This window comes from Ptychodera flava (assembly GCF_041260155.1).
Source record: "Ptychodera flava strain L36383 chromosome 23 unlocalized genomic scaffold, AS_Pfla_20210202 Scaffold_23__1_contigs__length_28996876_pilon, whole genome shotgun sequence".
Taxonomy (NCBI): Eukaryota; Metazoa; Hemichordata; class Enteropneusta; family Ptychoderidae; genus Ptychodera; species Ptychodera flava.
Genome location: NW_027248277.1, coordinates 26,084,038 through 26,150,529, shown reverse-complemented (window position 1 = coordinate 26,150,529; position 66,492 = coordinate 26,084,038). Strand labels below are relative to the sequence as shown.

The window sequence follows — 66,492 nt, the reverse complement described above, 5'->3', positions numbered from 1 at the left end:
ATGGCTATGGCTCGGGCCCGGCGAACGCACTGCATAAACATCAATGTGTAGAATGTCTACAAGACTTGATTATTTAATAAAGAATAATGGTACCTGATATTACTGTACATGTGAGCCAGCTTAACCAAGCGGCTGTAGAGCTCTGCAGGGCTTGGGCCCGGCTTGGGCCAGTTGTCCACCGCTGCACAGACAAGATGAAAAGGCCAGAAAGCTTTTCACCGCTCGATTTCATAAATCAGCGAAATTCACAAACTCTCAGCGTTTCCGGTGATAAAAACTGGTCAACGGTCAGATGGTTGCATAAACAATCGATCGACTGACCTCTTTTGCCTAAAATCATACCTTACCCTATGCTACTGGTGAGAAATCGTCCTGAAATCGGCTGGGCACACCAACCCAGCGCCGGCCATTTTGAATCAGCTGCATGCAATGTACGCGTCCAATGAGAGAAGAGCAATTGAAAGACAATACGTCATCTGCGAAGGGTTGTATGCAGACGCGTACATTGCATGCAGCTGATTCAAAATGGCCGGCGCTGGGTGGTGTGCCCAGCTGATTTCAGGACGATTTCTCACCAGTAGCATAGGGTAAGGTATGATTTTAGGCAAAAGAGGTCAGTCGATCGATTGCTTATGCAACCATCTGACCGTTGACCAGTTTTTATCACCGGAAACGCTGAGAGTTCGTGAATTTCGCTGATTTATGAAATCGGGCGGTGAAAAGCTTTCCGGCCTTTTCATCCTGTATGTGCAGCGGTGGACAACGGGCCCAAGCCGCGCCCAAGCCCTGCAGAGCTCTACAGCCGCTCGATTAAGCTAGCCGACATGTACAGTAATATCACGTACCGTTATTCTTTATTAAATAATCAAGTCATGTAGACATTCTACACATTGATGATTATGCAGTGCGTTCGCCGGGCCCGAGCCAGGCAGCTATAGCCACTCGGTATAATGCCTATAAGCCTACACTAATATCACGTACAGTGATTCTTTTATTGATATAATCAAGTCGTATATAGACATTCTACATATTAAATACGATTATTATCCCAGCAATGTGCCAAGCGCCTGTGTGTATACCCGACTGCGAAGGGGGTTATTGCTATTTTATTAGGGATGGACCATTAGACCTTGGGAGGGGGGGGGTGGTCACAATGAAATTGTGAAATTTTTTTTTTACTATTGTAAATTTCTGAAATTTTTTTTTTCCAATTGAGATTAGCTGTGCAAATTTTTTTTTTCAGAGTAAATTTTCAGATTTATAATTTTTTTTTTAGTTTGTCGCTGTCTGAAGATAAAGAGGGCAAAGATGTGGTGCCAAGCACCACAAGCGGCCACGCAAGCGGTCACGGGGGGGGGGGGGGAGGTCAGGAGAGGGGTGTGCCCCCTACTGCTGTTGGAGCTTTTGAAAAATAGAGATAAAAATGGTGTTAATTGGTGGCACTTGGGGAGTATTTTTGCAGGAGGGGGTGTCCCCCTCCTGCTGTTGGAGCTTTTGAAAAATAGAGATTAAAATGGTGTTATTTGGTGGCACTTGGGGAGTATTTTTGCTGGGGGAGGTCAGGAGGGGGGTGTCCCCCCTCCTGCTGTTGGAGCTTTTGAATAATAGAGATAAAAATGGTGTTATTTGGTGGCACTTGGGGAGCATTTTTTTCGGATTACACATCTTCCTCTGAAACATGGTCTTCTTGCTCCTCAGTAGCTTCCTATAGTTTTGAAAATTGACTATTTTGGTTTCCTGGCTTCCCTTTCTACTGCGTGGTGAAATGCCTACATTCACTCCACGAAACATCATGCATATCTCATGATTTACAATTGATTTTGACAAGCTGAGAAGCTAAAATAAGCTAAATAATATAGTTAAATTTGCATATTTGTGTTTTTAGAGCAATTGTTGCCCTTTTTTTGATCAAAACATCTATTTCTCTGTAGCAGCATGTCCAAATTGATTGGATGTGTATAGATGTGTTGAAATTTCAACATTTGTCTTTTTAGGGCAATTTATGCCATTCATGGTCAAAAAATCTGTATTCTCTGAAAGGGCTTGTCCAATTTCTTTGAAATTTTGCTACACAAAAACGATTATTCATGCAGATTTATTCAGTATTTGCTATCGAGAAACTTTCAAAGTTCAACCCTTTTGTGTGTTTTTGTGTTGGGATTTGTTGGATAGATGGCATTCTACGTAGTGTATTGTTGAATGTTAAAACATGTGTTGCTGTTGTTTTTTGAGGCTGTTTTTTGAGAAAATGCCTTTTTAAAAGCAAAATAATACATAATGACTTGATATGTTGTTTTATCATTATTGACGTGTTTCTACTTGTTCACCCATTCTTGCATTCATCATTGCAATAAAATGCTGTGAAAAAAATGAAACTGATGTGGCCTGCATCTGTTTACCTTGATGTTAAAAGGCAAATACAACTTTCTGTCTTGACAACCATACCATAGTTTCAATGTTTTACCTAGTGTACCTGCTTGGTTTGTACGCAGGAAGCAAGTAGAAAACAGGCTCTATAATTTCATAAGTTTCAAGTGATCAGAATACAAAAGTCCTGAAAAGATAAGATAATCACAACTTCCAGTATAGGGATACAGTCACTCTAAATGTATAAATTAAATTAAAAATGTGCCTGGAGGATGTACTAAAAAATACAGAAAGTTGCTTTCTCTCGGTAAATCTAAAAAAAATTCAAAATTTTAAAGACTTTTGCAGATTTTTTTTTACGCCTTTGTCTTCTATTTATTTTTTTTTTATTTTGCAAACTAGTTTGAAGATTTTTTTTTCCTAACTTTCTGCTCTGAAATTTTTTTTTTCTGTTTTTGACCACCCCCCTCCCAAGATCTAATGGTCCGTCCCTTATATGAACTTGCGTGTCTTTGTTGTCTTACATGAGTATTTTCATCACTGTAAGCCCCAAATGCAGAAAACGGACGTCTGACAGATCGAACGTCGGAAATTCTGCGCCCGAGACCGAGCATTTTCATAAGTTGGGATTACGTACAGGCACACAGTATCCTACGATAAATACGCATTACGTTCATATCAACATTGCATTTTATTCGCATGCAACACAAACACTATACTTGTCAAAAATACCTGCTGCAGTCACACAGAAAATGGGTCAAGAGTTCAAATCAAAAGAAAAAAGTAACATTTTTTTCGTAAATTTACATAAGAACAATAGTCCTGGCTTTTTTTGGCATACTAAAAATAGATTTGTCTCATTTATACCGCATACGTGTATACAGTATACGGTATCGACCGTCGCGACATTCAGAGGTGGCACAGTAAAGTTACAGGATCTATTTTGATGGATAATTTGGACGTTAATTGTACCAGAAAACAAGCAGTTTTGAAATAATCCAGACTTGCGATGACTGCAACTGTGATGAACAGTTGTGCAGAGTGTGTTGCCCGATGCAGGAAGAGCTGGACGCCGGGGCTGGACGCTGACACTGCTCGTTGCATTTGATGTCAAATATTGTCGCAGTCGCCAGGAGTCATCCCATTGTTATTTTGAACTTCTTGGTCTACATCGTTAGGACACCCCGGTCTGTTACTGCCCAAACTTTGGTAAAGAATATCTGACATACCATTACTGTGAGGAAGTGTCAATTTATTTGTGTATGAACGAGCGGTAGGATATATCGCGTCTCGACTCCCGCAATATCAAGCAAAGTTCACGGTGCGCTCTATGTCGCCCTAATATTTGAGTGCATCATACCCCGAATGTGCTGCTTCAGAGATGTCTTTCATCATGTATCCCAACTTGTATACACCAAGAGGTGAGTTACAGACCAACACTTTATCTGTGTATCAAAATTCGGTCTTCGGTCTTTGAAACAAAGTGGACTGTTTCGGTTTTTCTCGAGGGTCTATGGTTTAGATAGGTACGTTCAAATGCACCGACCGGGCAATTTTCGAAAATGCTGGTTTAGGGGCCCGTTTTACCACCGCTATCAGTGCTAAAACAGTATTTTAGCATCGGTGGAATGAGCTCTCGTCCAATCAGAATGGCGCATGGTAGCATGATATAATATAATTACTGTTTTTACTGAGTTCTTCTTCCTGGAAAGCGGAGGCGTATAAATCAGAAATGTAAGAATGTTAACAATCAAAGTTTGATTGTGAAGCTGACACTTCAATTATTCTTTATGTGGATATTACAAGTCATAATAGACTGCAGGGTCTCTAGTTTACACTCTTTAATGCCCGGTATCATCGCAAGCCTTAACATCCCGTCAGTAGTCTTCATTCACAAACAACACATCTTGATTGGGAGATTTATGGGGGACAGTGAAAATTTGAGGATACATAAGTTCGAAATTGAAATGACTATAGGACTAAAATGATGGAGTTAAAAACAAAACGCTGATTTGAATCACCATACTGGAAAATTTCTAAAGACAAGTAACCCAAAGGTACTCAAACGTAACTTTAGCAGCAATGTTTCATGTTGAGTACATCGTCATTAGTTCCAGTGTCGGTCCGAATTACGCCAGATCAAGTCACATCATATCAAATTAAATGTTGAGTAAAGTACATAGTAATTATAGACCGTCACTTTCTCATATCATACAGGTCAGTACAATTAACATAAAACTGCCCAGGTCACCTCAAACCGCTCCTAAACAGCTTACGTTTTTACACATATTTCACTAAGGGAGGTGTATCCGCTCCTTTTGTTGGGGAGACTACCAGAAATGAAATAATCAAATAAACTTCCGGCATCGAATATCCAGTCTATCATAGATGGCTATTATACTAAGTTATCTGAAGAAGGATGCAATACGCCATGTGGAGGATTAATGTTATTTTATGTTTTAATTTAAATAGGAAAAATAATGGCTGGGTAATTTATTACTACCCAGCCTCAAGACAATGTTGGAGGCTTAGGCAGTTGCACACGAGACTGCAATTTGTTTGTGACGAAACAAAGGAATTTTAAAGATACAACGATTTACGGCTAGTATCGTACAAATGTTATAAGTGTTAAGGTAAAGGATGTATCTCTTCAATCTTGCATGAGTTATTTGTTCAGTTTTGCTAAAGCATAGTTGATGACAGCAAATGGAGAACTTTCGTCTTTTCTTTATAAAATGGTACATCTATTGGCTGCACACTAATTTACAATCTGAAGAAAGTCATCATGTGCTTAAGTAATGTATTCTGCACAGTGCGGAAAAGTATGAAAAAAGTAAAGCGGTCAGCGCAAAGCTTATTATAGGTATTATAAATTATTATACACTTATTATGAATAGTTTTTGTTTAAATTTAAACCATTTTAGTTACATTGCAAACCACGGAACTCTGTATATCTTACTTCACCCCTAAGGAACCCTATTTAGGTTACCTTTATTTCATAAAGACACGTTTATACTTTTTAGGATGGATAAGTTTACCTATTGCTACCGACATGATTTATTGCAATTTGGAGCATTTCCTTTTAAATACCATATTAAATTTAGCTATAACTCCCACTGCAGGCGGTTATACTCGAAATTATGGAACAATTCGCGACATATAGAAAACGTCGATTTTATCACATCAACTTATGTGTCTCAGTCGTCCTATTGGGCTTTCACGTCATATCAGGTCCTAAAATACAGAATTCAGACGTCTGAGAGACGGAAATTCGGTGCCCGAGACCAAGCATTTTTGTAAGTTAGGACTACGCTGACAACACACGCATACAGTATTCAACGACAACACACGCATTGTGTTCATTAACATTGCACTTTAATGGCATTACAATGCCAACGCAGACATGTTTTAGACGTCTAAATGGAAACACAGAAAATGGCTAAAGAGTCAGCTCAGAAGTGTATTCGGTCATATTTTACGTTTAGTGAAACAGACGACAAAAAGTGACAGTGCAAGATTGGCAAACCGCCAAAAGTACAGTGAGGCCTTTCACAAGCAAAGATGAAATATCTACACTCGTGTAACTATGCAAACTACTAGTTATTGAATTGACCATTTTTTTTATTTATGTATTTACGTATTTATTTATTTATTACCCCCAAAATTTCTCTGCCAGCTAAATACCCTTCTTTTATTAGTTTCAACAAGAACTTTGTATGCTAGTTTAGGGTCCCGGTTTAGCAAAGCTAAAACAACATTTAAGCATCGGTGGAATGTGCTGTCGTCCAATGAAGAATGGCGCATGGTAGCATGGTACAAAACAATCCCCAATAATCCTTCAGATAAAATAAAGCATAGGCTTATATTCCAAGCAAATGCAGAAAATTGACAGATTCGAGGAATAACTGTCACCACTGCAAATAATCACTTAATTGACAATGGATTGCAGATTTTCATTTAAACCCATCGATTGCTGTTATTCGGAAACTGTACATAGTCCTGTGTACATACGCATTAAGTCACTAAACATGTTAATTTACTCCGTTTATATAACGAGCCCTGTGAATAATGATCGCCTACTTGAACGGTAAGAATTGGAAAATGTTAGCATACGCTGCCTTAAAATTAAACGCAACAATAATTACACATGTGATACAACCACGTGAAATGCAAAGAGGAGTCAAGAAACAAAATATCTGCATACTTCTCGTCGTTTAACATTTAACGTTTGTAGATAACATTCAAATCAATGTCGCGGGAAGAAAGGTTTTTTTTGCGATATTTCCTAAATTTTCATTGTTTTTATAAATGACCAAGGAGACTTTACTGAATTACAGTGATTACAGCAATGTTGTCGCTTTTCAGGTTTTAACTCCTTTTGTGATATTTGTTTTTTTGTTTATTTGTATCTTTGTTGTTTGTTTTTTGTTTGTTGTTTTAGTGAAATAAATATTTCGGATGATTGTTTATTCCTGTTGTTCAAGAAGAGAATGCAAATTATCCAGTAAATTCACGAAATTGTGAAGTTCTAGTCCGGTTGGATATTCAATGTCACTTTCTTTAGATGCCGCATGTTACATATTTTCGACTAGATGGGAGTCTGGTCTTCTCTGGTACTCTGCTGAACGTCTGTCCTTTGTTTTCCGGATTCCTCACGCCGTTTCCTTATCATTAATAGTATTAATAACATTCCGACTTGTACTGATATAGTTATCCCAACACGACGAATATTTTTGCAGCCATGTCTGAAAGTTAACAGTTTAATCATTATATTTCAATCATAACCACGCTATTAATGAGTAAAATAATGTATATCAGCAACGTATGTCCGTCAGTAATGAGCTTTTGAAATTGAAGTTCAACTTCTAAAGAAGAGCCGGCTCTAGCAAGATACGAGATTCAAAATATGAGATTTCATCTCTCAAAATCTGTCGAATTTATGAATTTAGCTGCGCTTCTGCCTGTCAAAGCGTCTCATCATGTGTGTTCAGCATTGTATATGTACACTCAACGCCTAAAATACAGAAGTTAATTTCGGCACAACTTTGCTTATATATTGAACTTGTTACGTTCTGACCAGTTTTATTTAACAAAGCACTGACAGCATTTCACGATGACTGTTGCCTGGTACAATGAATCGATTGGTGACAATGATATACTTTAGATTTGAATGGATTAACATAGTGATATGACTGATGTTTTGTTTACCTTCAGTATGCTGAATCTTTTCTCTACAACGCGGGATGTCTTTCTTTCATAGATAGGGTGTATTATGTTTTGTTAACACCTACTCCAATTCCTTAAATTCAGAGTTCATAGGCTTATTTATGCAGACCCCTCGTTCATTGTTTGTATTCCAAAAACTCTAATTAAAATGTAGAAATTTAATATGAATAAATGTTTACAGTGTTGATGATATGAAATATATATCAGGTCAAACAAAAAAAATCGCTTACCAGAGTCTGATTCGCCTTTCACAAAATGCCTTCCCGACTTAGCGTCAGGTTGACCTTTGGTCTTGACTAGAGGAATATCTCCGTCAGTACTTAATTCTAGAGTTTTCTTCTCAGCTTAAAGTAAATGACAATGTAGACATAGTTGAAATCGTTCTATTAGTTTTGCAATGTGAAGAAGTAGCTAAATGGCGGTCACGCTCGTAGCCATGAAATTTCTTGACAAGAACTCACAAGACATTTCCTCCGTAGATAATGCCAACATATTTGAACATAGCTAATCACGCTGTGAATTGAGGTAAGTTGTACAGCCAGGGAAAAAACTGTCTTTCACAGACTCTGCATTACTTCAGCTTACCAGTTGAGGTACATGGATGATCCACAGGACCACGTATGCAAAATTTGCTGATTATAACATATATAACATGAAATTTGTCTGCTGTTGTACATGTCGTTTGACCTCAGAAATTTGTAAATTAAAGAAGTGATAACAATGTATGATAAACAAAAAACTTTATATGTATATATCTATCATTATTATCACGCTGTTTCATGAGTTTACCCTACTATATCCCCATCTTACCTTCATGAACAAAATCCCCAGATGTTAGTCCAGTTCTTTCCAGATCAGTAAACTCTATGCAGGATTTTGACAAACAAAGTAAACTATAACAATAATGAACATCACCTCTGCATCAAGTTTCTTGATCAATTCAAATCACATCGTAATAGTATCAACAACAAAGCTCCTATTCAAAATTGTTCTGCTACCAATGATGGGTAAGCATTTGGATGGATACGCTATCTTCCCTTTTCGAAAACAGACAAATGCATGCAAGCAGTAGCCGGAAATTCATTTTGTATCATAACTTTTACACAATCATACATCATACATAAGACAGTTGTCACTATTTACGGCCTGAGGGGTCGGAGGAATGTCATTGGAAGATCCAAAATTTCGAGTGACCCCGCCAAACATGATGAATTTGAGTAACCCCGCCTCTCTTACTATTGAATTTTGACTGACCCTACTTAGAAAAGTTAAACACCAATACATGTAATTGTAAAATTTATAATATACAGCAACGATAAAGACCATTCAAATCTTGATATTCCCTGCTAGTTTATTATCAGTTATCTCATGATGGTTGAAAAAGACGAACCCATCAAAATGAAATTCAAAGTCACAACAAAATAAAGATATAAAATCCTATGCTATTTCCAGTATCTAACCATACAGTACATTTTAAATTCTGATGGGTATCACGACAGGTTTTTCACTAGGATATCTCACTGGGCAGGTTTGAAAGTACAGTGGAAGAATACGCGAGAGGCTGAGGGGGAAAGTGTTACAGGTGGCTTTCACCTATCTTGCATCGAAAACTTTAAGATATTGATGTGTAAAATGGTGCAGTCAAGTGCAATCTGAAAAGTGTTTTTTTTATTTTTTTTACTAAATGAAACTGGTAAAACACCACAAGGGGAGAGCATGATTGGGGCACGATAGGGGTTTCCCTCTTTTACTGAACATTTTGAGAAATTGATGTGTGTTATGACGCAATATAATCTGAGGGTTGTTTCAAATTCATTTTGCAGTCGGTAATACTGTATGAAAATGACTTTGACAACTGGTATATTCTTACATTTCTTTGCATGTTCACTGTTTGAGTAACACAATTCAATAACGAAACAATGACAATACATTTTGTAAAGAAAAGTTCTGAGTTTGCCAGATATTGGAGACAAATGAATATGCCGCAATGGTAAATCTGTGACCTTCTTGTGTCATTTCTCCAGCTGGCAGATTATAATGAATGTGACATGCTTAACTGTGAAAATGGTCATTGAATGAGTTGAATTAAAACATATGTTCTGTGATAATAAAGGATGAATTCACTTCAGTTCTGTCCTTGGATCCTGCGAAAATTTTGAAAAATTGATGCATGCAATGGTGCAATATGAGAGGTTTGAATTTATTTCACCCCCGAAAATGAGTAATCCCCTCTCTTCTTCTCCACATTATGAGTGACCCCTCTGGAGTTTTCAATTTGTTGAGTGACCACTTCCTCACATTCCTCAAACCCCCAGGTCTTAAATAATGACGGCTCCCTAAGACTGAATATCTTAGACTATATTCATAGCCCATCACATAGCGATATTACAACGCCAGCTGTTAAGAATAAATAATTATTCATATTATTGAAATAGCATAAAAGTCAAGAATAAGTTCCTGTCAATCTGCTGCTCCTCGAACACGAAGGACAGGTTACAGTTCGAAGGCAGCTCACTAGGTGTTCCCTCATGTCAGATTTGGTAGGCCTATGCACAGTAGCGCCATATCCCCACCCGCCCACCCTGTGACTAGTGAACGTGTTACGTTTTTCGCTCGGAATGAGCCTCAACAATACCCGCATTTCCAATCCTTAACAATAGGCTATATTCATGAGCGGAGTAATATGGCTTTGAATATTATATTATCCAAATTACTGGACTCTCATTTTTATCGCCTTCTTAAGTCCTTAAATAAATGTTTGTATTCCAAAAATGTTGTTAAAATGTAAAATTTCAATATGAATAAATATTTACAGGGCTAATGACGTCAAAAACATATTTGGTCAAACAAAAAAAATAGCTTACCAGAGACTGATTCTCCCTTCGCAGAATTCTTTACTGACTTAGCGTCAGGTTGACCAATGGTCTTGACTTTAGGAATATCTCCGTTAGTAGTTAATTCTAGAGTTTTGTTCTCAGCTTAAAGAAAATGACAATGTAGACATATTTGAAATCGTTGAATTCGTTTTGTAAGGAGAAGAAAATGCCAAATGGCGGTCACGCCCGCAAAAAATCACTAGACAATTCCTCCGTAGATAAAGTGATTATATTTGAACCTAGCAAATCACTGCTGTGTATTGAGGTAACTTGTATAGCCACCGAAGAAACTGTCTTTCACAGAATTTGCATTCACTTCATCTTACTAGTACATTCATGATCCACAGGACAGCGTTTGCAAACTTTACTGATTTTGACATATATTAACGTGAAATTTGTCCGCTGTAGTTGAACAGGTTATTTGACCTCCAGAATTCACAAATTAAACAAGTGAAAAACATGTATGATAAACAAAGAACTGTGTATGTATATACACTCATGCTATTGTGTTTATAGTAGAAAAAGAAGAGATAAACTTATATATGCAGATTAAATTGACACTATTTCACCATCCAATTATCCAAAAATGTTTCCAAACGTGTTTCTTATGTATGGTATTGCCGGGTCTGTAATACTAAGGTGTGGACATTATTTAAATTATTGTCTTTTTCAGCTATGACTTTTTTCTTAAATTAGCAAACCACAATGGCGAATAAAAATATTAACCCTTTTCTTGGAGTTTTACATTAAAACGACCCGTCAGATTTTGACCCTCTGTAAGATTGAACGGTCCGTTGTATAAACCAAACTTTTTAAGGTGAATTTTGCCTAAATATTCAACTTACGAAAGTTACGTCTTGTAGTGAAGGACTTAAAACTTTCAAAAATAGCGACCAAAAGCTACGATGAGCGGTAAAAGAATCACCTACGCTAATTTTGGTGTAAGCTCCTGATTAGTCTATGTTGTAAAAAAGAGTGTCCCTTTATTAAGCCAGACAGACCCTGCTGTGACTAAGTCGCAAGGAGCAAACCTTTCACTTGAGTGCATATTTAACTTTGCATTGTAATAAAACTTTTATTAAATTGACAACGGAGTAAACAGTAAAGCAGAAAGCTCGAAAAAATCTAGTTCATTGTTGTCATCGTAATAAAGGATAAAACCATTGGCAATAAGAAAAGTCAATAAACTTACAAAGCTTAATCAAAGCGACGAGATTTCAGAAACACGTCGGTCATATTGACATTGTTTATAAGCGACCTCGGCGAGCGACTGATGACTGTGATATACTTTAGATTTGATTAAATTAACAGAGAGATATGACTGAAGATTTGTTTACCTGAAGTATGCTGAATCTGTTCTCGATAACGCTGGAGCCCTTTCTCTCATAGATTGGGTGACTATATTTTTTATAACACCTACTCTAACTTCTAAAATTCAGAGTTCATACGCTTGCCTATAAACTACACTTTCATGCATTCCCCTCTTTCATTGTTTGTATTCCGAAAACTCTGATTAAAATGTTAAAATGTTTATATAAATAAATATTAACAGTATTGATGATGTCAAAGATAGATCTGGTCAAACAAAAAAAACACTCACAAGAGTCTGATTCGCCTTTCACAGAATGCCTTCCCGACTTAGCGTCATGTTGACCATTAGTCTTGACTAGAGGAATATTTCCGTCAGTACTTAATTCTAGAGTTTTCTTCTCAGCTTAAAGTAAATGACAATGTAGACATAGTTGAAATCGTTCTATTAGTTTTGCCATGTGAAGAAGTAGCTAAAGGGCGGTCACGCTCGCAGCCATGAAATCTCTTAGCAAGAACTCACGAGACATTTCCTCCGTAGATAATGCCATTATATTTGAAGCTAGCAAATCACTGCTGTGTATTGAGGTAAGTTGTACAGCCAGGGAAGGAACAGTTTTTCACAGACTCTGCATTTACTTCAGCTTACGAGTTGAGCTACGTCGATGATCCACAGGACCACGTATGCAAACTTTGCTGATATAACATATATAACATGAAATTTGTCTGCTGTTGTACATGTCGTTTGACCTCAGAAATTTGTACATTAAACAAGTGATAACAATGTATGATAAACAAACAACTTTGTATGTATATATCTATCATTATTATCACGCTGTTTCATGAGTTTACCTGACTATATCCCCATCTTACCTTCATGAACTAAATCCCCAGATGTTAGTCCAGTTCTTTCCAGATCAGTAAACTCTATGCAGGATTTTGACAAACAAAGTAAACTATAACAATAATGAACATCACCTCTGCATCAAGTTTCTTGATCAATTCAAATCACATCGTAATAGTATCAACAACAAAGCTCCTATTCAAAATTGTTCTGCTACCAATGATGGGTAAGCATTTGGATGGATACGCTATCTTCCCTTTTCGAAAACAGACAAATGCATGCAAGCAGTAGCCGGAAATTCATTTTGTATCATAACTTTTACACAATCATACATCATACATAAGACAGTTGTCACTATTTACGGCCTGAGGGGTCGGAGGAATGTCATTGGAAGATCCAAAATTTCGAGTGACCCCGCCAAACATGATGAATTTGAGTAACCCCGCCTCTCTTACTATTGAATTTTGACTGACCCTACTTAGAAAAGTTAAACACCAATAGATGTCATTGTAAAATTTATAATATACAGCAACGATAAAGACCATTCAAATCTTGATATTCCCTGCTAGTTTATTATCAGTATCTCATGATGGTTGAAAAGACGAACCCATCAAAATGAAATTCAAAGTCACAACAAAATAAAGATATAAAATCCTATGCTATTTCCAGTATCTAACCATACAGTACATTTTAAATTCTGATGGGTATCACGACAGGTTTTTCACTAGGATATCTCACTGGGCAGAGTTTTAAAGTACAGTGGAAGAATACACGAGCGGCTGAGGGGGAAAGTGTTACAGGTGGCAGGTGGCTTTCACCTATCTTGCATCGAAAACTTTAAGATATTGAAGTGTAAAATGGTGCAGTCAAGTGCAATCTGAATAGTGTTTTTTTTATTTTTTTTTACTAAATGAAACTGGTAAAACACCACAAGGGGAGAGCATGATTGGGGCACGATAGGGGTTTCCCCTCTTTTACTGAAAATTTTGAGAAATTGATAATCTGAGGGTTGTTTCAAATTCATTTTGCAGTCGGTAATACTGTATGAAAATGACTTTGACAACTGGTATATTCTTACATTTCTTTGCATGTTCACTGTTTGAGTAACACAATTCAATAACGAAACAATGACAATACATTTTGTAAAGAAAAGTTCTGAGTTTGCCAGATATTGGAGACAAATGAATATGCCGCAATGGTAATCTGTGACCTTCTTGTGTCATTTCTCCAGCTGGCAGATTATAATGAATGTGACATGCTTAACTGTGAAAATGGTCATTGAATGAGTTGAATTAAAACATATGTTCTGTGATAATAAAGGATGAATTCACTTCAGTTCTGTCCTTGGATCCTGCGAAAATTTTGAAAAATTGATGCGTGCAATGGTGCAATATGAGAGGTTTGAATTTATTTCACCCCCGAAAATGAGTAATCCCCTCTCTTCTTTCCACATTATGAGTGACCCCTCTGGAGTTTTCAATTTGTTGAGTGACCACTTCCTCACATTCCTCAAACCCCCAGGTCTTAAATAATGACGGCTCCCTAAGACTGAATATCTTAGACTATATTCATAGCCCATCACATAGCGATATTACAACGCCAGCTGTTAAGAATAAATAATTATTCATATTATTGAAATAGCATAAAAGTCAAGAATAAGTTCCTGTCAATCTGCTGCTCCTCGAACACGAAGGACAGGTTACAGTTCGAAGGCAGCTCACTAGGTGTTCCCTCATGTCAGATTGGTAGGCCTATGCACAGTAGCGCCATATCCCCACCCGCCCACCCTGTGACTAGTGAACGTGTTACGTTTTTCGCTCGGAATGAGCCTCAACAATACCCGCATTTCCAATCCTTAACAATAGGCTATATTCATGAGCGGAGTAATATGGCTTTGAATATTATATTATCCAAATTACTGGACTCTCATTTTTATCGCCTTCTTAAGTCCTTAAATAAATGTTTGTATTCCAAAAATGTTGTTAAAATGTAAAATTTCAATATGAATAAATATTTACAGGGCTAATGACGTCAAAAACATATTTGGTCAAACAAAAAAATCGCTTACCAGAGACTGATTCTCCCTTCACAGAATTCTTTACTGACTTAGCGTCAGGTTGACCAATGGTCTTTACTTTAGGAATATCTCCGTTAGTAGTTAATTCTAGAGTTTTGTTCTCAGCTTAAAGAAATGACAATGTAGACATATTTGAAATCATTCAATTCGTTTTGCAAGGTGAAGAAAATGCTAAATGGTGGTCACGCCCGCAAAAAATCACAAGACAATTTCTCCGTAGATAAAGCGATTATATTTGAACCTAGCAAATCACGGCTGTGTATTGAGGTAACTTGTATAGCCACTGAAGAAACTGTCTTTCACAGAATCTGCATTCATTTCAGCTTACTAGTTGAGGTACATTCATGATCCACAGGACAGCGTTTGCAAACTTTACTGATTTTGACATATATTAACGTGAAATTTGTCCGCTGTAGTTGAACAGGTTATTTGACCTCCAGAATTCACAAATTAAACAAGTGAAAAACATGTATGATAAACAAAGAACTGTGTATGTATATACACTCATGCTATTGTGTTTAATGTAGAAAAAAAGAGATAAACTTATATATGCAGATTAAATTGACACTATTTCACCATCCAATTATCCAAAAATGTTTCCAAACGTGTTTCTTATGTATGGTATTGCCGGGTCTGTAATACTAAGGTGTGGACATTATTTAAATTATTGTCTTTTTCAGCTATGACTTTTTTCTTAAATTAGCAAACCACAATGGCGAATAAAAATATTAACCCTTTTCTTGGAGTTTTACATTAAAACGACCCGTCAGATTTTGACCCTCTGTAAGATTGAAACGGTCCGTTGTATAAACCAAACTTTTTAAGGTGAATTTTGCCTAAATATTCAACTTACGAAAGTTACGTCTTGTAGTGAAGGACTTAAAACTTTCAAAAATAGCGACCAAAAGCTACGATGAGCGGTAGAAGAATCGTCTACCCTAATTTTGGTGTAAGCTCCTGATTAGTCAATTTTGTAAAAAGAGTGTCCCCTTATGATTAAGCCAGGCAGACTCTGCTGTGACTACGTCGCAAGGAGCAAACCTATCACTTGAGTGCATATTTAACTTTGCATTGTAATAAAACTTTTATTAAATTGACAACGGAGTAAACAGTAAAGCAGAAAGCTCGAAAAAATCTAGTTCATTGTTGTCATCGTAATAAAGGATAAAACCATTGGCAATAAGAAAAGTCAATAAACTTACAAAGCTTAATCAAAGCGACGAGATTTCAGAAACACGTCGGTCATATTGACATTGTTTATAAGCGACCTCGGCGAGCGACTGATGACTGTGATATACTTTAGATTTGATTAAATTAACAGAGAGATATGACTGAAGATTTGTTTACCTGAAGTATGCTGAATCTGTTCTCGATAACGCTGGAGCCCTTTCTCTCATAGATTGGGTGACTATATTTTTTATAACACCTACTCTAACTTCTAAAATTCAGAGTTCATACGCTTGCCTATAAACTACACTTTCATGCATACCCCTCTTTCATTGTTTGTATTCCGAAAACTCTGATTAAAATGTTAAAATGTTTATATAAATAAATATTAACAGTATTGGTGATGTCAAAGACAGATCTGGTCAAACAAAGACAAATCACTCACCAGAGTCTGATTCGCCTTTCACAGAATTCCTTCCCGACTTAGCGTCAGGTTGACCAATTGTCTTGACTAGAGGAATATCTCCGTCAGTACTTAATTCCAGATTGTCCTTCTCAGCTTAAAGTAAATAACAATGTAGACATATTTGAAATCTTTCTATTAGTTTTGCGACGTGAAGAAGTAGCTGAATGGCGGTCACGCTCGTTTCCATGAAATTTCTAAATAAGAACTCACAAGACATTTTCTCCGTAGATATTGCCATTATATTTGAATCTAGCAAATCACGGCCGTGTATTGAGGTAAGTTCTACAGCCAGGGAAGGAACAGTTTTTCTCAGACTCTGCAAATACTTCAGCTTACCAGTTGAGCTAAATCGATGATCCATAGGACCACGCATAGAAACTTTTTTGATTCTAACATATATAACGTGAAATTTGTCTGTCATTTTACACGTCGTTTGACCTCCAAATTTCGCAAATTCAAAGAATGGGAATGTATATATGTAACGCCCTTTCCTGTAGAGATTTTACCACACTGCCTTACGATTAATGTGATTTTTTTATTTTTAGTAGATTGTCAGCTATCGCCATGCTTCATCACTCGTTTTGACGAGCGTGGTGGCGGCGTGTGAAGTTCATTGACTCAGATCGTACGAGAAGCAGATAAGAGATAGTGTGATAGTTTAATTAATTATTGGGTAAGATTTCAATGAGAACAATCGAGAACGGGATATTCCATGGTGTGATCTTATTTAATCTTAAGAAACAATGAAAGACAGGCGGGAAAATTTCCACGTGATAACTTTTGCAATAATATGTCTTGAGATGTATTTAACTTTGTAGAGAACTTAGACTAGAGGACTTGAGATCAGACCTTTAACGGTGAACGACACAGTCTCTTTCTTGTAATAAAGAACAAGGTTATGTTACAATCTACATCTTGGTGTGTCAGCTTCAGTTACTGAAAGCATAACGATCCAGACTGGTACCTCAACTCGTAATTCCCCTAAATAAGAGCGCGACATATACACTTGTGCTATTGATCTAAAAATATGTTTGATATTTTCATCTATTATTATCAACATGCTTTTAGTTCATGAGTTTACCTAACCATCGATTATTATCTCCATCTTACCTTCATGAACTAATTCCCCTGAGATTAGTCCAGTGCTGTTCACATCAGTATACTCTATGCAGGGTTTTGACATAGAAATAATAAGCATCACGTCTGCATCAAGTTTCTTGACCAATTGAAGCGCGTCGAAATAGCACCAACAGCAAAGCTCCTATTCAAAATTGTTCTGCTGCCTATGATTGTTTCTCTACTAGAAACAAGTCACTATTATAGTATTCGTCTAAATTGAATGACAAATGATTATGTGTGATTCGCGTCAACTATATAAGCATTTGGATGATTACACGCGAACATATATTTTCGAGAACACACATAGGCATGCAAGCAGTAGCTGGAAATTAATTTCACATCATAAAGTTTACATTATCTATTGCACATAAGACTGAATATCGTGGGCTATATCCAAGTTACTGGACTCTCATTCTAATCGCCGTCTTACCTCCCTTAGTAAAATCCACCGGCATTCTTTCACTTCTTGTGTTGTCAATATCTGGATAGAATTAAGAAAATCAGTGCGGAAATATGTTTAGATGATAAGATCAAGTGAAGTTTATAATACATGGTTAATAACAAAATACCAAGATTTATGTCCGAGTACATTGTGCCGAGGAAGTATTGTCATAGACGTTGAACGTCGAGGACAATACCAAAGCGTACGTTGTACGAGGACATAAATCCTGGTATTTTGTGAATAACCTTATTATAGACCTTTTTAGTCAAATTTTACCAGGAAAAAGTCATAATTGAAGCGTTTTTAGGATGTCCGTTGCTTACTGCACTCCCGGGACTGCACTGAGCGATCACACAAAGACTGCGAACGCGTTCAAGCACGTCCGCTATAAAGTGCACAGAACGCAATCCGCGCAACGCAGTGCACGTGTTAAAAAATGTAGGTCAGCAGCACACAGTCATTAAAATCAAAGGTTTTGGACTCACGACGATTAACTTCGTGAAGTTATGTATTTTAAGAAGTATCTAAATTATCTCCCCCTTTATCCGTGTTGACGTAAAGATGTTTTTTGGGTCAAGGTCAAATAGCATCCGATAACACCTTAAGTTATCGTACACCGCATTGTACTTCGTATCCGTAGAAACCTAAACTTACTGTACGGTTAGAGACGCAGGTGGATAATAATGTACTCCTTTGCAATAGGAACCCATCTCAATAAGTAAGCCTAACAATATTGATTGTCTCGCACGATTTTATATTTGAAAAAAGTGGGTCACTAACCGTATAGTTGAGTATTCTACATAATATATATTACATATATTCAGACTCTGACATCCTTCATGTACAACTTCAGAGTTTGTTTCACTTCTTTGCGTATCTTCCGGGTCAAATGAACCGACATTAATGTATGTATGCATGAATCAATGCATGCATGAAAAGGTATGCATTCATGCATGCATGCATGCATTTAATGTGTGTGTATGAGAGAGACAGAGAGAGAGAGAGAGAGAGAGAGAGAGAGAGAGAGAGAGAGAGAGAGAGAGAGAGAGAGAGGCGCTTTATTGTAGACTCCCGGTAAATTCATCTCACCTCAAACAACATGAGCTTTAAGAATGTTGCAAGATAAATATAGTCTTGATATTGTTTTAAGGTTGTAAAGCCAGGCTTGAATTGTTGAACTACCATGAAGGAGTTTGCGTGGCAATTACACAAGAGCAGGAAGTTAAAGTAATAATAACATACATTTTACATTTTAACAATTAAAATCAGGTATTTTTGAAATTGCTGTTGTTTATTTTAAATTCGACTGTATCTAACCATATTATTTAGAGGTTATTAACGGCAAGCGAGGTGATTTGGTTGCGGATATAAAACCTCTGGATTGAAAATAAGCATATTCGGCAGGAAAGAATCACCGAGCGAAGCGAGGTGATTATTTCACCCAAATATGCTAATTTTCACCCAAGAGGTCTTATATCCGCAACCAAATACCCGAGCGCACCGTTATAAGCGAGCGCAGCGAGAGCGGCCGAAGCGAGCATTAAGACTAACGCGTGTACAAGAAATTTAGAATGGAATTTCTATATACCTACGAGTTTGAAAAGAGAGCACTTCCATGGAGGCAGCCATTTTGAATACTTTTACACGGATTGCGTGAAATTAAAGTTATCATCTACCACAAATCTTACTCGACAATATGTATTTTCGACAAAAGAATCTATCTGTTCCAAAAAAATGTGAAATTTGGTTCAAAATGACGATTTTCGATCACTTTTGAAGGCCCGGATCGGTCATCACTAGGCGCCGCCATTTTGAAACAAGCCAAACCTCGCAAGAACAAACGGTCAACTCAAGCAAGAATTAAAAATCGTGTGCTGAGAGCTACCGACGCCGAGGCCGGGCAAGTACGTGTTTTACATTAGACTGCCTCTGTTCCCGCCCCTGTTACAATAAACTGATCGGAATCATATAATTTACCAGTTTTAAATAATTTTCGTTAGTGAACTTGGCATTTCCGAGTTGACAGCAAGGCCAAAATATGCGTCATGCATCAAACACAGAAATAGCATGCTTTTGCTTGAAAACATCAATGACGATATACCCTACTACGCTGCGCTCGCTCTCAGGTCAGACCTGTTAAATATTAACCTCATAATAGCGAGCGCAGCGAGAGCGGCCGAAGGCCGCTCGCGAAGCGAGCATTAAGACTAACGCGTGTACAAGAAATTTAGAATGGAATCTCTATATACCTACGAGTTTGAAAAGAGAGCACAGTTCCATGGAGGCGGCCATTTTGAATACTTTTACACGGATTGCGTGAAATTAAAGATATCATCTACCACAAAAACTACTCGACAATGTGTACTGCCGACAAAAGAATCTCTCTGTTTCAAAGAAAGTGTGAAATTTGGTTCAGAATGACTATTTTAGATCACTTTTGAAGGCCCCGATCGGTCATCACTAGGCGCCGCCATTTTGAAACAAGCCAACTCTCGCGAGAACGAACGGTCAACTCACGCGAGAATTAAAATAGTGGGCTGAGAACTAGCTACCGACGGGAATATCAAGACGTACTGTACGTGTTTACATTAGACTGCCTCTGTTCCGCCCCTGCTACAATATAATAAACTGATCGGAATAATATAATTTACCAGTTTTAAATAATTTTCGTTTGTGAACTTGGCATTTCCGAGTTAAATTGCTATAAATGCCATTCTAGAAAACAATTGACAACAATTCAACCTTGACGAGTCAATGGCTAAGTTATGAATCATGCATCAAACACAGAAATTAGCATGCTATTGCCTGAAAACATCAATGACGATATACTATTACTACGCTGCGCTCGCTCTCAGGTCAGACCTGTTACATATTAGCGAGCGCAGCGAGAGCGGCCGAAAGACTAAAGCGTGTACACGAAAATTAGAATGGAATCTCTATATACCTACGAGTTTGAAAAGAAAGCACTAAAACATGGAGGCGGCCATTTTGAATACTTTTACACGGATTGCGTGAAATTAAAGAAATCATCTACCATAAATCCTACTCGACAATGTGTATTTCCGACAAAAGAATCTCTGTATTCCTAAGAAAGTGTGAAATTTGGTTCAAAATGACTATTTTCGATCACTTTTGAAAGCCTGGTTCGGTCATCACAAGGCGCCGCCATTTTGAAACAAGCCAACTCTCGCGAGAACGAACAGTCAACTCACGCGAGAATTAAAAGTCGTGTGCTTGAGAGCTACCGACGGGAATATCAAGTACGTGTTTTACATTAGACTGCCTCTGTTCCCACCCCTGTTACAATAAACTGATCGGAATCATGTAATTTACCAGTTTTAAATAATTTTCGTTTGAGAACTAGGCATTTCCGAGTTAAATTGCTATAATAATCTTTTAATGTTATTCTAGAAAACAATTGACAGCTCAATGTCATAAATAGTATGCATCATGCATAAACACAGAAATTAGCATGCTATCGCCTGAAAACATCAATGACATCAATAACCCTACGCTGCGCTCGCTCTCAGGTCAGACCTGTTACATATTATGCTAAAGTTAAAACAGGTGGACAATGTCGTTATTTAGGGCCGAAAATGGCACGAAAGTTCAGAAGCGCCCAGCCTCATACAAACTCTAAAATAGAATGTTTCAGAACGCGCGTTCGTGCACAGTTGAATTCATAAAATACGGTTTCGCAACGCATCGATATCGCGATTAGACATCGAACTTGAAGAATTTTACATCAAAATACGATCAAAAAACTTTTAAAAATTATGTTGTTGTTACATAGCCTCTGCTGCTTACAGAAACTCTTCATTTGTTGGTTCGTCAAGCTGCACTAGACTAAAATTCAACAATCAAAATCAATCTGAAGCCATAGACTTGTTCGACATTATAGCGCGTTGAGCTCTCAAGTTGGCGTTCGAAATTTGCGCGAGCTCAAAAATGTTACGCGGCGCGTAGGTCTTCTTGTTGAGAATATAAAATCCGGCTCCTGCCGATCAGATTGCCGGATTCCAGCTAAGCATATTATAATAAGCATTCTTATTATCGTGTTTCTATGAGTAGACCCAGTAATGCTCAGAAAAAAAAAACATTACCAGTAAATTATATTCAACTTTACCAGTTTTGTCTGTATTATATTGTAAATGATCTGCAGCAACCGCAACAAACGACCTTCAGTCGTACACTTGAGTGGGAGATGAACATGTGTCCAATAGATCGATTGATCTTAAGCTCAGGCCTTTCAGTTGTGCTCAGACCTTTCATTTATTAACACCGATAAGTGGTTTATAAACATCCAGATGGAATATGAAAACATAAAGGATGCAGATCTCATAAGACAAACTGTTTCAGCCTACTATGTCAACGAGGCTCGCCATTGCTTAATAGAAGGAAGAGGCACATGCCTAGTTGAATTGGATGAGCCTGTTTTCCTGAAGAAGTGGTCTTGCCTGTTTATCTACTTGCGTAGTTTAAAGAACATCCAGTCTCATGGCCATTGTCCGAAGGTCATAAATACGAAAGACGGAGTTCAGTTGGAAATATGTGTACGAATACTACGAAATACAGAAATGCATGGCCATGATCTGCATATGTATGCCGATACCTTTGTCCTATCTGATGCTATGGTCATATTGAATGTATGCAAACCACATTCAATGTATGAAAACCACAACAACTGCAAATGCTTTGAGTCAACATTCAACATGATATTAAGCAGTCCCACTATTTGCGAAAAGGTACAGTTCGTTTTATGGTTGTTGTGATGATATGTTATAACATTTTGAATCATAAACAGTTATTCCCTTGTGACCTCTTTCAGTTACGTCATCTTTTCTTACACAACACAACACAACATAACACAATGCAACACAACACAATACAATACAATACAATACAATACAATACAATACAATACAATACAATACAATACAACACAGCACAACACAACACAACACAATACAACAATACAATACAATACAATACAATACAATACAATACAATACAATACAATACAATACAATACATTATTATACACCTACTGCCGTAACCTATGAGAGTTTGACCGTCCAATAACTCCCCGTATTTTGTATAGTACGCGGAGTCCCGAATACGGGAGACGCGCGACGCGCCTGTTTGACCTTTGACCTAGCGATTATTGGATGTAAACAAACTATTTTACGGTGAGTTATAGACATAATAACAACTTCCACCAAAATGTTTTCGTAGTATAAGGCTTAAACACGCTAAACACAAAACTGAGTCTAAATGCAATTGATTTTTATTTTTAAAAACTAATTAAATTGAAAACATTCATCGAAGTTTGCTTGTACTGCACTGAAAATTATTTGGCTTCGTGCCAACGCAAGGGACTTGTACTACGGAGCAGTAGATCGCACGCGTTCCACTCATATCGCGCGTGCCGCATTCCTCAAATTTACCATAGAATTACTTTATACTGACGATTAATGGAGGTAGGTGTATAATAATAGGGTTATACACAAAATACGGCCCTGTACGGACTCGGGCTCAGTGAGTGACGTATCGGACTCGCCTTCGGCTCTTCCAATACGTCACCCACTGAGCCCTCGTCCATACAGGGCCGTATTTTGTGAATAACCCTATAATACAATACAATACAATACAATACAATACAATACAATACAATACAATACAATACAATACAATACAATACAATACAATACAATACAATACATGCAATGATATTTTATACAAATATATTTCTTTGAGCCTGGAATTGAATTGTATTCCACGTTGAAATTAGATTACAAAATCTCATATATTTGTTGCGTTCAGAGGAATTCAATAAGCATTATGATTTCAGCCAATAATAGAAATTATATAACTTGTGAATAAAGGCAATTTAGCAAATTACTACTCATGGCTTTTCAATAATGTCATGTCGTAGTCACATTCGTTGCCGTGGACACTTGTTATTATTGAGGCTTAGCAAAACGAAACCAAAGAAAGCGTGTTTGGATTTTATAATGATTTAACTCGCAAGGATAGCATCTCATGTCTCAATTGAAACCTAAAGTCAATCACTTTACTGTATATATTCGCTTTTCAACTCTGTTCGTCACAATAATGCATATACAATGAGCAGATTTTCCACAATCCATTTTCATACCCAGTAAGTATTCCACGCTACACACATTTAACGCACGCTTTCATTTTTTAATGTCAGAGTTGAATGGAGAGATGTTAACACTGTAGTGTTGCTTGACCTAGCGAATCCAAATAACATGTGAATAGTTTTCTGTAGTCTTTTCATATAAAAAATATGTTCATAAAGGAACAAAGTCATTTCTAATCATCAAAATGCATATATACTAGTACACAACAACTTAGAATCTTGTATGTGACCCTTTAAATTTGTGATTTTCCCAGGTCTCAGGTTTCTGATTCGTGTGCGAATTGTTATGATTTCTCTTATATCTGCAATTTAGTTATTTATAACAATGACTAACCTAAAGAAAAGTTACAACCACCGTGTTCAAGGGCAAGACTCTCACCATACTCTAATGAATGCTGCCTTACCTCTGTTCAAATTTTCACTTGACGAAGGTGTTGGTAAAACTCCGGCGCAAATAGCGATGTATGTATCGGTCAAGTGAACCACATTACCTTGTAGCATCGTAAAATCAATTAAAGGTGTATCTATTTGTACGATAACGCTTCCGCTAATCCACTCGAACGGGTCAACTTTGGCTCGAAGTATTTGTTCACCGTCTAATGAAAGGCCAAGTATGCCAAACTCATTTGTGTAGACGACCGATAGGACACCTCCACTGTTTTCAATCACCTTCCAACTAGCTGACACATCCTCACGCAAAACTAGCATTTTCTCGTCGTTTACACCAATAATTTTGTGCCCATACCACGCAACACGAATCACACAACAGCTGTTTGGTACCGAATCCCAACCGTCAGTAAGCATCGATGTTTTGATCTGAAGTCCGTTTGTTTCACTCACTCCAAGCAACACACCATTGCCGACGTCAACATCTTTTGTCGCAAAAGTACCTTCCAAGGGGCCGTATACTTTTGAATCGGTTGTGCTCAAAACTGCTAAGTACAAGTCAGCTGTCACTAAAATAATGTCGACATTGTCGGGGAATATATCATGTCCAGTTGATCGAGCTTCTCTGTTGTTGTGCATCCGAGCGTGCACTAAGGATTGTGAGTTATCTAACAGAGGAACTAAATAAATAAATAAATAAATAAATAAATAAATAAATAAATAAATAAATAAATAAATAAGTAAATAATTAATTAAGAAGGAACACACACACATTATATATATATATATATATATATATATATATATATATATATATATATATATATATATATATATATATATATATATATATATACACCCATCTTTGGAAAGATGTATTATGTGAAAGAAGTGAGATTGAAGATGAGTATCATTTTGTTTTGATTTGTCCATTTTTGATACTTTAAGAATTAAATATTTACCAGCTATTTATTTCACATCACCATCAGAAAGGAAATTTGTAGATTTGATGTCTTCGAGTAATACTGATTTATTACAGAGATTAGCAGCCTTTACATTTCATGCTATGATACGCAGAAAAGATATCGAAATGTAAAATATATTTTTTTCCGCAAGAATTGTTGTTTTTCTTCTTTTCCTGTCATTTAATAATGTTATCTGAGTTATGTTTGTATATTGGGCCGATGGCCTGGAAATACAGAATAAAGACCACCAATCACTTCGGATTTATATATATATATATATATATATATATATATATATATATATATATATATATATATATATATATATATATATATAAACTCATATTACTCAAGTACAGAGTAATGATATCTGTAACTTAAATTACATGACAGAGGAAGTGAAGTTTGCAGCATTGATGAAATTTGACTAACAGATATCATTACTTTACACTCAGTAAACAACTACCGTGTGGGTATTGTCAACTACTGCGATTTAAAATCGCCTCTACGATATTCTACTTTTTACCCAATAAATTCTTTTTCCTTGTCGTTGAAGATAAATGCATTCTCCACCTATGACAGCTGAGGCGAAACAGGGGCGTCTTAACATTTGTACACTGCATTTTCAAGCGTATCAATGCTGTTTTTAAATATCAGAAAAAGTTACAGCATTTAGCAACATGGAAACATAATCTTTGTCAGAAACTACATGCATAAAAATAGCTAAATGTTAAAATCTATTTTGTTCATGTTGCTAACTAGCGTGAGAGAATATTAAGTACAAAGGCTTTTTTCCAAGGAACTCTGAAAAACGAAAGTGATGAAAAAATTAAAAACCAACAACCTTGTCAAGTTTTAAATAATCTTGCCCGTTGATATTTTCCATTGGCCTTACCTTTCAAATTTCTCCGATTTTTGGGAACTATTGCATCTTCAGCATCTACAATGAATGTCGCAGCATTGAAAACCATGAGCATCAGAGCTGAGATAACGTGCATGATTTATGTCTGTGTGTGATTATGAAGGAAATATAAGTACTGTAAATCTATAACAACATTAACCAGTGTTATATGATTTTGCGAACGAATTATTTTTGACTCCTGATCAAAATGTTCTATCTCTGAGTGTAAACCTAAAAATTATATAAATTGCATTCATCGACGGATGAGAAAAATGGGTGAGGATGGACGTACGATACTTTGCGTTACTTTAAGCACACACTTGTAAGAAGTCATTTGATTTAGGTAAAAGCTGCGATAAAAGGAACAACACACGGAAATATCTGCAGCAGCCGTTCCGAATGATTGCTGCACGTACCATAATAATTAGATGCCTGCTGTGATTATATAACAGCCTTAAATACGTCTGCTACAAATCATGAGACACTGACAACTTACACGTAGTGGATTATTCGTTTCGAACAAGAACTTTTTCGCTGCACTTTTAGATTGGTATACTCTTCCCTTACTTCAACACAGTGCTCATGGAAACGGCTGACATTTCTATATTAACAGTGAATTAAGTACCGCCTTCTCTTACTGATAAAGAGTTATTATCCTAGAGGGCTGTCAAACCAAAGATGCGTTCGCCGCTGGTTGCAATTGGTAGCAGCAGATGTTAAAATGTAGACTAAGGTATGGTGCTGTATTTTTATTATGATGAAAAAGGGTAGCTAGTAGACAGCTGTTTTCTTTGTTTCTTGGGAATTAGGCGTGTATCTGTGGCCCTGGAAGATTATCGCGTCTTACGCCGTGAGGGAAAAGAACGACTAAGAACAAACGTAAAGATCAACTTTTTCAAGTAAAAAACTTTAACATCAAAATAGTGGACGTCCCAGTGAGAACAAGGATAAAATATATGTCCATCGAGTCAACCTAAATACCAACATGGGATAAACATCCCCAAGACTCAGATACAGGATTTCATGATGTATGTACAGAGCTGGTAAAACACATTTTACCAAAAAGTGAAACCATTGTTGAGCCGTAGAAATTTTACCAAGTATGACCACATAAAGACTGTTTCATTACAGTGTTGTCAAAAAGAACACACTGAGCTATCACAGGTTTCGATGTTACTTTAGCGCTACTTCAGTCGATGATAGTTTAGCAGTAGTTGCTAACAAATCAGGAGTCTGTGCTCTCGCTGTCGCTCGTAACTTTCGTAAATTACGAACAAAAATGAAAATTTACGAAAAAAAATGAATGCCCGATCGGCCATTTACGAACGATTTTGTTATTTTTGAAGCCTGATTTTCGGTCAAGATTGTGAATTCCGGGGAAATACTGTCATATCTCGTCTTTCAAAACCTGCATGCCCCTATCATCGGCGCATCGACACATGGTGATAGCTGGCTTTGGACTTTGACCTGTGATAACATGAGCATGCGCGAAAAGGTTTCAAGATCCCCAGGTCTTGTAATCTCATAGTGGTGTGTCATGCATTACCACCCCATTACGGTAGTTTCGAGACACCCAAACACTCACATGCTGTCAACTTTCCGAATGGACTGTATGTTGAAGCGGATCGAGGGAAGCGGGCAGTTACAAATACTTTGGATTGATAGTATCCAGTTGGGAAAGAAAGTTGGGCATAAAAAACGGCAACTGATATGAAAAAAATACGAAACAATGAAACCGCAGAGCTAGAAGAGATCAAGAACAGTCAGCCTGAAAGACAGTCGAACTACAGCAGAACTGCAGTCCGGACCGCGCATGGTTGAACATGTACTGCAAAGTGTTTTTCTGTGCATGGAGGTGGAAGCGAGCCGGAAATCTTGTATATAGATTTGTCATTTGACGATCTGCAAATTGAATTTTTCAGTCAGCTGGCCAATTTAATAGGTTTCCTTCAAAATATTTTACAAAAATCTGTCTCAGCAAATGTTATGAATACTGAGTTTTCTATGATCCAGAGAAAATGCTGTGCACAGTCCCATGACCAAAAAGTTTATCCAGACAAAAAAAATACATGACGATCATCTGCAGCGTTTTAAAAGTGTAACTGTCTCTAAGAAAACATTAGCAGGATCACCAGTCTCAGTTTGCGTACTTAAGTTTGATTGAGATGAGACAAAATTTGTGCGAAACACAGACTGCCAGATGTTCTGATCAGTGGTTGTTTAAAAAGTATTTTAGAGATGAACATGGCATAATGACTGCAGCTATATAGTGGCACCACCTAGTACCCATGGATGACGTGCATACTTTCAAAGTAACAGAGCTTTCCAAATATGAAAAACGGGACAGATTTTCTAGCATCTAAAATTTGTGCAAACACTGATAATATTTGATAATATTAATGACCGCTTCATAAATTAATATATATAATCATCAACCACTGAGTACACACACAAAGGGGGTTATGATTTGTGTCACAATATACTTGAACATGTTATGTTGTGTAATAAAGATAGAGTAATTGAATAATATTCATTGGCCGTTGACCAAAATTACACACTTTATTGAGCTGCGAGACAAGGAAGAAATTTAAATGTTTCAAGCATTCATGACCCATGATGTACTGTGTTATTCAATAAATCTTTTGAAAATGCGTATCAAATATGAGTGTTCATTGTCAAAAAAACTAAAAAGGGATTTTTCATTTTCTTTTGTCTATAATGAAATCATTCATCATTTCTATCCCCTTAAAATCATCTATTGAGTACCAGAAGTGCTTGTTGAAAGTTGATGGTTCAGAATAACATAATTTCTGCTTACTAATATTTTTTTAACCCAATTCGTAAATTTACTAACAATTTCGAAAGGCCAGGGAGAGCACAGAGGAGGGATATAAATTGTATTGTAATCAGAATCTCATTTGATGAATCCAACGGTGGCCTTTTGAGACTGTGATGTCTATCAAAAACGACTACAATGAAACAAAGTGTGGTATTACTTTGTTAACCACCGTTTGTCCTTTTCAGTCCCCGAAAAGGAAGTGCAGGAGACTTGTGGTTTGGGCTGTGTCATTCCATGCGTCTGTCCGTAGGTCGGTCCGTCAATCGACGCAGATATATATATATAATATATATATATATATATATATATATATATATATATATATATATTATATATATATATATATATATATATATATATATATATATATATATATATATACATAACATATACATATATATACAATATTATATATAATATAATTAATATATATATATATATATACATAACATATACATATATATATACAATATTATATATAATATAATTAATATATATATATATATATATATATTATATATATATATATATATATATATATATATATATATATATATATATATAAACTCATATTACTCAAGTACAGAGTAATGATATCTGTAACTTAAATTACATGACAGAGGAAGTGAAGTTTGCAGCATTGATGAAATTTGACTAACAGATATCTTTACTTTACTCTCAGTAAACAACTACCGTGTGGGTATTGTCAACTACTGCGATTTAAAATCGCCTATACCATATTTTACTTTTTACCCAATAAATTCTTTTTCCTTGTCGTTGAAGATAAATGCATTCTCCACCTATGACACACTGTAAAGTTAAGTGTTAAAGGATAGAACACCAATTAAACGTCTTTTTGTAACACTTTTTGAACGCGTCTAGACGTTCAGAAATTTAACACTACGTGTTCAATCGACGTTCAATTTTTGAACACATGTGTGAACATTTTGATTGAGTGTTCATCAGACATTATATTGAACACCATGGTGTTCCATATCAGAACACTCGTTGCACATGACGTGTTCAAAAAATTGAACGCATTTACGCGTTCAAAGGACTGTAACACTTTTGAACGCATGGACGCCGTTCAACGATAAGTGTGTTAAAGGCTAGAACACATGATGCGCTTTTGTGAACACCTTTAATTTTGGGCGTTCAGGGGATGTCAAGCCTGGAAATAACATTACAGACCACTGATATTCAGTTAAATTATTTTATTCTAAAAATACACAAAACATTTTTAGAATAAAGTACAATAATTTACTGGAAAATGGGCAAATAAACATTGCCACTTTGTATGTAAAGTTTGTCAGAGGAAACTACCAACGGTGTTAACACCCTCCTATCAAAAAACATAAGCAATAAAAAATCCCCACAAACACTGTAGATCGCTTTAAAAAACATGAACAAAGTAATGACAAATCTGGTTTTATTTAGATATTGTGGGTTACGTTTTATGTTCATACTTGTTTAAAACGTACAAAACTCATCTGAAAAAGCTCACAATTTGGCTTACTCATTGTGTTGAAAAGACGTATATGTATGAAATGCATACTCCATTTTTGTAACATGGCTTCTTAAAGACTTTTCCTCTTGTATAGACAATTGTAAATTTTGAAGAAAAGAAGTTAGTCAAGGCTTCTCTAGTTCACATGGTGTATAGTTGTCCACACTAAAGTAAACACAACATGTCAAGTTGTCAAAGTGTCACAGTAAGGCACAACATGCAGAAAGTGGGGAAAGTTGGTCCTTGGCAGGATAAAACCTATTTCCTTCTCCAACGAAGTCCTTCATAAACCAAAAATTTTGCTTGTTTGTAATATCTTTAAATAAACCCTGAAATAAATCGGTGGCATTTCAAAAATCTACTTCTCAGAAATTAAAAACATAATCGTAAAGCCCTTTCAAATTCTGGTGTACCCTGCTATTAATTTTTATACAATTTTTTTTTTACCAAAAATGGTAAAAATCGTCCTTAAAATAAAAGAAAACATAGATTTTATCTTAACTTGAATATATCACATTCTGGTAATCCCTAATATCTTAAAAATTTCTGAAATGTCTTTAATGTCTCAAAAATACAAAGTTGCAAATTTCTCCATAATTTGAAAAATCTGAAAAAGGCTATCAGTAGAGATCTATGTCCTAAATATCAAAGCTGTTAAATGAGCAGTTTGAAGAAGATTTTTAAAAGTTTTTTTACCAAAAATGACACAAAATGCCATGAAATATAAAAATTTGAAATTTCATGACAGATAGCACAAATTTGACTACGGTCATATTAGGGACATGTTCAAATATTGATGACGTCTGTAAAAGAGAGAAGATTTTTACCCAAAAAATAGCAACATCAGCCTCAAAAACATAAATTTGCATATTTCATCATAATTTAAACATATCTGACTTGGGTAATCTCTCGGAACGTGTAATTCAAATATTAAAGGATTCGTACAGGCTGTTTTCAAGAAAAACCTTGTTATGTACAATGCTACACATCCACATATTTAGGTGACTGCAAAGCTAAAACCAGTTGCTAAGAACAAGAAACGCGTTGAGCTACAATACAAAATAATCTTAGGTTTGATAGCATGCTGCGATCAACTAAATGTGACAGGGGCATAAGCTTTTAAAAACGTGAAGTTTCCTTCATCAGATGCAAGGGGGAATGAAAAATTGAAGCAGAAAGTGACAGGAAATTCAGAGTGAAAATTTCTGAAAATTCAGTAATTCAGAGTGGACATTTTTACTCTGAATTTTCTGTCGCTTTCAGCTTAATTTTTCATTCCACCCTTGCATCCGATGAGGGAGACTACACGTCTGTGAAAGCTTATTCTCCGGCAACATATAGTTGATCGTAGCATGCTACCAAAGCTTAGATTAATTAAGAAAACAAATACAGAAACTTATCAAAATTCAGTTACTGACCCTTGAAAGTTTAAATCTACATTAGAGATGAATTGGGGTTCTCAAGCTTGGTTCCAAAACAGCTACCTCTTCTGTAACAACTCTTCGATTTTCAGTTAAGTCCATTTTTTTACATCCTGAAAATAATGCAACAATAGGTAATATGTCGAGATAAGACTTTCTATGAAAGACAAGGGGCTGAGGGGAGCCTCTTTTCAATAATGTTTAAAAATATTTGCTTATTCTTGTCATCAACTGATTAAAATAAAAAAGCCAAACTCTCATATGCTGACACAATACATTGTATACTGTACGATCATGTTTAATTGATGTTTTACATGCGATTGTGTCTACTAAAAGACATGTGTTAGCTGTGATTACGCAGCGGTACTATGCAAGGCGTATCGATCGCGCTCAGGTCAAGGGTTATCGCTAGAGTGTGTTGCGATGACCCTTGACCCGAGTGAGATCGATCGATAGGCCATGGCCAAAAGTACCACTGCGTATTCACAGCTAGTTGTTGGTATACCAGCCACTGAAAGAATTCAAGATTTCTTCACGTAGTTAAGCTATTTCATAGTACAATACAATAATTTCAAAGGATAATAATAAAGATGCTTCAAAATCTAAAACCTTTTACTATTTTGGAGAGAAAACTTACCCCTTCTGGTCTTGTTTCCACACGATCACGACTTCAGCGTGCGCTTACAAGAAAAATGTCACAACTTCCGTTTTGATGCATCATGGGATAAGAAAAGGCACCAAACTTGAACACCAAGTGTTTAGAAGTAGAACGCCTCTTGCACGTCGATGTTAAAATTAAAACGTCCATGGTAGTTTTCTGATTGTCTTTTTAAATTTTCAAAATTTCAACCCGAAATAAACGTGTAAAATTATTTTTTATACTTCCTTTTTTAGAAAAAACATGCTTTCAGCAATTGTAGACCGGAAATATTTTTCACTTAGTGTGAAATTTGTCATACCAAAATCCGTGTACGAATGCCGGACAGCGAGGCAGTAGTAAAGTTAATATAGCCAATGTAAAGTAAAAAACACAAAAGATTGTTAACTGTTTCAGAATATTGTAAAATTTCTGTGATGCTGAGTTTTTGAACACTTGAAGGAGATGGTTGTTAACACATCGTGTTCAGGTTTAGAACATTATTGTTAATAATATGAACACTAGTGTTAACGATGTGAACACCAGCCGTTCAAATTTGAACACCGACATGTACATTTTGAACGCGTAAAGACGCGTCTAGCGTCCGCTATTTTTACATTTGTACACTGCAGTTTCAAGCGTATCAATGCTGTTTTAAATATCAGAAAAAGTCACAGCATTTAGCAACATGGAAACATAATCTTTGTCAGAAACTACGTGCATAAAAATAGCTAAATGTTAAAATCTATTCTGTTCATGTTGCTAACTAGCGTGAGAGAATATTAAGTACAAAGGCTTTTTTCCAAGGAACTCTGAAAAACGAAAGTGATGAAAAAATTAAAAAACCAACAACCTTGTCAAGTTTTAAATAATCTTGCCCGTTGATATTTTCCATTGGCCTTACCTTTCAATTTCTCCGATTTTTGGGAACTATTGCATCTTCAGCATCTACAATGAATGTCGCAGCATTGAAAACCATGAGCATCAGAGCTGAGATAACGTGCATGATTTATGTCTGTGTGTGATTATGAAGGAAATATAAGTACTGTAAATCTATAACAACATTAACCAGTGTTATATGATTTGCGAACGAATTATTTTTGACTCCTGATCAAAATGTTCTATCTCTGAGTGTAAACCTAAAAATTATATAATTTGCATTCATCGACGGATGAGAAAAATGGGTGAGGATGGACGTACGATACTTTGCGTTACTTTAAGCACACACTTGTAAGAAGTCATTTGATTTTAGGTAAAAGCTGCGATAAAAGGAACACACACCGGAAATATCTGCAGCAGCCGTTCCGAATGATTGCTGCACGTACCATAATAATTAGATGCCTGCTGTGATTATATAACAGCCTTAAATACGTCTGCTACAAATCATGAGACACTGACAACTTACACGTAGTGGATTATTCGTTTCGAACAAGAACTTTTTCGCTGCACTTTTAGATTGGTATACTCTTCCCTTACTTCAACACAGTGCTCATGGAAACGGCTGACATTTCTATATGAACAGTGAATTAAGTACCGCCTTCTCTTACTGATAAATGGTTATTATCCTAGAGGGCCTGTCAAACCAAAGATGCGTTCGCCGCTGGTTGCAATTTGGTAGCAGCAGATGTTAAAATGTAGACTAAGGTATGGTGCTGTATCATTATTATGATGAAAAAGGGTAGCTAGTAGACAGCTGTGTTCTTTGTTTCTTGGGAATTAGGCGTGTATCTGTGGCCCTGGAAGATTATCGCGTCTTACGCCGTGAGGGAAAAGAACGACTAAGAACAAACGTAAAGATCAACTTTTTCAAGTAAAAAACTTTAACATCAAAATAGTGGACGTCCCAGTGAGAACAAGGATAAAATATATGTCCATCGAGTCAACCTAAATACCAACATGGGATAAACATCCCCAAGACTCAGATACAGGATTTCATGATGTATGTATAGAGCTGGTAAAACACATTTTACTAAAAAGTGAAACCATTGTTGAGCCGTAGAAATTTTACCAAGTGTAACCACATAAAGACTGTTTCATTACAGTGATGTCAAAAAGAACACACTGAGCTATCACAGGTTTCGATGTTACTTTAGCGCTACTTCAGTGGATGAATAGTTAAGCAGTAATGGCTAACAAATCAGGAGGGATATAAATTGTATTGTAATCAGAATCTCATTTGATGAATCCAACGGTGGCCTTGAGACTGTGATGTCTATCAAAAACAACTACAATGAAACAAAGTGTGGTATTACTTTGTTAACCACCGTTTGTCCTTTTCAGTCCCCGAAAAGGAAGTGCAGGAGACTTGTGGTTTGGGCTGCGTCATTCCATGCGTCTGTCCGTAGGTCGGTTCGTCAATCCACGCAGATATCTCAAATATGCCATGGCAGATTCCTTTCAACTTGGTACAAGGATAACAAAGTTAAATACATATGCATGTCTATTATTTTGGATGTTGCACGCATATTTAGTGCTAAGTTGAGTAATAAATGCTTTTTGAAAAAGAGCTATGTATCTATGTGCATGTGTGGTCACACAAATCTCTGATAGTACACAAAAACATTGTTCATTATGGTGCCGATTAATTGCTAATTTGCATATTTCATGATTTTTCATAATTCCAGTAATATGTCAGGAAATACAAACACAAATTTGATGAAATTTGGTACTTTGTTCATTCACCAGAGCTCTAGCTATGTGCAAAGACATTTAGCAGAATCATATCAATTAACTTATTTGCATATTTGATTAATTTCCGTAATTAGGGTTTTATGTCAAGGAATACCAACTCGAATTAGATGAAACTCGGTAAAGAGCTGTGTAACTTTATGCAAATACATTTAGCAAGATCTTGTCATTAATTTATAATTTTCATATTTAAAGAACTGATCAGTGTGATATGTCTAGAAATACTGCAACTAATTGCATGAAACTTGATACGGATATTGATCTTATAGTGTTGTAGTTCCATGCAAAGGCATTGAGGCGTATCGTGTCAATTAATTGAGTATTTGTATATTTCATGAATTTTCTCAGCTGATATGTCAAGAAATACTGTCTCAAATTTTATAAAACATGATACAGGTGTTGATCTTCCAGTACTGTAAATGTGTACAGCAGCATCATGTCAAATAATTATTAATTGACTTATTTTATGATCTTTAGTGATTTGGTTGGCAGCTCAGATTGTCTGATGTATCAATTCATTTTAATAGTGAAAAATCAGTTTAAACATAAGTGTCTGCCAAATGGGTCTACCCTTAATATTCGCTTTTCCGCTGATATTAGTTGGGAGAGTGTTAAGGTACAAACCGACACATCACACAAAACTCTTACTGTCTGCCTCAACGCCGAGGCCACGACGGCACGAGCAGTATTAACATAAATGCGAACCAACGGCTTCAATGTCGGATAGTGTTGGCAGACCGTCACAGCCTCGCGTCACCTTGTAGTACTATTTTTTCCAGATAAGTTGACTTCTGATGACTATTGTTCCAAACAACATTGAAATCTTTATTCAAATGATAAAGTGTGAATCAATTATCGTCAGCGTTTGTCACCGGGTATTATGACCAATTCATAGGCGTTTGCGTGAATCGTTTTTCTCCTTTAAATTTGATTAACAGCATGTCGAATACCCATGATGCAACTAAGTCAAAGTTGTTGCCCAGTTTCCATTAAAATATCGAAGTCCGGGGAAATGAAATGTTTTACAATCGTTAACAATGCCCATTCGTGTGGGAAAAGCGTCCTGTGACGTTCAAGCGTGTGTCTTGAAAGTAACCCATCCTGCCGCCAATGTTTAAACGCTAGCTTACCAACAGCGTATTCGATGAAGGTAACCGGGTCGCCGGTTTCTCGATCTGCAGTCATCTCCTGCTTCCAATACTGGTGAGTTTTTAGATTGTGAATATCTGTAGGGTATACAATGCTCCTTAACAAAATGAATTGGTGATTAAGCTGAAAGCTATGACAAATTCAATAACTATAATGTCCCATGAACCATTGTGCCAAATTTGAAATACATACGATCTTGAAGGGGAATCGCAATCGATAGGTACAGGCAAGAAAATATAACTGTCTTCTAAAAGTTACCCGAGACAGGTCAACTGGCATTGAAGTCATAACCGTACGTAGCCTAGCAACGGACTTTTATTCAATGTAACCATTTAAGAGAAAGTAACAAACGTTCAACAAACGAGCGATCGCTTGTAAACGAAAGACTTGTCTGAGAATGATTCCATTTTCTAATATCCCTTGAATTTCAAATACAGCATCACGGACAAACTTTAGGTGCTATGGTGAAAACACTTTGAATTTACATTTGTCAAGACATTTGCGAACTGAATACACTAACAGTTACTGCCGCGGTCGACCAAATGATTGCTCTGGTTTCCCTTATCAAACTACTCCCTTTTCAAAACAGCAGTTAATACATCCACTGATTTAGTCCGAAGAAAATACATTTTGCACAATACATCATACAAAGATGGTGTCCTATTCTTTATTTGTCTTGCAAAAAAAACGTGAATCAGCTGCTCGTTAGTATAGGAAAAGCCAGTGAGTCGTTTTCTTTCCAACATTAAAAAAATTGTGCAAGCAAGTAAAAATACCACGATTGGTAGTAATTTTCACCAGTTCAAGCAATACTTTTATTTATCAGAGTCTAGAATGTCGAACAATATCAAAATATCACTTGCCTTCACAATTTGGCTCAAAGACAGCAGAATGGAAACTAGCGTAGCCGCAGTTTTCTCTATGGGACAAGTAAATGACAACCGGATACAATTCTGAATTGTTCTCTGGTGACCGACTTGAGCAATATAATCTCGACAGTTTCGTTAGGGAGATTGCCACGCATGAAATAATCAAGTAAACTTTAGGCATCTAATATTCAGTTTGTCAAAGATGGCTATTGTACTCATTTCTGTGAAGACGGATACACTTAGGGTATGTGGATGACTAATGTAATTTAATGTAATTATTATTTTTTTTATTTGGAAAAATAATGGCTGTTTAAGTACTACTCCGTACCTCAAGACAATAAAAAATGTTGCAGGAAGAGGCAGTTTTACAAGAGACGGCGAAGATGTTTGTGACAAAACAATTGAATTTAAAAATATACCGATTTACAGCTAGTATGATACAAATGTTGTAAGTGTTAAGGTAACTGATTTATCTCTTTAATCTTGCATGAGTCGGATCAATTTTGCTGAAGAATCGTTGATGAGAGGAATATGGAACATTGTGTCATTTCCTGATTAATGGTACATTTGTTGGCTGCGCACAATTTAAAATCTGAAGAAAGTAGTCAGGTCCTAAAGGAATATATTCTGCATTGTGTGGAAAAGTATGAAAATACCAAAGGTAGTCATCACAAAGCTTATCATCAATATCATAAATTATTATAAGTTTATTATAAATAGTTTTAGCTAACATTAAAGTATTTTAGTTTCAGTGCAAACAACAGATAAGGGTATTTCTTTACTTCCCTCTGAAGGAAACCTATTTAGGTGACCCTTTATTTTTAAATTAAAAAGAAACGTTATTTTATAGCATACATGATGATGCAGTTTGTCTATTTCTGCCGGCTTGATTACTGCAATGGAAAGCATTTCCTTTTAAAACACATGTTAATATTAAGCTATAATCCCCGTTGCAGGCGGGTCCAGATTTTGAAACATTGCTCGGCATATAGCGCAAACGGATTTTATACCATGACCTCTCGTGTCTCAGTCGTCTTATGAGGCATTCTCGCCATTCAGTCCCCAATGCAGAAAACGGACGTCCGAGAGATCGAACGTCGGAAATTCGTGCCCGAGACCAAGCATTTTTGTAAGTTGGGACTACGTTGACAACACTGGCGCACAGTATCAAACGACGACACACGCATTGTGTTCATTAACATTACATTTTATTCAGATTACAATGCGATCACGGACATGTTAAAAAACGATCTAATGCAGAGACAGGAAAAGGGTCAAGAGTCATCTAAGAAGTGTATTCGGTCCTGTTTTGTGGTCGGTGAAAAAAAACGATAAAAATGACAGTACATGTACAAGATTTTCAAAGTGCCAAAAGTACGGTGAGACCTTTCTTGAGCGAAGATGAAAAAATCTACACCTGTGTAACTTTCCAAACTACTAATTATTGAATTAACCATTTATTTATTTATTTATTTATTACTTATGTATTTATTTATGTATTTATTTATTTATTTATTTATTTATTATTTATTTATTTATTTACTTATTTGTTACCCCCAAAATATCTCTACAAGCCAAATGCCCCTTTTATATATTTCCTCATCGTATGCAAGTTTAGGGCATGGTAGCATGATGTAAAATGATTTCTTATAAACATTTAGATAAAATACCACATTAATTTATATTCCAAGTAAATGCAGAAAATTTACAGATACAAGTTTTCACTTTTACCACTGCAAATAAACACTTAATTTACAATGAATTACCGATTTTCATCAAACTATCAATTGCTGTAATTCGGAAACTGTACATAGTCCTGTGTACATACGCATTAAGTCACCAAAACATGTTAGTGTACTCAGTTTATATAACGAGCCCTGTGAATAATGATCGCCTACTCGAATGGTAAGAATTGGAAAATGTTAGCATACGCTGCCTTAAAATTAAAGGCAACAATAATTACACATGTTACACAACTATGTGAAATGCATCATAAACAGGATCCAAGAGACAAATTATCTGCATACTTCTCTTCGTTTAACATTTAACGTGTGTAAATAACACTCATGTCAATGTGCGGGCAAAAAGGTTAAAATACACAAGCACCGATATTCCTAAATTTGTATTTTTTTTAATATACAAAGACACTTTACTGACTTACATTGATTACCTAAATGTTTACTAAAAGTCTGTGTGTCGCTTCTCAACTTTCATCTCCTTTTGTGATATTTGTTTGCTTGTTTTTTTGTGTTTGTGTTCTTTTGTTTCTGTTTGTTTGTTGGTTTAGTTGACTGCACATTTTGGATTTATGTAAAATCACAATTTTTTTCTGTCGTTCAAGACAGAATGCTAATTATCCAGCTAAGAAATTTGAGAAGTTCCAAACCAGTTTGGATATTCAATGCCACTTCCTTCAGATGCAGAATGAGTGTCGTCTGCTCTGGTACTGTGCTCAAGTTCTGTCCTTTGTTTTCTGGATTTCTTGCACCGTTGCTTTATCATGATAGTATTAATAATATACCAACTAGTACTGACAAACTTATCCCAACAAAGACGAGTGTTCCTGCAGCGCCGTCTGAAAGTTAATATTTTCATCATTATACTTCAATCATAACCACGCCTTAATTAAATAAAATAATGTATCGAAAGAAAAATGATATGAACGAGGCATGTCCGTTAGTAATGAGCTTTCGAAATTAAGTTGAATTTGTAAACAAAACCCGGCTTCAGCAAGCAACAAAGTGTAAAATGTGAAATTTCATCTGTCGAAAATTTGTCGAATTTATGAATTTAGCCGCTCTTCTGTCTGTCAAAGCGCCTCACGATGTGTGTGCTCACCATTGTACATTTTCACTCAACGCCTGAAATACAGAAGTTAATTTCGGCACACCTCTGCCTATATATTGAAATAATCAAGAGTCTACGTTCTGACCAGTTTTTATTTAACAAAGCATTGACTCCGCATTTCATGATGACTGTTGCGGGGTATGATGAACTATGTTTCCTTAATATGATGTTTGGCAATGCCTAGTCTATAATACTAAGGTGTTGACATAATTCTAATGATTGTTTTTTTCAGCTATGACAATTTTTCAATCTAGCAAACCTTAAAAGCAAATACAAGTATGATCCGCTTCTAGGCGTCGTACATGAAGATGCATGACCCCTAAGATTTTGATCCTCCGTAAGATTGAAGGCTCCGTTGTATCAACTGACGGTCAATTTGCCTTAAAATGGTTAATATTCAGCTTCCGAAAAATCCGTCTTGTAATGATGGACGTAGAACGTTCAAACAACATTGACTAAAGGCGATGATACACGGTGTAAGAATCGTCGATCCTAATTTGGTGTAAGCCCCTGATAAGCCATTTTAGGAATAGGAGTGTCCATATATTATAGAGCCAGGCAGATTCTGCTTGAACCACATGTGGCTATATGTCCCAAGGAGCAAAACTTTCCTTGAGTGCATAATGATTTTGCAATTCAATTAAACTTTCATTAGATTGACTACGGAGTAAACAGTAAACCAGAAAGCTCGAGAAAATCTAGTTCATTGTTGTCATCGTCGTAAGATAAAACGATTGGCAGTAAGATCATTCCATAAAGTAACGAAGCTATTTAGAAGCGATGAGAATTCAGAAAGACGTTGGTTTTATTGACATTGTTTATAAGTGACTTCGGCGATCGACTGATGACAAAGATATACTTTAGATTTGACTGGATTCCCAGAGAGATATGACTGATGATTTGTTTACCTGCAGTATACTGAATCTGTTCTCGACAACTCGGGACCCCTAACTTTCATAGATAGGGTATATTATATTTTTTATAACACCTACTCTTATTCCCGAAATTCAGAGTTCATACGCCTGCTTATAAAGTACACTTCCATGGAAACCTCTCTTTCATTGTTTGTATTCCGAAACTTGTTTTTTAACTCTAGAAGTTTTATTTTGAAGAAATATTAACTGTGTTACTGATATAAAAGATAGATCTGGTCAAACAAAAACATCGCTCACCAGAGTCTGATTCACCTTTCACAGAATTCCTTCCCGATTTTGCGTCAGGTTGACCAATGGTCTTGACTAGATGAATATCTCCGTCAGTTGTTAATTCAAGATTTTCCTTCTCAGCTTAAAGTAAATGACAATGAAGACAAAGTTGAAATCGTTCTATTAGTTTTGCAAAGTGAAGAAGTAGCTAAATTGCTGTCACGCTCGTAGCCATAAAATTTTTAAGCAAGAACTCACAAGACATTTCCTCCGTAGATATTTGAACCTAGCAAATCACTGCTGAGTAGAGAGGTAATTTGTACAGTTTTTCACAGACTCTGCATTCCCTTCAGCTTACCACTTGAGCTACATTGATGATCCATGGGACCACGTATGCAAACTTTGATGATTCTAACATACATTACGTGAAATTTGTCTTCTCTTGTACAGGTCGTTTGACCTCCAAAATTCCAAATTAAAAAGTGATAACAATGTATTGATAACAAGCAACTTTGTATGTATTTACACTTACGCATTTGTGTTTAATGTAAAAAAAGGAGATAAGCTTATATTTGCAGATTAAATCGACATGACTTCACCATCAAATTATTCAAAATTAGTTCCGATGGTGTTATTTATGTTTGGTATTGCAGAGTCTCTAATACGTAGGTGTGGAAATAATTTAAATGATTGTCTTTTTCAGATATAACATTTTTTGAAATGTAGCAAACCGCAATGGCAAATGAAAATATTTTCCCCTTCTTGGAGTCCTACGTCAAAGTAACCTCAGATTTTGACCCTCTGAAAGATTGAACGGTTCCTTGTATAAACTGGTGGTAAATTGGCCTTGAAATGATAAATATTCAGCTAACGAAAATTACGTCTTTTAGTTTTGGACGAAGAGTTTTAAAAAACATTGACCAAAAGCTACAATGAGCGCTGAAAGAATCGCCTATCCTTATTTTAGTGTAAGCTCCTGAAAAGCCAATTTTGTAAAAAGACTGTCCCTTTATGATAGAGCCGGACAGATAATGCCGTGAATACGTCGAAAAGGGCAAACCTTTCCCTTGAGTGCAATATTATTTTGCAATGCCATGAAACTTGCATTAAATTGACTAAGGAGTAAACAGTAAACCACAAAGCTCGAAATAACCTGTTTCATTATTGTCATCGTAGTTAAGGTTAAAACCATTGGCAAGAAGATATTCTATTAAGTTACGAAGCTTTTTAGAAGCGATGAAAATTCAGAAACACGCCGTTTGTATTGACATTGTTTATAAGTGACTTTGGCGATCGACTGATGACAATGATGTACTTTAGATTTGACTTGATTAACAGAGAGATATGACTGATGACTCGTTTACCTGCAGTATGCTGAATCTGTTCTCGACAACGGAAGACCCCTTTCTTCCATAGATAGGGTGACTACGTTTTCGATAGCACCTACTCTAACTTCTGAAATTCAGAGTTCATACGCTTACTTATAAACTATAGTTCCATGCAGACCCCTCATTCACTGTTTGTATTCCGAAAACTGTTATTAAAATGTTGACATTTTATTATGAAAAAATGTTTACCGTGTTGATTATGTCAAAGACAGATCTGCTGAAACACAAGAGAGGAATCACTCACCAGAGTCTGATTCGCCTTTCACAGAATTCCTTCCCGACTTTGCGTCAGGTTGACCAATGGTCTTGACTAGACGAATATCTCCGTTAGTTGTTAATTCAAGATTTTCCTTCTCAGCTTAAAGTAAATGACAATGTAGACATAGTTGAAATCGTTCTATTCGTTTTGCAATGTGAAGAAGTAGCTAAATGGCAGTCACGCTCGTAGCCATGAAATTTCTTAGCAAGAACTAACAGCTTATTTCCTCCGTAGAAAATGCCATCACTGGCGGGAAAATTTCCACGTGATAACTTTTATAATTATATAAGTCTTGAGATGTATTCAACTTTGTAGAGAACTTAGAACAGAGGACTTGAGATCGGACCTTTGACGGTGAACGACACGGTCGCCATCTTGTAATAAAGTACAAAGTTATGTTACAATCTACATCTTGGTGTGTCAGCTTCAGTTACTGAAAGCATAACGATCCAGACTGGTGTCTCAAATCGTAATTCCCCTAAATAGGAGTGCGACATATACACTTATGATATTGACCCAAAATATGGTTTAATATTTTCATTTATCATTATTAACACGCTTTTTGTTCATGAATTTACCTAACCATCCATTATTATCGCCATCTTACCTTCATGAACTAATTCCCCTGAGATTAGTCCAGTGCTGTTTCACATCAGTAAACTCTATGCAGGATTTTGACATAGAAATAATGATCATGACGTCTGCATCAAGTTTCTTAACCAATTGAAAGCGCGTCGTAATAGCACCAACAGCAAAGCTCCTATTCAAAATTGTTCTGTTGCCAGTGATTGTTACTCTACTAGAAACAAATCACTATAATAGTATTCGTCTAAATTGAATGACAAATTATTATGTGTGATTCAAGTCAAGTACGTAAGTATTTGGACGACGACGCGAATATATTTTCGAAAACACACATAGGCATGCAAGCAGTAGCTGGAAATTAATTTGGACTCTCATTTTTACCGCCTTCTTACCTCCCTTAGTAAAATCCACCGGCATTCTTTCACTTCTTATGCTTTCAATGTCTAGATAGGATTAAGAAAATCAGTGCGGAAATATGACATAATACCAAGTGAAGTTTTTAATATATGGTTATAAACAAAATACCGAGATTTATGTCCGAGTACATTGTGCCGAGGAAGTATTGTCATAGAAGTAAAACGTCGAGGACAATAGCAAAGTGTACGGTGTACGTGGACATAAATCCTGGTATTTAATTGTGAATAACCTTATGAGAGACCTTTTTAGGTCCAATTTTACCAGGAAAAAGTTGCTTATTGCACTTCCGGGACTGCACGGAGCGATAACGAAAAGACTGTAAACGCATTCAGCACGTCCGCTAAGTGTACAGAACGAAATCCGCGCCGCGCAGCGCAGTGCATGCGTTAAAAATTGTAGGTCAGCAGTACAATGTCACTTAAATTCACAGGTTTCGGACTCACCACTATTAACTTCGTGAGGTTCTGTATGTTAAGAAGTATCTAAAATTATCTCCCCTTTTACCCCGTGTTGACGTAAAAATGTTTTTGGGTCAAGGTCAAATTGCGTCAGATAACACCTCAATTGTACTCCACATTGGCCTCCGTGTCCTATGATACCCAAAGTTACTGTACGACGAAACTCCAAAGGTTAGAGATGCAGGTGGATAATAATGTATGCCTTTGCAATAGGAACCCACCTTAATAAGCCTAAAAATATTGATTGTCTCGGAAAATACCAAGATTTATGTCCGAATACATCGTGCCGTGGAAGAATTGTCCTAGACGTGCAACGTCGAGGACAATACCAAAGCGTACTGATTAGGAGGACATAAATCCTGGTATTTTGTGAATAACCCTATTATTATATACCTTTTTAGTCAAATTTTATAAGGAAAAATAGTCATAATTGAAGCATTTTTAGAATGTCTGTTGCTTACTTCACTCCCGGGATTGCACTGAGCGATTGCGAAAAGACTGCAAAACTCGTTTAGCACGTCCGCTTACTGCACAGAACAAAATTTCAATCCGCGCAGCACAGTGCACGCGTAATAAAATGTAGGTCAGCAGCACGATGTCACTTAAATTCACAAGTTTTGGACTCACCACTATTAACTTCATGAAGTACTGAATGTCAAGAAGTATTTAAAATCATCTCTTCTTTTAGCCCTTGTTGACGTAAAGATGTTTTTGGGTCAAGGTCAAAAAGCGTACGATAACACCTTAAGTTATTATACTCCGAATTAGACTCCATGTCCTAAGATACCTAAACTTACTGCACGACGAAACTCCAAAGGTTAGAGACGCAACAAAAGTAGGCCACGTACCGTATATTTTAATATTCGTATTCGACACACACACACAGATATATATATATATATATATATATATATATATATATATATATATATATATATATATATATATATATATAAACACAAGTTACTGCTAGTACAATGTGACAATGTATGTTATTTTACTTAAATGCATCCTGCAATCTTTGTCTGTCTGAAGGTTGCTGGATGCATTAAACATAAGTAACAAATATTATTATTACATTGAACTTGAAGTAATTTATGCTTTTATTTATAACGCTCTGGTAAATCACAATGCTCGATGTGGAAACCAGAGCGTTATAAATGATAGCACGAATTACTTCAAGTACAATGTAATAATGTCTGTTACTTAAATTCATGCATCTTGCAAACCAGCAAATAGCTAACCTCTTGGATTTGACATTTAATCTGAATGACGGCAACTTCTATCGGTATCGTAAACCAAACGACCAAACAATGTCTGTCCACAAACAGTCTAGTCACCCCCAACTAAAATTAAACACATCCCTGACGCAATAAACAAAACGCATCTCAACAATACCCAGTGATAAGAACATCTTTAATAAATACAAAGGTCACTACAATACGGCGCTGAAGACAAGGGAATGGATACACCGAACAAATTGAATATTTCAAGACCAACCAGTCAGCGAGGAGAAACAATACAGGAAACGTAACATCACGTGGTTCAACACCCCCCCCCCCGCCCCCGTAAGGAAGAACGTGGAAACTATATCGGCAAGAAAGTCTTCAACTTGTTGAAAAACACTTTCGACAGGGGTCTTAACTTCACAAGATCTTCAAAAGGAACACAATTAAAACGAGTTACAGGTCTATGAAGAATTTTGCTAGTATAACCAAATTGCATAATAAGAGGGTAATCTCCGGAGACCAGCTTAAAGATCGACCAGTTGATTGTAATTGCTGGGCCAATTCTACATGCCTCTTAATGGCTTACTTTCAAGTCAAAGGTGTGGTTTATATCCAAGGTATCAACGGGGCAGCACGGAGAAGGTTTACATCGGCCTCACCGATAAAACCTTCAATACGCGCTTCGCTAATCGCATGGCAATTATTCGGTAGTAATAAGTATCGGCCTTGCACAGAGCTCTCAAAGTTTGTCTGGTCTTTAAAAGAAGAAAAACCAAGTCATTGACATCTCGTGGTCAATTATTGACAAAGCATCGAGTTACTCTAACATTAGCAAGCGATGTATTCTTTTTTTATATCAGGAAAGCTACACATTACCAATGTTGACAAATCTACGTTATTAAACAAACGCTTAAAGTTGGTTTAAAATGTCGCCACCGAAAAATATCATTAATCGAATTTTAACACTACTTACAAATAGAATGGGACGTCCCAAATATATAAATAAGAGTGTAATGCTAGGAATCTTTTCAATTCTGTCCAATAATAGCAGGATGCATAAAACTGAAGTAACATACCCATTCCGTTATAATTTATAACGATCTGCTTTCCGCATCGACAACTGTATTTTAAAACCAGGACACTCTGTATACATATATACTTTGTATACTTATACTTATATTGTATACTTATACTTATACATATATATATATATATATATATATATATATATATATATATATATATATATATATATATATATATATTAAGCATATACAAAATCCTTTGTCAGTGAATTATTTAGACTCTTACCTCCTTCATGTACGTCTTCAGAGTTTGCTTCACTTCTTTGCATATCTTTAGGGTCTGTTAAATGAACCGACATCAATCATTCAATCAATCAATTAATGGAAGGTTGGATGGATGGATGGATGGATGGATGGGTGGATTTATAGATGGATCTCTCATACACACACGTTGCATACATACCTACATACGTACGTACGTGCGTGCGTGCGTGCGTACGTACGTACATACGTATGAATGTATCGATGGAAGGGTTTTTTAGTTATGTAACGTGTGTGTATGTATGTGTGTGTGAGAGACAGAGAGAGAGAGAGAGAGAGAGAGAGAGAGAGAGAGAGAGAGAGAGAGAGAGAGAGAGAGAGAGAGAGAGAGAGAGGTTTTAAAATGACTCTCGGTGAATTCATCTCACCTCAAACAATTTGAGATTTAAGAAAACTGCAAGACAAACATAGGCTTGAATTTGTTGGAAAGTTGAAAAGCCGGACTTGAATTGTTACAAGTCATCGTTGATGACACAGTCCCCGCTTGTCCATTTTGTTATAATCTTCGGTGTCTAGGTAGCTGTGGTCTAGGTTGCTGTGGAATGACATTGATGCAACGGGTGCATCAGGCCTGTGACTTGCATAATAAAGTAATCTGAGGAACGTTCAATAAATGACTCATCTCTGCCGGTAATGACCACTGAAGGAACTTTTGATTACATCACACATAACGATGCCCTCACTGCCTCTAGTGTCATGACGGCACATACTATACACATGGTTTGGTGGAATTTTCGAAATGCTATGGGATTGGGTATGTTGTTGCAATCAGCCATCAGCCATTTCGAATCATATAATGAGCAAATTAATGTGCACAAGAATGCAGCCATAGTATTTTATCTTCGAATTCGTATCACGTTTGAACAAAATCAGTCTATCGAGGGACAGTGACCTATGTTTATGTTTCAAAGACATATACACCAAAATTGAAATCAAATGGCTGTCTATTGACCATATGATCATAGCACAAAATTAGTAGACATGCATATGTATGCCATAGTACTTTATCTTTGTACCAAGTCTCAACAACATTGGTTAAGGAATATTTGCATATGATTAAGCCTCAAAGACATGAAAAAATCCAAAAATGACCATCGGGCAGATATATTGGAAAAAAATTACAATCTGGCAGCCATATTGGAACATGTCACGAAGTAAATTGACATGTATGCCATAGTGCTTGATCTTGTGCCAACTTTGGACAAAATGGGTGTAATGACCTTTGAATTACGCTTCAAAGACGTGCAAAATTCCAACAAAATGGCAGTTCTGCAGCCATATTGGATCCAATCGCAAGGTTAATTGATACATGCCTATGCATGCCATAGTACGTGCTTTGCCTTTGTACCAAGTTTGAACAAAATCGGTTCAAGGATGTTTGAGTTACGGTTCAAAGACATGAAAAAATCGCAAAAAATGGCCACCTGTCAGCCATATTGGATCATTTCACGAAATAAATTGGTGTTCATATGAAGGGCATACTGTTTTGCTTTTGTGCCAAATTTGAACCGAATCGGTTCAAGGATGTCTGAGTTCTAGGCCAAAGACATGAAAATCGCAACAAAATGGCCGCCTCACGCCCATACTGGATTTTATCGCAATATAATTTGACATGCATATGTAGGCCATAGTGTTATGCCTTTGTGCCAAGTTTGAACAGAATCGGTTCGAGGATGTTTGAGTTATGGTTCAAAGACACGAAAAATCGCAAACAAAATGGCCGCCTCACGCCCATATTGGATCGTATCGCAAACTAATTTAACATGCACATGTAGGCCATAGTGTTATGCCTTTGTGCAAGTTTGAACAGAATCTGTTCAAGGATGTCTGAGTTATGGTCCAAAGACATGAAAAATCGCAACAAAATGGCCGCCTCGCGCCCATATTGGATCATATCGCAAAATTATTTGACAAGGATATGAAAGCCATAGTGTTATGCCTTTGTGCCAAGTTTGAACAGAATCTGCTCAAGGATGTCTGAGTTATGGTCCAAAGACATGAAAAATCGCAACAAAATGGCCGCCTCGCGGCCAAATTCGATCGTATCACAAAATAAATCGACGTGCATCTGTAGGTCATAGTGCTATGCCTTTGTGCCAAGTTTGAACGAAATTGGTTCAGCAGTGTCTGAGAAACTGTTGATGACGGACGGACGGACGGACGGACGGACGGACGGACGCACAGACGGAACCCAATCTATAAGTCCCCGCCGGACTTCGTCCGCGGGGACTAAAAATACCGGCAAGGAATTTGCGTGGCAATAAGACAATTAAGAACAGGAAGTCGAAGTATTATAATTAATTATTTTGCATTTAAACTATTCTGATCAGGTACTTTTGATATTGTTGTTATTGATTTTAAATTCGGAAATATCTAAGCATATTATTAAGCATTCTTGTTATAGTCCAATCAATCTACGCCAAAAAAGGGGTCAACCTACGACTAATTGCAACAGAAATTTTTTCTTCACCATGCATTTTGGAAAGGTCCTAGAAATAACATACTAAAAGTATAATAAAATCTCAGGGGTGCAACAGTGCCTAATTTGCATAAATGTAAAGGGGGCTCATGGGTATAAAATTGTCGCTGATAGATGGTTTCTACTTAAAATATGTGGCTAAACATGATTTTGATACAGGTTTTTTGGCTTATTTGCCTCCTTTTTGGTCTAGGCAATGTTGTTGAAATATTCCTCATTTGCATAAATCCAATATCGCCGCCACAAAACTTCACTTTTCCTCACGTTTTTCTCGAATTAATAACTATTTTTAAGCTGCTACTTACAGCAATAGAATAATTTTTTTACATTGTATTTTAGACAAGTCCTAGAATAACATACTAAAAGCCGAGTACAATCTAGTCTAATCATGTTTAGCCGAATATTTTTAGTAGCAACATTCTATCAGCACCTAGTTAATAACCAAAATCTTTTTACATATATGCAAATTAGGCATTGTTTAAATTTCTAGATTGTACGAGGCTAAACATGATATATGCTGATTTTGGGCTTATTTGCCTTGTGTTGATTCAGGCAAGGTTAATTAAAATACTTTGTCGTCATAGAAATATTCTTCATTTGCATAAATCCAATATGGCCGCCACAACACTTCGCTTTTCTTTGTATGTCCCTAATTAGTAACTATATAAGCTACTTCTGACAGCAATAGAATTTAATTTTTCTTTGTGTATTTTAGAGAGGTCCTAGAATGACATACTAAAAGTCCAATACAATCTAAGAGGTAGAACATTACCTAATATGTATAGCTATAACGGATTATTGGAGCCATACATTCACTGATAAAAGAAATATGCATATTGAATTGAGAAAAATGCGACATCATGTTCAAGTAATGTATGCATTTATCTTAATTTTTGTCCAGGCAATATTTTTGAACACATTTTATCGCCCGAGAAATATTCTAATTTGCCTAAATCAAGTATAGCTGCCACTGCACTTCACTTAAAAATTATATTTAATCTACACAACAAGTAGTTTTTGTTTCCACTCTGTATTGAATGTGGAGAATGACAAACAAAATGACTATTAAGAGGGGAGACAGAGCATAATTTGAATAAATATAAAACTTAGAAAAGGGAACAAAATAGTTGCTGTTAATATATTTCTTAAAAATATATTCAGCAAATTGATATTTCATTCAAGCAATTTGATTATTTAATGTACTTTTTGTGTTTGTAGGCAATGCATAAAATCATTTAAGACTCCTCATTTTACATAACGGCAATGCGCCCCCACTACCACTTTACTTTTCCCTGTTTTGACCTATAGTATAAATGACTATATATAATGTTAAAAAACAACGGAGATCAGTAGAACTAAATTTTAGTAGGGTCATGAAAGTTACATATCGCAAGTTTAAAGGTCTGTGTTGGCACCAGATTTTCTCATCAGAAAATGTACCCACCAGATTACAATTTCAATGGAAAACAAAAGGCTATTACACTCAATCATTCTCTTACAGACTAGAACAAAGGCGATCCCAGGGATCGCGAAAAGTGCATTTAATGAAGTTGTGCATAAGACAGCTAATTTACCCAAATGCTAAATGTGTCATAGATGGTATACAAACCTGGTGCTGATAATCTATTTACGAAAGTGATTTAAGAGATAAGCTGACATTGTAATGACTATGTAACATCATTTTTTGTTTTTAGTTCAGGGAATGTTTTCAAATATATCTTACAGCGATAAAAAAAATTATTATTTGCATTTGTCCAATAAGTCAACCATGTCACTTCCTTTTTCTAATTGGAATATGAATTATTTCTTCACCTTAAATACTTAAAGGTCCAAGAAAGGTATATTCAAAGTCTTGTACAAAGGGCTAATTTTAAAAGATTTTATAGGAAATGCGTTACACTGTATTAAATGTAATAATTGAAACTTGAAATGTTTTACAATATCGTAAAGAGAGATTGGAAGTTTTTACTAACATTGCCAAATATATTTACCTAATTTGAGCGATTCCTCATGTGCATAAATCCTATATGATGACCATTAGAATAATTTTCTTTAAATTATATGATAAGCTCACCAACTTGAATTTCAATCCCTCAATTTGTAAATGGATTCTCGATTTCTTGTTGAATCGCTCCCAAATCGTGAAAATTGGCAGTAACTTTTCAAACTCTATCGTTCTAAACACCGGTACACCCCAGGGTTGTAACCTGTCACCGATACTCTATTCTTTGTTTACACATGATTGTGCTGTGAGTTCTGAGGAAAACAATTTCATAGTAAAATTCGCCGATGACACCACCCTTGGCGGTTTTATTGAATCTGATGAATCATTATATAGGAAACAAGTGGACGATACAGTTAAATGGTGTTCCAATAACAACTTGGAACTGAATGTCAAGAAAACAAAGGAAATAATAGTGGACTTTCGTAAAAATCCATCAGAAATTACGCCTCTTACTATAAATGGTACCGAAGTGGAAATAGTTCAATTTTTCAAATTTCTTGGTGTCTACTTATCTGCTGACTTGAAATGGGAAACCAATACTGATTTCATAGTTAAGAAAAGCCAGCAACGCTTATTCTTTCTGCGGAGGTTGAAGAGTTTTCGTGTTAGTCAGAACTTGTTGATTAGGTTCTATCGCGGAGTGATTGAGAGTGTCTTGACATTCGCAATCACTGTCTGGTATGGCAATATCACAATGAATGAACGGAAACGACTCAACCGGATCGTCAGTACCGCCAGTAAAATTATTGGTTGTAATCTTCCATCGCTAGACAGTCTTTACGAGGACCGTGTTCTCAAAAAGTCTGTCTCCATTGTCAATGATCAGTACCACCCTGCACACAATTTGTTTCAACTTATGCTTCTGGTGAACGTTACCGTTCAATCAAGTCAAGTTCTAATCGGTCCCTAAACAGTTTTTACCCTAGAGCAATTCGCATGTTAAATGAATGTAAATCGAGTACTGTGAGAGCTCACACATCTCGTCTCTCATAGTTCCTACACTTGTACTTCTGAAGTCGGCGCTTTTATTCTAACATGTTTATTTTTAATTCTGTTTCTTTTATTTTGTGTATTGCTCTTTTATTCCCTGTTTTTTTATCTCACTGTCTGTCCTTTTGTTTTCGCAAAACCAAGATGTATTTCATTGTATGTGCAATAGCGTATATATATGACAATAAATTATTATTATTATATTATTAAAGATAACTATGTGATATCCATTTGTATAAAGTTCTGCCAGATGCGATGAGCTTCTCTCATACCAGATTATTCATGGGCTTAAGATTATATATTTACAAATCAAACTGAGCAGTATTATATCTAAACTAAAATGTGACTGAAATACTTTCATTCATACAACAATAAATAGTTGATGGCGCTTCAATTCAAATGGTTTGGGCAATGAATACAAACAGAAGTGATTTCAATTTGCTTTATAAGTAGTATAGAGTGATCGTTTTAGTGTCATTCTCATGACATTCTGTGTCGCTGGTTTCCCAAATTTCCATGATATATTGTGTAACACCAGTTCCAGTAAGTTTCATACAGCAAGCAGCAGGCAGTTTCGAATTCGTAATTACGTTGCTACATGGTCGTGGTGCGCACGATGTGAAAAAGTACAATAGCTTCAAGGGAGTACAGTTGAAAAAATATTTTTTTCTTGCCAAAGTTGCAAAGTTTAGAGGCAGGACACGCTAACTTAACCAGGATTGAAAAAAATATTGAAAAACTATAAAAATATCTCTTCGAAACATTGGAGCGCTTACTCTGGGAGTGTACAAAAGTTAATAAATTTTGGAAGGAATTTGAGATATTCTGGTCAAACAAATCGACGCAAACTCTGCATTTGGATTTCCAAATAGTAGTTCTTGGCGCAGACTTTGAAAATTCAAAAGAATCTTTTCTTTTGAATCATTTACTTTTATTGGGAAAATACTTCATTTATAAAGCTAGATTTAATTCTCATCCTCTGAATTTTCGTTTATTCATCGATAGGAGTGGAGAAGTCCGCTCTCTTTAATGTAAACTTGCAAATATAGAAAAACTGTAAATCAATGTGAAACAAAATAGGCCGCACTTTTGCATTGTGAGTTGTAATTAGTCTTTTTTCTTTTCTAATATTTTATGATAATCTTTACTGACGTCGCTTGTTGTTCTGTCTTTTTGTGTTGTATTGTTTTTGTGTAATTCTTTCCAAAAAAATATTTAAAAAAATAAAATAAAAAATGAAAATCTCTCTTCAGAAAAAGGAACAGATTGGAAAAATTGTTGATATATTCACTGCAGCTGCGGACCAAGAAAATTCTGACGACTTTTTATCCGACAGAACTGAAAACATATTTTTCCCGATCTGGTGTGTATCATTTAGCTCGCAAACAAAAATGAATGAGTTATGTTTCCTTTTCTTGCCAGATATAGAATCTGTCCATTTTTAATGTAAACTACACCTAGAACTCTTGAACGCTCACTTTTTTAGATGTACTTGTAGATGTATTGGGAGAAATCTGGTTTTCCTTGCAGCGTATCAGAAGAAATTTCCAAATTGTTATAATGACATTATTGAACACCACTGTTGCGAACACATCCATACAGAGTTTGGTGAAATGATAACGTTGCTTATTCATATCTTTGAAGAACTCCCCACAATTATGTTATCTACAGTCTGAAAGGGCAGAAAGAATAAGCCAATGCGCCACTACAGTCATACAAGAGGGGTATCAAACTCCTCATACTGCATTTCAATTCACTTATCAATCTTTGCTAAATCTGCCTTAAGATTGGATGTTAGCTCTGCAAGCGTGCCATCAGGCAAAACACTTCAATATGTTATCAAAATCACTGCAAGGCTCAGAAGCTGTCTTATTTGCAATCTGTTGCTCATCATTGACAGTTCTTTATTCTTGATTTCCTTCTAAACATTATTCGATTTGAATGTATATTGCATCTATCGTTTCATTACTTTTCCTTGTTATTATGTGAGTTCAATCAATGAGCCAATTTCTTCCGGGGATACCGTTTCTGTTGATGCTTTATGGAGCAGGTCATAATACCCTTCTTGGTGATTAATTCTCTCTCTAAATAGATCTGTTTTCTCATATTTTAGCTCAACTTGTCACATAATTATCCATCTCGCATATCTGCACTAACCATGAAATCATCTTAATGTCATGCTTCAAGAGCAGCATCTACTTATCAACGTATTTCATCATAAGCATCATCAATTTATTTTTCGAGATCAATGTTTTCTCCGTCCATCTTTTTAGCTAACGTGTTCACTCACGTGAGCTATCGGCATAACGATGTCTGTCTGTCTCTGAGTGTGTATGAGTGTGAGTGTCTGTCTGTCTGTCTGCTTACACAATAACTCGAAAACGCCTGAACAGATTCAAGTCAGATCTAGTAGACAGGTACCATATGCTAATTGCAAGAACTGATTAGATTTTTTAGTGTAGCTTGCATAATAATGAAGTTATGCAATATCATTTTTTTTCATATAATGGTTTCCCTGTGGAGAGAGTAATGACAGTGTCGACATATATCAAGAAATACTGCACAAAAACTTTCCACAGCTGTCAATCTCAGAACATTATGATGATACTGTGAGTATCATGTCAACTATCGGCTCATTTGCATAGTAAATGAATTATTAAAAATTTGTAACATAACTCTGAAATTGTTGCACCAATTTGATCATACATTCAACAAATATTAATCAGATTATATATCTAATCGTACTGAGAAGCATTGGGCAGTGTCTTGTTAATAAAAAGCTCATTTGAATATTTAATGAAGTTTGTAATTAGTCATATAACTCCGGTTTAACTCCTCATGATTTGATGAAATCTGCTGCAGATACTGAGTCTACAGATATTTAACTGTGGTGTAAAGCATTTATATTTATATCTTTGCAGATCATAAGTATGCCTAATGCAGATATTTGCGCACCAAGCGTACACTGTAGATTTGCATTTTAATTAGCATACGTACGTGTATACTTAACGTATTTGACACGTGTACAGAATCACTATATGTGTGTATATTGTTGTATATCAAGCATTCCTCCCAGTGCAAGTTAACAAACAGCTCATTTGCGTATTTTTATGAAGTTTTTTAATTAATCATATAACTCCAAAATAACAGCACCAACTTGATGAAATCTTCTGGAGATACTGATCTGACAGATATCTAACTGTGTTTTAAAACATTAAGAAGTGCGAAGTTAAGTAAGTGTTCATTTACACATTTAATGGACTTTGTAATTAGGTACATAACTTTGAATTTATGACACCAAATTAGGTGAAACCTACTACGGATATTGATCTGACATCTAATTGTCCGATTAAACACTGAGCAGTGTCAAGTTAATAAACAGCACATTTGCATATTTTATTAAACTTTATAATTAGTCATACATCTCCGAGATAACTGCACCAAGTTCGATGTAATCTGCTGCAGATACTGATCCTACAGATATCTGACAGTGTTGTAAAGCTTTTAGTAGTTTGAAGTTAATGAATGGTTCATCTACATAAAAAACTACTTGTATTTAGTGATATAGCTCTGAAATTATGGCACCAAATTCAATGAAATCTGCTACAGATATTGATCTGATAAACACCTAATGGTACCATGCAGCATTGAGCCGTGTCCTTATTATTAAGGGTTCATGTGCTTACTTACTGTGGTTTTACAATTTATCCGGACACCAAACTTGCTAATTACCCAACAAGATCGCTGATGATATTGAGACTTTGATCGGTAATTACCAAAGCACTTAGGTAATACACCTCAAACTTGATACTTGATCTGGCTGCAGTAAGTCCATGGGTGGCAAAGTGTAATCACAGACGTCGACAGTCACAGTGCATACAGTGATAGCATAAACAATTTGAGACATGAGTTTATTCTCAAAGTTTTCAACAGTGCACGCATACAAAAAATGCTGAACAAAGTGATAAAAATGGCACAAGACAAATACAGCTTGCAATGCAGAAAACCTGCCGACTACACCAAAAAGATTCTTGTAACCTCAATGAGCATGATTGAACAGTCCCACTTAATACTTTTTCCATAAATGCTCAATTCATGCTGATTTAAGCACAATTAGTGAACACCAACGTTCAATCACTAACCTAAATCGACTTACACCAAAAGAAGTTGTTAAGGAAGAAAAAATACAGAAAAGATTTACAATCTATCGAATTCCATGAACTTACATTCGTCACATTTGTACCATGGAGCTAAAAAGGAAGGCAGCAAAACTCAGCAACAATTTTGAGCTAAACTGACACAGTATTTTATATCGTATTTAATTTTATATGTAATAGTAAATATGATATGCTTGCCTATGTATGGAATGCTGCCATTAGGCCAGTTCTGACGTACGGTATTAACTGTGTACATTTTTCCAAATCTTCTCTGAGTGAGGTTGAAAAGACTCAAGCTAAGTTGCTCAAAGCTGGCTTTGGTATTCACAAATTTTGTAGAAGCACTCAGTTCCTAAAAGCGCTCAATGTCATGACTATTGAAAAATCATTAGAGATAAGTTCTCTTGAACTACTGAAATCAATCTTCGCTGACAATTCACGTGCTCGTTGTTTTTATTTGCATCTTTTGAACATGAATTTTCGTGGTAATCTGAACGGTCACACGGATTTACTCTCACGTGTTAATAAGATTTGTGCAAAACATAATGTTTCTTTCTTTCGTTACATCTTCGATAAACATTATTCAAATTCTGTATTAAAAAGTATGAAGACTTTTCCTACACCGGATGGATTAACGGACAGTATACGTCATCTTTTATTGACAAGAGGTGTACATAATAGGCACATTCTTAACATGTTGCTGATGCCGTTTTAGCTCTGTTCTGCGTTGTTTTGTTGTATTGTATCTTGTTATTTTTGGTATATTATGTATTTTTTCTCTTCTTTTTGAAGGCTAAATAAATAAATAATAATAATATTTTATATCGCTATATAAAATCAAATTGTTCTCACAATCCACAGATCAATGACATTTGGTAAAATTTCTGGATGAACCATTTCTTAAAATAAAAAAATAAATGTGAAACAAAGACGTCATGTATTTTGCCGATCAACAGCAAAGTGTGTGAACTGTGAACTGGCATGTGCATTGCCTTCACGTAAAAGCAACTCAGCATACCAGCATCAAATTGTCTTTATCTTGTGAAAACAACTGGCAGTGAAAGTTGTAATAGTCACGGTAAAAACTCTTCACAGATGAAAGGATAATTGCTTCAAATGAATGAAATTGCAGGTTTTAGAGGACGATAACCAGGTTACATTGTCATGGACTTCAAAGGAAAATAAACAATAGCGGATGTGCGGAGTGGGACTATTCTGTTTTGGTGACAGGATCGGAGGGTCATAGGATCATAAGTGTACTGGATAACGTGTGACCTATTATTATACTCTCCTAAGCTCTCCGTAGTTGAGTTTAACTAGGGTAGAATACACGGATGTAACAGCACACATGTACATCTGTTGGTTTTACTGAGAAATGCCGTCCGGTGGCATGCCAACCCCTGTCCCAAATTAGTTTATGGCACTAGTATGATACTTATCAGTGACTTTGTATACACATTGTGAACCCCATGGAGCGCTCATGAAGCCAGATCAAGTATCAAGTTTGAAATGAATTGCCAAAGTGGTTTGGTAATTACCGATCAAAGTCTCAATATCATCAGCAACTTGCTGGGTAATTAGCAAGTCTGGTAACCGGATAAATCGTAAAACCACAGTAATGAACTTTGCAATTGGTGATACTACTCAAAATTGCAGCACTAAATTTAAAATGTGTTACATATGTCAATCTGATAGACATCTTGTTGTCAAACAAAGCACTGAGCAGTGTCAAGTTAATAAACATCTCATTTGCATATTTAAATGCAGTTTTGTAATTAGTCAGCTAACTCCAAGCGTACTGTGCTAAAGTTGATGAAAACTGCTGCATATAATGATATAATAGATATCTGGTGTTCTTTGAAGCGTACTTTATGTAATGAACCTGTTGTGAAACACGTAAGCACATTATGTTCACATCTGGTTTTTATCGACAAAGACAGGCACAACCATGAAAAATAGTGTATGTGCGATGCTCAAAAGAGAGTTGAGTTGTCGTCACGCTTGATACCTTTGTCTTGGTCTTTGACCTTGATATTACTGGCCACTTAGATAGTAGTAATACCAAATGTCGACAAATCTATTGTGAATTTACAAGTACTCACATTGGCGAGATGTAATGGAATCAAGATACTTTTAGGCATAATAAGGAAAGAACTATGTGACTCTATATGGCCTGCTTTAAATATTATGCAATCTGGGACAAGAGAGACAATAACTTATTGTTTCTGGCATGTGGCTGCAGGTGGCATCGTTAAATAACACTATAGGAAAAAATTGCGAGACTGGAGCGAGAAAGTGACGCTTTCTCGTAATTGGTGAGAATCTCTTGTCATTCTCACTGCTACTGGTGAGAATTCAAAAATTCTCACCAGTGAGCAATGAGAAATGCTTTCCTTGGTGAGATAATAAATTCCAACCAGCGAGAATCGAAATTCTCACCAAGCACTGTGAGAATGGTAACTTTTACGGTGAGAATCAACCAGACTCATTGTTCACTGGTGAGAATTAACCAGATTGATTCACACCAGTGAACAGCAAGTCTGGCTGATTCTCACCAATGAATGGTGAGTCTGGTTGATTCTCACTATAAAAATTACCATTCTCACCGTGCTTGGTGATAATTTCAATTCTCACCGGTGAGAATGTATTATCTCACTTAGGAGGTGATTTCTCACTGATCACAAGTGAGAATTCAAAAATTCTCACCAGTAGGAGTGAGAATGATAGGAGATTCTCACTAATTGCGAGAAAGCGTCACTTTCTCGCCCTAGTCTAGCAATTTTTCCATATAGTGTAACTGACACGGAGCAGTTTATCGGGCAGTCACCTTGAGTGGGAGATGAACATGTGTCCAATAGATCGATTGATTTTGAGCTCAGGCCTTTCAGTGGTGCTCAGACTTTTCATTTATCAACATCGTTAAGTGGTTTATAAACATCCAGATAGAATATGAAAACATAAAGGATGCAGATCTCATAAGACATACTGTTTCAGCCTACTACGTCAACGAGGCTCGCCATTGCTTAATAGAAGGAAGAGGCACATGCATAGTTGAATTGGATGAGCCTGTTTTCCTGAAGATGTGGTCTTGCCTGTTCATCGACTTTCGTAGTTAAATATTCCAAGACAAAATATTGATTTTTTGAAGCTAACAATGCCCTCTTGGTCAATAAGCTCAGAACCCCCATAAGTTATATATTTTCGGAAACCCTATATGTAGATGAGCATTTTGGACACCATAAAGCAATTATTGCTTACATAGGTATCACGTGACAGGAACTTTGCATAACATTTCAAACTACATAAATTACATTGTAATTAAAACGGCACAGTACAATACAATAGATTAGATACAATATAATACAATACAATTCAATATATTAGATACAATAGAATAGAATAGAATACAATAGAATACAGTATAATACAATACAATACAATACAACACAATACAATACAACACAATTCAATTCAATACATTATCATATGAACTGGCCCGAATTCCCACCTGTGTGACATAGAACAGGACGGATAAGAAATCCGAATTACCCCTGTTGTACGTCATCAACCGGAACTTTTTCCTTGCATGGTACCGTTCATACATGCGGGTCGCGACGTGAACATATACCGATTCGTCGTGATCGATGCCGTGCTCTCATGACATTTTTACAAAAAAGGTGACACGATAAATCCACACATGGAAACATAGTAGGCATGTCCAGAGAAATTTCGAGTCGCTAAAACTATAGCTGTTCCCGAGAATCGAATTTGGATACCGCCGATCCAGTCGAGTCGCCTCGTAAGGCTCAATGTGGACGTCGTACCTGGCGATCCCGGTTGGCGATAAACCTGAAATCTACACCTCAACGGAAGTTCAACTGAATAAATGAGTACAGTATAATATTCGGGAAAGCGACATACAGGCATAAGCATAAAGTCATTCGACTAACAACGATAAATTTCCTTCATCATTACAAACAATTCTGTAAATTCTTGGCTCGGAATCAAACCTGTAGGGCGGCGTAACTAACGCTATCGAAGACATTGATGGCTGTTGAGCTATATATGCACTGCAGCGCTGTGGAATCCGATGTACTTCGAAAGTTGACTCAGACAACACTCGAAACAGAGTTTCCGTCAAGTAAAATTAGGATGCATCTACGGGTGAGATATATGTCACTGTAAACATCAAAGTCCTCAAGACGAAAACATTGACGACCGAGATCGGGATTTATTAACGAGTTGACATCGGCATGGCAGAGACCGGTGACGGCAGCGTTGTGGGCATAAACATGCAATGAGGTACACTCTGTGAGTTATCGAACGGAATCTTTCGCGCTCGCCACGGTCGTAAACTTGTGTGATATTTTGAAAAGCCACGGAATCTCTGAGAATGAAATTACTGTTTCGATCGTATCGTTGCATTTACTTCATAAATCTATTAGTAAATATTCTGAATAACTCTGGATACTATGGCTATCCGTCGCTAGCACGATGAAAGTTATGTCCACCGTACCGATGGCATGGCCGACTTGCCTTGGCATCGGTACAGCGCGAGACAATGATTGACAGGTTCACGTGACAGAATCCGTATGTCTGGTTGGTGGAGATACCATTTGATGTAGAAAATGTCGGCTTGATGGGAATTATGAATGAAAGTATCTCCTGGGTGACGGGCCGCTTTACTCTTTAAATGACAGTAATCCGCGTAGATAAAACACAAATCGCGACGAAAGTCATGCAATTTGTTACGGTAATTTTGATCCATTCACGTCGAAAGAAAAATAAGAAGACTGTTCATGTGATAAATATATTATCCCATGGTATTTTTCTCTGTTTGACGTCATCGTATACGAGTGTTTTTCGCGGAGCAGTACAACTTCGAGCCGAATGGGATTATATATAAATACAATACAATACAATACAATACTGTACAATACAATACAATACAATACAATACAATACAATACAATACAATACAATACAATACAATACAATACAATACAATACAATACAATACAATAGAATACAATAGAATACAATACAATACAATACATTACAATAGAATACTATATAACACAACACAATACAATACAATACAATACAATACAATACAATACAATACAATACAATAGTATACATAACAATACATAACAATAATGTACAATACAATGATATACAATGTTATAATATACAATGCACTAATATACTATACAAATATACTTCTTTAAGCTTGGAATTGAATTTAATTCCACTTTGAAATTACATCACAAAATCTCATATATGTGCTGGGTTCAGAGGAAAACAATGAGCATTATGATTTTAGCCAACAATTGAAATTATTTAACTTGTGAATGAAGGAAGCTGAGAAAACTACTGCTCATGGTTTTTCAATAATGTTATTCCGTAGTCACATTCGCTGCCACGGACACCTGTGATTATTGAAGCATAGCAAAGCAAAACCAAAGAAAGTGGGGTTTTAATCTTATAAAGATTCAACACGCAGGGATAGCATCTCTTGTCAACCTTGAAACCTAAAGTCTCTACTTTGCTATATATATTCCTATCTCAAGTCTATTCGTCACAATAATGAATATAAAATAAGTAGCTTTTCCACATCTATTTCCATACCCAGTACGTATTCCATGCTAAACACATTTAACGCACGCTGTCACTTTTTAATATGAGTTTTGAATAGAGAGACGTTAACACTGTAGTGTTGCTTGACCTAACAAATCCGAATTAACTGTAAAACATTGGCTGTGGCCTTTTCACATTTAAAGTATATTCATTAATGAACAAGGTCATTCTAAATATCAAAATGCATATATACTTGTAAGAAGTCATTTGTTTTCAGGTAAAAGCTGCGATAAAGGAAACAATATACCGAAACACCTTCAGCAGTCCTGTTTCAAATGATTGTCGCACGTACCAATAATAGCAACATGCCTGCTGTGATTATATAACAGCCTTGAATACGTCTGCTACTAATCATGAGACACTGACAACTTACACGTAGTGGATTATTCTTTTCGAACAAGAACTACTTCGCTGCACTTTTAGATTGTAGACTCTTCGCTTACTTCAACACAGTACTCATGGAAACGGCTGACATTTCTATATGAACAGTGAATTAAGTACCGCCTTCTCTTACTGAATAGGAGTTATTATCCCAAAGATGCGTTCGCCGCTGGTTGCAATTTGGTAGCGGCAGATGTTAAAATGTAGACTAAGGTATGGTGCTGTATCATTATTATGATGAAAAAGGGTAGCTAGTAGACAGCTCTTTTCTTTGTTTATTGGGAATTAGGCGTGTCTCTGTGGCTCTGGAAGATTATCGCGTCTTACGCCGTGAGGGAAAAGAACGACTAAGAACAAAAGTAAAGACCAACTTATTCAAGTAAAAAACTTTAACATCAAAATAGTGGACGTCCCAGTGAGAACAAGGATAAAATATGCGTCGATCAAGTCAACCTAAATGTCCACATGTAATAAACATGCCCAAGACTCAGATACAGGATTTCATGATGTATGTACAGAGCTGGTAAAACACGTTTTACTAAAAAGTGAAACCATTGTTGAGCCGTAGAAATTTTACCAAGTATAACCATATAAAGACTGTTTCATTACAGTGTTGTCAAAAAGAACACACTGAACTATCACAGGTTTCGATATTACTTTGGCGCTTCTTCAGTGGATGAATAGTTTAGCAGTAGTAGCTAACAAATCAGGAGGGATATAATTGTATTGTAATCAGAATCTCATTTGATGAATCCAACGGTGGCCTTTTGAGACTGTGATGTCTATCAAAAACGACTACAATGATAAAAACAAAGTGTGGTATTATTTTGTTAGCCACCGTTTGTCCTTTTTCAGTCCCCGAAAAGGAAGTGCAGGAGACTTGTGGTTTGGGCTGCGTCATTCCATGCGTCTGTCCGTAGGTCGGTCCGTCAATCCAAGCAGATATCTCAAATATGCCATGGCAGATTCCTTTCAAACTTGGTACAAGGATAACAAACTTGAATACATATGCATGTCTATTTTGGATGTTGCACGCATATTTAGTGCTAAGTTGAGTAATAAATGCTTTTTGAAAAAGAGCTATGTATCTTTGTGCATGTGTTGGTCACACAAATCTCTGATAGTACACAAAAACATTTTTCATAATGGTGCCGATTAATTGCTAATTTGCATATTTCATGATTTTTCATAATTCCAGTAATATGTCAGGAAATACCAACACAAATTTGATGAAATTTGGTACTTTGTTCATTCACTAGAGCTCTAACTATGTGCAAAGACATTTAGCAGGATCATATCAATTAACTTATTTGCATATTTGATTAAGGTGAAGTACTACGAATAACGTCAAAATTAGGTTGTGGTGTCATTTTCTTGAAACTTTGCACAAATATTCTTGGAAGTTGTGCAAGTGCAAAAATGAAATAAAAATTGGGGGTCACCACGCTCGTTTCCATTGAAACGGACGTTAAAATGGCGTCGTTAGAAATAAATAAAAATGATATAATTCACTTAAACAAAAGAAAGCAATCATAAAACGCTTAGCAAATGAGTTAATTTTAATAAATACCAAGACTTAAGATTCATACCTATCGAATGCATAGCTTTTATGATGTTTGTAAAGAAATTTTAACATAAGTATCGATTACAAAATGACGATATCGAAATTATGTCGCTACATAATTTTCGAACTTTCTTCCTGTCGCTTTGAATGGTGTCATTTTGATCAAACTTGGCGAATAAAATCCTGATATAATACCATTTAGTTTACACTTTTAATAAAAGGGTGTCACCATGCTACTTTTTACAATATCTCCAGGTGAATGGGTAATGTGCGCCATGTAAATGGGAGAGAAATGTTAAGTTTTCGCTCATATTGAATTAAAACCAGCTTCCTAGGGGGTCAAAATATGACAAGGTTATAGGTCACATGTATTTCCAAGAGACTGGGTCAAAATTAGGTAAAAGCGCAATGTCAACAATGACAGGAGATGTTGAATACATGCTCTACAAAATGACCCTTTTGCGGCAGGCTGGAGTTAAATCTGCGCAGAAACGTTCTAAAGCGTGTGCGCGTCCGAATTCGTCGCCCTTTACCTTAATTTTCGCAATTAGGATTTTATGTCAAGGAATACCAACTCGAATTAGATGAAACTAGGTACAGATGTTAATACACAAGAGCTGTGTAACTTTATGCAAATACATTTAGCAAGATCTTGTCATTAATTTATAATTTTCATATTTAAAGAACTGATCAGTGTGATATGTCTAGAAATACTGCAACTAATTGGATGAAACTTGATACGGATATTGATCTTATAGTGTTGTAGTTGCATGCAAAGGCCTTGAGCCGTATCGTGTCAATTAATTGAGTATTTGCATATTTCATGAATTTTCTCAGCTGATATGTCAAGAAATGCTGTATCAAATTTATAAAACATGATACAGGTGTTGATCTTCCAGTACTGTAAATGTGTACAGCAGCATCATGTCAAATAATTATTAATTGACCTATTTTATGATCTTTAGTGATTTGAGTGGCAGATCAGATTGTCTGATGTATCAATTCATTGTAATAGTGAAAAATCAGTTTAAACATAAGTTTCTGCGAAAATGGGTCTACCCTTAGTTATTCGCTTTTTCGCTGAGGTTATGTGGGAGAGTGTTAAGGTACAAACCGACGCATCACTCAAAACTCTTACTGTATGCCTCAACACCGAGGCCACGACGGCACGAGCAGTATTAACATAAATGCGAACCCACGGCTTCAATTTCGGATAGTGATGGCAGACCATGACAGCCTCGCGTCACCTTGTATTACTATTTTTTTCCAGATAAGTTGACTTCTGACGACTATTGTTCCAAACAACATTGACATCTTTAATTCAAATGATAAAGTGTGAATCAATTTATCGTCAGCGTTTGTCACCAGGTATTATGACCAATTCATAGGCGTTTGCGTGAATCGTTTTTCTCATTTAAATTTGATTAACAGCATGTCGAATACCCGTGATACAACTAAGTCAAAGTTGTTGCCCAATTTCCATTAAAATAATTTATCCAAGTCCGGGGAAATGAAATGTTTTACAATCGTTAACAATGCCCATTCGTGTGGGAAAAGCGTCCTGTGACGTTCAAGCGGGTGTCTTGAAAGTAACCCATCCTGCCGCCAATGTTTAAATGCTAGCTTACCAACAGCGTATTCGATGAAGGTAACCGGGCCGCCGGCTTTCTCGGTCTGCAGTCATCTCCTGCTTCCAATACTGGTCGGATTTAAACTTGTGAATATCTGTAGGGTATACAATGCTCCTTAACAAAATTTATTGGTGATTAAGCTGAAAGCTATGACATATTCAATAACTATAATGTCCCATGCACCATTGTGTCAAATTTGAAATATACGATCTTGAAGGGGAATCGCAATCGATAGGCACAGGCAAGAAAATATAACTGTCTTCTAAAAGTTACCCGAGACTGGTCAACTGGCATTGAAGTCATAACCGTACGTAGCCTAGCAACGGACTTTTATTCAATGTAACCATTTTCAGAGAAAGTAACAAACGTTCAACAAACGAGCGATCGCTTTTAAGCGAGACTTGTCTGAGAATGATTCCATTTTCTAATATCCCTTGAATTTCAAATACAGCATCACGGACAAACTTTAGGTGCTATGATGAAAACACTTTGAATTTACATTTGTCAAGACATTCACCAACTGAATACCCTAACAGTCACTGCCGCGGTCGAC

The 66,492-nt window shown here is 36.2% G+C and overlaps 2 long non-coding RNA genes across 2 annotated transcripts; both read right to left on the bottom strand.

Annotated features, from left to right (window-relative positions):
• Positions 1-7,823: 7,823 nt before the first annotated feature.
• LOC139124046 (uncharacterized) lies at positions 7,824-10,516 on the bottom strand. The gene is made up of 3 exons (XR_011549846.1): positions 10,458-10,516; positions 8,404-8,457; positions 7,824-7,937 (listed from the first exon to the last, which is right to left on the bottom strand). It is a non-coding gene; the product is annotated as an uncharacterized lncRNA (long non-coding RNA).
• A 5,794-nt stretch (positions 10,517-16,310) lies between these two features.
• LOC139123581 (uncharacterized) lies at positions 16,311-20,316 on the bottom strand. The gene is made up of 3 exons (XR_011549723.1): positions 20,146-20,316; positions 17,881-17,931; positions 16,311-16,424 (listed from the first exon to the last, which is right to left on the bottom strand). It is a non-coding gene; the product is annotated as an uncharacterized lncRNA (long non-coding RNA).
• Positions 20,317-66,492: the final 46,176 nt, after the last annotated feature.